This window comes from Staurois parvus, unplaced genomic scaffold (genome assembly GCF_062004578.1).
Source record: "Staurois parvus isolate SC_StPar_1 unplaced genomic scaffold, SC_StPar_1.0 ptg000706l, whole genome shotgun sequence".
Taxonomy (NCBI): domain Eukaryota; kingdom Metazoa; phylum Chordata; class Amphibia; order Anura; family Ranidae; genus Staurois; species Staurois parvus.
The window spans coordinates 134945-207033 of record NW_028318502.1 but is presented as its reverse complement, the minus strand read 5'-3'; the positions used below and the strand labels follow the sequence as shown (position 1 = coordinate 207033).

The 72089-nt window shown below is 44.4% G+C and overlaps 1 protein-coding gene across 1 annotated transcript; it reads right to left on the bottom strand.

Moving 5' to 3' along the window:
• Positions 1 to 15880: 15880 nt before the first annotated feature.
• LOC149445841 (vomeronasal type-2 receptor 116-like) lies at positions 15881 to 65492 on the bottom strand. The gene is made up of 8 exons (XM_089653307.1): positions 65235 to 65492; positions 64601 to 64843; positions 62885 to 63409; positions 60544 to 60651; positions 57175 to 57954; positions 38361 to 38579; positions 31928 to 32051; positions 15881 to 16773 (listed from the first exon to the last, which is right to left on the bottom strand). The coding sequence occupies exons 1-8, from the start codon at positions 65490 to 65492 to the stop codon at positions 15881 to 15883; spliced, it is 3150 nt and encodes a 1049-aa protein (XP_089509433.1).
• Between the last annotated feature and the right edge of the window lie 6597 nt (positions 65493 to 72089).

Below are 72089 nucleotides of genomic sequence, written 5' to 3'. Positions count from 1 at the left end.
AAGGATTTCATACCCATACCTAATGGCAGTCAGGGTTCCATTGTCTAGCCTGTAGAGGTCTGTGTGTCCCTCCATGGATATGCCTCCCCAGACCATCACTGACCCACCACCAAAATGGTCATGCTGAACCATGTTACAGGCAGCAGAACATTCTCCACGGCTTTTCCAGACCCTTTCACGTCTGTCACATGTGCTCAGGGGGAACCTGCTCTCATCTGTGAAAAGCACAGGGTGCCAGTGGTGGACCTAACAATTCTGGTGGTCAATGGCAAATGCCAATCCAGCTCTATGGTGCTGGGCAATGAGCACAGGTCCCACTACAAGACATCAGGCCCTCAGGCCACCCTCATGAAGTCTGTTTCTGATTGTTTGGTCAGAGACATTCACACCAGTGGCCTGCTGGGGGATTGTTGATTAATCTTTTTAGCTTTTTCTTTGTCTCATCTGACCAGGAGATCTTAGAGATGTAGACATCCCTCTTAAGGGGTCCTTATGAGTAAGAACATCTCGTGCAAAGTGCATGAAGCTCCTTGGTTGTTGTAATTCTGATGTTTAATGTCTTGTATCGAATAAAACCTCTGATTGATCAATGAGCACCTAGAACCTGTTTTTTTATTTTAGAAGTTTTCATATCAGGATCTGGGGAGGTCTGGGGTAGACGTGCAGTTTGTTTCGAATTAAAATTCGGACAAATTTCCCATTACTCGGAGATTCTAATCTATCCAAATTACAAATTACAATAGTAATGAATTTAAGCAAATCTAAATTTACAAAACAAAATTTGGCCTAAATTCAAATCGATTTGAATTCGAAAACACATTTGAAAACAAATTCAAATTTGAAAACCAATTTGAATTTGAAAACAAGAATAGATTAAAATAGAACAGAAAATAAAGAAATAGAATAGAAAATAAAAGAATAGAACAGAATACAGTTGAAAATAATAGAGTAAAGCAGGATGAAATAGAAAAAAAAAAGAATAGAAGCCATTAGAATAGAATACAGAAGATTATAATATAAAATCAAAGAATAGAAAAGAATACAACAGATTAGAAGAGAAAATCAAATAATAGAATAGAAAATAATAGAATAAAATAGAAAAGATTAGAATAGAAAATCAAATAAAAGAATAGAGTAAAACAGAGCAAAATAGAACAGAAAATACAGGAACAGAATAGAATCAATAAGAATAGGGAGTGCGCATGCGCAGCCGGCGGGACGGACATGGAGAGCTAGAGCTCCGTCTCCCCGTCGGATGTGGAGGCAATCCACCCACGGTTCCCGGCCGACACGGCACCTTCTGAGGTACCCACCTTCACTGTGACACCCCCCAGATCCGATCCAGCACTGTAAACACGGCCGACAATCGGCGGCATATATATAAGGAGCCGCCGCTCCGTCCCCCCTATAGGCAGCACGGAGACCCGCCCACAACGAGGCAAATCACATAACCGCGCACAGACCAGGGGGGGCCACAATCTGAGGGGGCACACTCACCTGACAGCACCATGGTGAAAGGGGCACCCCGCCACCAGGCTCCACCACAGCAGAAGTCCATTAAGGAGGCATTAGCAAGGGCCTCATCCAAACTGGCCACAGCTGCATCACAAAGCAACAAGCAGGCTGCAGGATCCTTTGCAGCTCTGAGGGACACACTGCCTGGCAACCCCAGCGCATCCGAGGCCGAGTCAGATGTTGATCCAGAGACCCCTACATACGCCCCGACACCTGACCTTACACCCCCTGATCTCCTAGCATGATTTGAAAAGATGCTGCATAAATCCCTGAAACAAATCTCCGACCGCATCAACGCTACGCTGACCAGAGAGATCCGTGAACTAGGACAACGCACGGCGGCCCTGGTACAGAAAGTAGACGATATTGACGCCTCACTCCAGACACATGCGGACGATCTCGACCTCATGCGTGATGAAAACACAACGTTACTAGCACGCCTTGAGGACTTTGAAAATCGGGCAAGGCGTTCAGACCTGCGTATCCGTGGCCTCCCTGAGTCGATCGTCGATGTCCAGTCTACTGTAATGGCGCTGTTTCAGGAGCTCGCCCCATCCATTCCAATGGACTATTTGGAAATGGACAGGGTCCACAGGGCATTAACCCCGCGGCACCCTGATGGCCCACCGCGCGATATCATAGCCAAGCTCCATTTCTTTCGTACTAAAGAGCAACTCCTGCAGGCAGCCCGCAACATGGAATCCCTACAATTCCAAGGCCACACCTACCAGTTGTTCCAGGATCTCTGCCCAACAACCATCGCTAAACGTAGAGCTATGAAACCACATCTGCAAGCGCTTCAACATCATGCGATACCATATAAATGGAGCTTCCCGTTCGCAGTACGTTTCCGTTATCAAACCCGGGACTACTCTTGCAAAACCCCTGAAGACCTGCTGGATACCCTACAGAACCTCCAACTACATTCCCCCTCGAGCCAGTCAGAAGGCACCAAATGCAGATCTACATCCTGCTCAGCGCGGAAATCCTATCCTCCACGCTCAGCCGATGGTCAACTCAGTGTCCACAAACGTGGGCGCTTCTCATCACCGGGCCCACCCCCACAGGATACCATGGATTGAACTGCATCCTTCACCTCTTTTCTTGACACCCGTTTTGGACCAATCACCGCTAGATCAGCGGCAAGGTTACCACCTATGGTTCCTATTTTTCCTGTTTCGCGCTTCAATGCAGACGTTGTGTAACCTCATACTAACCATCGGGGCCAGTTGGCCCTCTAGTTTCTTTCTTTTTTGAAGGCTGCCTTTTGTTTTGGAGAAAAATTCTTATCGGGGGGTTTTTCTTGCATGTTGATGGTTAAGTTATCTCTTTGCCTCCCCTGTATCCCTTGGAGCCTGTTGCTTATTGAAAGTTACTGTTGACATCACTACCCCTTAATCGTGTCTTAGATTGTTTACGGGGGCCTCAGCTCCGGCGGCCTAGAAGGATACTTCTCATTCTTGTTCAGTTTTCGCGCTAGAAGCCGCCTGAACTCGGGACCTCTTTAGCTGCTTGAGAACTGATTTGTCTATTTTTTTCCGGGATCTCCTTATCATGCATTTTTTTTTCCTCTTTTTTACAAACCTCTATCATCCCCACGGTCCGCGCACCTGCACACTCCCCTTTAGCCCCTGCGCTATTGCCTATTTAATAGCGCTTGGGCTACTACAGCTCCCCGAACCACCCTGTTTTTAGGTGGTTCTGGGGACCACCACTTGGGCCTGGCATGGCCCCGCACCACCTCTCCCTGGTCTCTATCCCTTATCTTATCCCCTTACTTTTCACCTCATATGACTCCATGACCCCATTTAGTTTCTTATACACTCAGACTATCTTACATAGTGGTTCCCAGCCTTGTACATGTCTGACAACACTCTCTCAACTGACGCACCATTCACGCTCTTTATGGGCCCATTAAACATTCTCACCCTGAACGTTCAGGGCCTCAACACGCCACAGAAACGCAACAAAGCCTTCCGCTCCTTTGCATCACTTAAAGCCCATGTAGTTTGCCTGCAAGAAACGCACTACACCCCTAACTCTACCCCCAAGTTTTTTGGCCCCCGTTACCCGCAGGCCTACACAGCCTCTGCCACAGCAAAATGCAGGGGAGTACTCATCGCCTTCCATCGTACAACCCCCTTTACGCTAAGCAATGAAGTTAAGGATCCTGAAGGCCGTTACCTCCTACTAATAGGGCAACTCCTAGATGTAGACGTAACCATAGCCACATATTGTCAGGAATGGACTTGCCAGTAATGGTGGGACTCACCTGCCTTGTGGGCTGCAGTACCAGGGCTGGCCAGCGGGTGCTCCCAGCAATCAGAGACTCAACCCTGCAGCCAGCCAAACACCTGAAGTTGGTTATGCAGGTGTATTTAAGGGATGGCCAGACCTGCAGTCTCTGCCTTGGTGTGTGTTTTTCTATGGGCCCTGTATCCTGCATTCCTGTTCCTGTCTGATTCGTTGCCGACCCTGCCTGATCCGGACCTCTTCTACTTCTCCTGTTTTGATCCCTGGCTTGTGACCCCGACCATTCTCTGCCTGACCCCCTGTACCTACCTGCCCGTTAGTTGCTGTACCCGGTTCGTGACCTGACTACTCTCTGCCTGCTCCTCCTGTTCCTACCTGCCCGATTGTTAGTGACCCGGCCTGCCTGATGACGCTTGCATTGTATATATTGTTATCTGTGGGTGGTTTGGTTCGTTTGCACTGTGTTATGTTTTAGTATTGCACTGCGTTTATGTTTGTATTGTTAGTGTTTAATAAATTGTCTTATTGTTTATCACATATCTGAAGCCTGCGTTTCCCTGCGTCAGCTCACATACCTCTGGTCATACCCTGGAGCCCTGACACATATTATGCACCGAATCAAAGGCCCTTACCATTTCTTTCCCACCTACTAACGGTTATAGACCATCATACGCAAGGTACTTTGCTTGTCTGCGGAGACTCTAACTGTACTTTATATCCTTTTCTTGACAAATCTCCCCAACCTGCCCACCTTCCTACTTCTAAGCACTCTTTCCAAGCCGCATTGCAACTTCATTCCATGATAGACACCTGGAGGGAACTTAATCCAACTAAGCGTCAATACACTTTTTATTCACACCCTCATAAGTCCTTCTCTAGGATAGATCACATTTTCGTAACCGCTGGCTCTTCATCCTGGCTCCTGGCCTCTGACATACTTCCTATCCCCTGGTCAGACCATAGCGCTGTATTCACCTCCATGACCTCCCTAGCCCCATACCCGTCTGACCCCTCCTGGATCATTAATGACAATCTATTAGCGAATCCTTCTCACTGCCATGAAATTGAGACAGCTCTCAAAGATTATTTAACTTTCAACCAAACATCCGATATATCCCCTCTCCTTCTCTGGGAAGCACATAAACCAGTCCTATGGGGATTTTGCATTAGTAAAGCATCCTACTTAAATAAAGCGAAACGACAGAGGCGCCTCTCCCTTGAGCGAACGTACAACCAATCCCATCAAGCCTTCCAAGCAACCCCTACATCAGCCAACAGTGAAGCTCTTGAGCGAGCCCGATTAGCTCTGGACCTATTCCTCACGGACCAGGCGGAGCTCTCACTCCGAAGAGCCAGACACAAATATTATACAAAAGCAAATAAACCCAACACCTTTCTAGCCCTTTCGCTTCGTAGGCTTGACCAGATAACTAGACCTATTCAACAGCGAATCACGGAGGTCACATGACCCTAAAACCTTACCCGCCACCCAGCTTCTGGAACCCTTAACCTCCCTAGCGGTCAGATTATGTCAATATTTCTGTGCTCAAAGCGGTACATTTTTTTGCATAGAAATATGTTTTTTTTTATTGTAGGCCTGTAATTCTTAGGAATAACTCACTGAAATCTGTCCGAACAAGAGTCTAGCAAACATCCCGGGATGATAAAACTTGAAACACGAAATCATAAATTATAATATAATAAATAATCATAAAAAATAATAATATAATAATAATAAATTGCTCGCAGGGAACAGAACCCGGAAGACAGATGCCAGAATCGGCCGGAGCAGATGGCCGGGGACGCTGCAAGGGGGACATCGTGGGAGTGCAGGACAAGGTAAGTGCTGAAGGGATCCAAGAACAACGCTGTAGTATGATCCCGAGTGTAGCTCGGGGTTACCACTTCTGGTACTGAAAGTTAATCCCAAGCTACACTCGGGAATACTGCCAGGGGGGTTAAAGGGCAGGGAGGCTCTGGCGCCAAGGCATTAAAGGCCTAGAACAGCTACATAAGGATCTCCATGCCCAGGCCCAGTGCATTGCTCAGGTGGAAGATAGGATTTCCTCCACTGAAGATGACTCTATAGCTATTTCTGCTGCGGTAGCTAGACTCATGACTGTTCGAGGGATCTACAAGAAGGTGGATGACCTTGAAAACCTCTCACAGCAGAACAATTTGCACATCATAGGTCTACCCGAAGCATTTGCTCCCTCCATGCTTGTTAATGTATGTGCCACGTCCATTCTGAAGCAACTAGGTCTGCGTTTTCCATGTGCAGTCGAGCAGGCCCACTGTATCAGCCCACCATCAGATTCCTGCTCTAAGCCAAGACCGGTGATTGTCCACTACCTGAACTATGATGACAGGCAAGCCATCATTGAAAAACTCCCTCTATCCATGAATGGACACCAACTACTTGTAATTGCGGACTACTCGATCGAAGTAAGGCCTTCTCAGAGATTTGCTCCACTCTATACCACAAACATGTCAAATTCACTCATGCATATCCTGCTGTCCTCTATATCCAACCAGTGGATGGGGACCGGCTCTCTTTCACCTCTGAAGCGGAACAACATCTCAACACTAGTCCTGAAATGGCTATGGATAAAGGTTCTCCTTCCACACCATCTTCTTCCTCTCCCTCTAGGGGGGACCCTCTTCAAAAGTCAACCAAGCCCTCAAAAACCACCTCACAAATGTGTGTGCTTTGGTCGGCCGAAGACTGCTATGTTACTCGCTGACTTGCCTCATCAAGGTTAACGTAATGGTTTTTCTTACTTTTATATGTACTATCAGGGACTATTGTCTACTGTTCTGCAGTAATTATTCTATTGTCCTTGTCATTTGTTTTTATTTTCTGGGCCCTGACAGCACTGAGGCCCCGCCCTCAGATTTTTTCCTTTTTCTTTTTTTTTTTAAATTTGGACATCTGCCTTCCCTATGGATAATCGCTGTGTAAGCCCATCCCCTCCGGTAGGCGAAGTGGGCTCTCATGTTTCTTCCCCTTTTGCACTCCCTCACTCCTGCTGTACCCTGTCCCCTATCCTCCCTTCTCCCCCACCTTTTGTTTCCCCCCCCCCCCCACAAAAGTTGATCAGTAATACCGTAGTGGAGTATCTAGTGCAGGAGCTTCCCTGAGGATTGCTTCATGCAGAAAAAAATGAAGTTCTACTTTTCTCCCTGTCTGTTAAAAGAGTTCAGCTTTTTTGTTCTGCTTCATTGTATTTATCTGTTTCATCCATTGTCATCATCTCAGATATCTACTCTCATCTAATCTCTCATCAATCTGCAAAATACCACCTTACTCCATTTAAACCAAGGACCCCCATACCGTCTACGGATGAAATTCCTGACAAAATACTATCGGGATACAGAAAAATTGGAACATGTCCTTGGTGTGATTACACTCGACCAACCCTGTTTTATGGGAATGTGCTCGAGTCTCTTCTTTCTGGGATCAAGTTCTTCGGTACCCCCCTGGCGGTATTCCCGAGTGTAGCTCGGGGTAAAATTTCAGTACCACAAGCGGTAACCCCGAGCTACACTCGGGCTCACCATGCTCAGGGATTCCCTGCAGTGCTTACCTTGTCCTTCGCTCCCGCGATGTGTCCCCTGCAGCGTCCCCGGCCATCTCCTCCGGCCGATGCCGGCATCCGGCTTCCGTGTTCTGGTCCCTGTGACGTCGGGACGTACGGCGCCGGAACCGGTGGCAAATTTGAAAGTTTTAAAAAAATTTATTTTTTTAAAAATGATTATTACATAGTATAACATTGCTGTTTCAAAACATTTCACATACATTTTGTCCCGAGTGCTTTGTCCGGGGCCCTGCCTGCATTTTTACTGTTCTTTCTGCCTGGAAACTGAGAAACGTCCATGGCGTCCAAAAAGCGTCCCTTTAGGTCAGATGCGGTTTAGATCTGCTAGAGAACAGCGATAGTAAATCAGAACCACTTGCAGAATTGAGTGATAATGATTGGTGGGGGAAATTCCTCATCAGACACTGAAAACGATTCTGCGACTGAGCTCAGCGATGTGTGAACTTGGCGCTCTATTTCACATTTCAGTGTTTTTGGTTTGATTATATTATTGAATTACATTTATTATTATTATATTATTATTTTTTATGATTATATATTAAATTTTAATTTATGATTTCGTGTTTCAAGTTTTATCATCCCCGGGATGTTTACTAGACTCTTGTTCGGACAGATTTCAGTGAGTTATTCCTAAAAATTACAGCCTACAATAAAAAAACAACATATTTCTATGCAAAATAATGGTACCGCCTTCAGCACCAAAAATCTGAAATAATCAGACCGCTAGGGAGGTTAATCAATTATACAACATCTCTATTTCCAAAGATCCTATGCTCTGTCTCTTCAGCTACCAAGACCTTGCGAATTTGATGCATCCTAACACTCTTCCCCAGCAGATACACATTTGTCTATTAGTACCGTATAAGACGACTTTTTCACCCTTGAAAATCTTCTCAAAAGTCGGGGCTCGTCTTATACGCCGGTATATGTCAGGGCGGCACTTTTTAGGGGTGCGGCACAGTGCCGCCGTCGTCCCCCCCTTCCGACGGAAGGGACACTAAGTACAGGGGTGGGCAGAGGGCTGCTGTCTCTTACCTGGCTCCCACGACGATCCAGTCCAGGAAGCGCTGCTCCTTCAGTCACTCCGGCCACTCCCTCACTCCTGCCGCTCTGCTCCGCCTCCTCACCTGTGATTGGCCGCCAGAACAGTAGCTCACGAAAGGCACACAGGCGGCCTACCACGGGTGAGGAGACGGAGCCGAGCGGACCCGCGAAAATCGAGTGAGGGAGAAGCCGGTAAGTGTGCAGTGCAGAGGTGCTGCTGCAACCACATATGCTGGCTGCAGCAGCACCATACTGCAACAAGTGTCATTGGTGTCAGTGGGAGGAATAGTGCCCCATCATTGGTGTCACTGATACTAATGATGGGGCATTATTCCTCCCACTGACACCAATGATGGGGCACTATTCCTCCCACTGAGACCAATGATGGGGCACTATTCCTCCCACTGAGACCAATGATGGGGCACTATTCCTCCCACTGAAACCAATGATGGGGCACTATTCCTCCCACTGACACCAATGATGGGGCACTATTCCTCCCACTGACACCAATGATGGGACACTATTCCTCCCACTGATACCAATGATGGGGCACTATTCCTCCCACTGATACCAATGATGGGGCACTATTCCTCCCACTGATACCAACGATGGGACACTATTCCTCCCACTGACACCAACGATGGGGCACTATTCTTCCCACTGACACCAACGATGCGGCACTATTCCTCCCACTGACACCAACCATGGGGCACTATTCTTCCCACTGACACCAACGATGGGGCACTATTCCTCCCACTGACACCAACGATGGGGCACTATTCCTCCCACTGACACCAATGATGGGGCACTATTCCTCCCACTGACACCAACCATGGGGCACTATTCCTCCCACTGACACCAACGATGGGACACTATTCCTCCCACTGACACCAACGATGGGACACTATTCCTCCCACTGACACCAACGATGGGGCTCTATTCCTCCCCCCACTGACACCAACGATGGGGCACTATTCCTCTCCCCACTGACGGGTACTATTCCTCCCACTGACACCAATGATGAGGCATTATTCCTCCCACTGACATCAATGATGGGGCGCTATTCCTCCCACTGACACCAATGTTGGGGTGCTATTCCTCCCACTGACACCAATGATGGGGCGCTATTCCTCCCACTGACACCAATGATGGGGTGCTATTCCTCTCACTGACACCAATGATGGGGTGCTATTCCTCTCACTGACACCAATGATGGGGCACGATTCTTCCCACTGACATCAATGATGGGGTGCTATTCCTCCCACGGACACCAATGATGGGGCATGATTCGTTGCTCTGACACCAATGATGGGGCACGATTCCTCCCACGGACACCAATGATGGGGCGCTATTCCTCCCACGGACACCAATGATGGGGCACTATTCCTCCCACGGACACCAATGATGGGGCACTATTCCTCCCACTGATACCAATGATGGGACACTATTCCTCACACACTGACACTAATGATGGGGCACCATCATTGGTGTCAAAGGGAGGATAGTGCCTCATCATTGGTATCAGTGGGAGGAATAGTGCCCCATCATTGGTGTCCGTGGGAGGAATAGTGCCCCATCATTGGTGTCAGAGCGAGGAATCGTGCCCCATCATTGGTGTCAGTCGGAGGAATAGCACCCCATCATTGGTGTCCGTGGGAGGAATAGCGCCCCATCATTGGTATCAGTGGGAGGAATCGTGCCCCATCATTGGAATACTATACCATATTGAAATCAAATCTGATGTTTTTTAATTTTTATTTGGTGTGCGTTGGAAGAGGGGTAGTCTTATACGGCGAGTATAGCTCAAACCCTATATTTTAACAGGAAAAGTAGGGGGTCACTTATACGCCGGAAAATACGGTAGTTAGCAGAGCCCTCATGCAAGCTTGGATACATCCAAACCCTCCACCTCTCACAATGGTGACACCGGCACTGACTAACCAACTTAATTTGGAAAAGCTCGACACCATCACTCAAAATTTAAAGTCCACATGTTGCTTTATCCCAAGATGGAGATACGACATGGAGCATTCCTTTACACCTGCTGAGTTAGCAGCTCATATGGAACCTTTCCATTATGTAGATTGATATCTCAAAGCTCAACTAACCAATACTTTGGGTAAACTCCAAGTATCCAACTCACCCTCTAGCCCTGCCCCACAGTTACTCTCCTTCCTAACAGTGGAGTTCACGCTTCTCCTTGAGGATTCTAGTCCACATAGTACTTCTCCTCAAATGCCTTCTCAGATAGAGATTTTCTTTTGTTCCATAACCTTCCATAAGCTTCCATAAGCTCCTAGGGATTTGTTCAATTTTGAGGTTCGGCTTTTTTCTACTGCCATGTTGTGTCATTTATGTCTATTTCTGACACTGTTTCTACCCTATTATACTCATGGAACCGGTTTTTGGTACTTATAGTCTTTACACATGATGGTTCATAGATTTGTATATCAAGAATGTATTCTTGTACTTTTCATATAAAAAAATCTAATAAAAATATGATTAAAAAAAAATCTCTCTGTGACAGAAATCAAAATTCAGGTATACAGCTTGAATAGAGCAGGGATAAACCTAGATTAATTGAAAAAAAAATATCTAATCATCTGTTCAAAGTTGCCCTAAATGTTCTAATACACATGAACCCTTTCTTCACGTGATGTAGTCATGTCCTAGCATACAGTGCTTCTGGAAACAGATTCACAAATTCATTTGTAATACCAAGGGCTGTCCTATCCCACTAATCCCAGTGTGTGTTCACAACCTATCAATATCTGCCCGCAGTACTTTTACTGTGGACGGGCAGCATGTACAGGCAAAGCGACACCCCCGTACGTCGCTCTGGCTGTACTAATACAGGGAGGCTCTGCTAGGCCGTGCCCCGCTCTCTGTGACCGTTGTGTCCGATGGAAATGTGGATCCCGATAATTGGGACTCACGATGCAATCACATTATCACAATGTTAGCGAACTGTTATGAATCAATCTGATTCACACCAGCTCTGCTTCTCTTCCTAGTAAGCTGTGATTGGCCCACAGCTCTCACAAGGTATATGGACCAATCACAGCACCATGTACCATGTGATCAGCTGTAGCCAATCACAGATCACTATTATTTTGAACCGTAATGAACTTAACCCATTCATGACAGTTTGAACCAAGAATTGCATTGTAAAGCAATAATCTTTATTGCTCCTGCAATGCAAAGTGTTTAAAAAAATCCCTGATCCCCCTCCCCCCTAGAGTAGTACAATATCACTATGGTAACATTGAACTACTCTGATGAAAGTATTTTTTAAAAAATAGTAAAAAAGAAAACAAAAGAAGAAGGTTACAAAATGAAAATTAAAAAAAAGATGTTGAGAAAAAAAACTACTTTAAAATTTTTTTAAGGTTTCTTCTTTTAACCTCTTGCCGTCCGCCTGCTGTTTATAAATGGCAGGGCGGTGGCAGTCCTTTTCTAGCTGTGCGCGCTCCCTGGGAGCGCGCACCACCGCGATCCGGTGCCTGCTGTGTCCTCCAGACACAGTGAAACACCGATCGTCGGATGGGACTTCTGTACGAGGTCCCGATCATGTGATCACTGATTGGCGAATCAGTGATCACATGCAAAGTAGTAAGCAAGATGTCACTTGTGACATCATTGCTTACTACGTGTGAAATCTGTGAATGATCACAGAGATTACATGGTACAAGGCTATTCACAACAGCCTTGTACCATGTGACAAGCTGTGACCAATCACAGCTCTCACAGTATTTCTCAATGACTGCAAGAATGCAGACAGAGAGAAAGAGAAATGATTGCTTTTACATCTTATATGGGTGTAGAAGCAATCAGTGTAGAAAAAAAAAAATCTTCATCCCCCCCCACAAGTAGTACAGTGTCACCATGGTGACACTGTACTGCTAGGGTGACAGTATGTAAAAAAAAAAAAAATAATAATAATATAAAAAAAATAAAATAAAAATGTAAAAAAAAAAGTTTAAAAATTATAATTTTTGGTTATAAACTAATTTTTACTAAAAAAATAACGGAATAAATTTTGGCCAAGATTTATGATGAAATATTATTTATTTGCAAAATTTTATAAAAAAAAAAACACTTTTTTTCAAAATTTTTGGACGTTTTCATTTACATTGTAAAAAAAATAAAAATCCCAGCGGTGAATAAATACCATCAAAATAAAGCTTTATCTGTCACAAAACAATGGTAAAAAATTCATATGGGTACAGTGTTGCATGACCGCGCAATTGTCATTCAAAGTGTGATAGCACTGAAAGCTGAAAATTGCCCTGGTCAGGAAGGGGGGGAAAGTGTCCGGACAGGAAGTGGTTAACTAATTGTCAACCGCCTGACGGCTCTGGGAATAGTGACATACCCTTACTTTGCTTTCTATTTCCAAGTGAGAGCGCACATGCGTGCTTCCCCCCGCTGATCCACATGTCAGTCCAGGGAGAATAAAAGCACTACATCTTACACACACACTATAAATTAACACATTTCATTAGTACAATGTCAGTATATAGAATGTTTCACTGATCGCTGTATTCCTGCCACTAGTGACATCAGATAGCGTCAGGGTCAGTTAGCGCCCCTCCCAGCCAGGGGCAGCTAGCGTTAGATTGCCCACACACTATCGCACTCACGCTATAGGTCGCTGATCACCGCCATTACTAGTCTAGTGTTTGCACAGATCAATATATTGATCATGAACAGAACCATACTAGTGCCTCCTTTGTATAGTGTCCCCAAAAACGCAGAGTTAGCAGGATCAGCCCTGTTCGCTGCCAGCACTAGCGTTTAGCCCCTTCACTGAAGATTTGTATACATTGATTGTGGACCAGTGCAATTTGTACGCACAAGAATACATGGCCGTCCACCCAAATTCAGCTCTTGCCAGACAATCCGCATGGAAACCTATCACAGTTTCTGAATTTAAAACTTTTTTGGGCCTAACCCTCAAAATGGGTATTACAAATCAGAATTGCGGTCATATTGGTCCACAGACCTGATTCATCATATGCCCGAGTTCTCTGCTGTTACATATGCCCAACATGGACCATCAATGTACTGGTACATTGCTGGACTTTCAGTGGTTATACTGGGATGATGCCTGCAGCTACATGGTATCGATTTTTTCAGCTGGTGATCAGCTGCAAAAATCACATAAAAGCAATCCTAGCAGTTAATTAGCTGCTGGATCACTTTTACAAGCAGTGAGATGGGACGTCCCCCCCACCGAATTTGAAACACCCACTGTTTTATTCTCTAGGGACTCTGCTTTAAAAAATATATCATATTTGGAAGATCAGAGTAATTTTCTAGCAAAAAATAAAATTTTTTATGTAAACAAAAAGTGTCAGAAAAGGCTTGGTCTGCAAGTGGTTAGAAGAGTGGCTGATGTGTGGCATAAGCTTCTAATGTTGGCCCCCGAAATGCCAGGATAGTGGAAGCACCCCCCCCCCCCAGATGACCCCTTTTTTGGAAAGTAGACACTCCAAGGTATTTGCTAATAGGCATGGTGAGTGTTTTGCAGATTTCATTTCTTGCCACAAGTTTTTGGAAAATTAAGAAAGGAAATGAAAATGTGTTTTTCTTTACTTTTTTTATTTTTCAAAACCCTGTGACAAAAATTATATCTGAAAAATACTTTCCATGCCTCTTGTAAAACACCTTGGAGTGTCTACGTTCCAAAAAGGGTCATTTGGGGGGGGGGGGGTTGCTTGTACTATCCTGGCATTTTAGGGTCTCCAAAACTGTGATAATCAGTGAGGAAGCGATATGAGGAAATATGCCCTTTGAAAGCCTAGACATGGTCATTGGATTTTCAGGGCCTGTATGTGGATATGCTGCCAAAAAGTCTCTCACATGTGTTATCCCCATACTCAGGAGAAGTAGCAGAATGTATTTTGGGGTGTTATTCCACATATACCCATGGTATGTGTGAGAAATATATAAATTGTATGTACAAAAAAGTTTGTCATTTTTCAAAAATTTGTGGCAAAATATAAAGTCTTCCATGGACTCAGCATGCCTCTTAGCAAATTTTTGGGGGTTTCTACTTTCCAAAAAGGTGTAATCTATGGGGTGTTTGTACCGCCCTGGCATTTTAGCACCTCAAGAATGTCAGAAAGGCAGTCAGAAAGTAAAAGCTGCATAAATTCCAATATATATATACCATAGTTTGAAAACACTATAACTTTCACACAAACCAATGTATATACATGTTTTGGGATTTTTTTTACCAAAGACATGTAGCAGAATACATTTTGGCCTAAATATTGGATGGATATACATATGGATATTTTTTATAGCTGAAAGTATAAAATATTGTTTTATTTTTCAAAATTTTGTTTATATCACAAAAAATATAAAAAACAAGAGGTGAACAAATACCACCAAAAGAAAGCTATATTAGTGTGAAAAGAAGGACATACATTTTATTTAGGTACAGCTTAGCAATTACCAGTTGAAATAGCGCAGTGCTGAATAGCAAAGTATGGCCTGGTCAGGAAGGGGGAAACCTTCCAGAGCTGAAATGGTTAACTAATATTAAAATTATGTTAGAATACGCCAAGCAAAATGTATTTATTAATATAGACACAATCATCTACATACAATATAATTACAGTGACCCTGACTCTAAAAAAACAATGCAATCAGCTTATTGAAGAAAATGTTTAATATTTATCTTCCGGGAAGGTGGTGAGTGAAATCTTCCCTCTCTGGAAGGGTGATGGGTGTCTCTGGTATCTGACACTTTAGGGTGATTTGGATACTTTCCCCCCTCTGGTCACTGTGGTTTCTCCTCACTCAGACTCCGTTCACACCAATGCTTTTTTAGTGATTTTTGCTGAAACGCACTACAATCCGCTTAGCATGGTTTCCCATGGAGCATGTTCACATCTATGCTTTTTTGAGCCGCTGTGTTCTTGGAAAGGGTCAGGGACTTTTTTAAAAATAAAAAGTAGAATGTTTGCTACAGTTCAAGGAAGAAGCTGCTGAAATGTGTTTTTGCCAAGTTTTTGCATTTTGCATTTTTATTGTGCCCAGCAACAAAAAAAATTCCACTTTAACAAAAAAAAAAAAAAAAAAAAGATCAGAGCAAAACACAGTAAAAATGCATAAAAAAAAAAACACATCAAAAACAAACTGCAAAAAGAACTGGAGAAAGCATCAAATGCAAAATGCATATATGTACACCAAGCCTCAGTGACTACATTGTTCTGTAGTGATCAGCTGGTGGGAGGAACTGCTTCATCCAGCAGGGGACAAGGTTTAAAAAAAAACTCAAAGTGCCTGATACCAACAGTGTCCAGAGTAATCATTTTAAATCACAGTCCACTGGAGAGGAAAGTATTAAATGTTTATCTGTACAATGTTCATTCTCAATACACTAGCAAAATACAAAATAAATCAATAATAGTAGTAAATGTCATAACTACAGGTAACCCATTGTTGCTCCTCACATATTAGCGGATAACTGTCTTTGTATTCAGGTCAGGTCTGAACAGAATTATGTAACATTTTGGGAAGAATATACAGCCAAGAAGTCCAGAACTTGAGGCCATTATAGCAAAGACCTCCACAGCCACCATGTATTTCCCTCTAGTGCTCAGATAGGCCGGGATCATGGCAATCCAGACACTGCAGAACACCAGCATGCTGAAGGTGATGTACTTGGCCTCATTAAAACTGTCCGGTAATGTCCTGGCTATAAAAGCTATAATGAAGCTCACAGCTGCCAGAAGCCCCATATATCCCAGGACAGAGTAGAAGCCGATAACTGAACCCTCATTACACTGTATGATGATCTTCCCCTGATAAGAGTGAATGTCCTGATCCTGGAAGGGGGGAGAAATAGACAACCAAGTGACACAGATTATGATTTGGACCAGTGAGAAGACACAAATGATACAATTGGGCAGTTTGGTTCCCATCCATTTCCTCCAGGGACTCCCAGGTTTGCTGACTTTAAAAGCAATACACACCATGATACTTTTGGCAAGCAGAGAAGAGACGGCAACTGAGAAGATGACACCAAAAGAGGTGACACGCAGCATGCAGGTTACATCTACTGGATGGCCGAGGAACAAGAAGACACAGAGGAAGCTCAGCATGATGGAGACCAGGAGAAGATAGCTCAGGTTCCGGTTATTGGCTTTAACAATGGGGGTGTCCTGGTAGTGTATAAATATCCTCAATATTACACCAGTCAGAAGACAACAGAGGATGGAGACAGCTGAAAATACTGCAACAATGGTGTCATCAGTGTAGGAGAGAAATTCCACCACTCTTGGATCACACCGATCTTTCTTTGCATTTGGCCATTCATCATCAGGGCATTTCATGCAGTTTTCACTGTCTGCAGGAAGAACAATACAAACACAATGAGCATCGGGGTCAGAGCTTCTGAGGAAATAAACTGTCTTGTGTTGTCTCACAGCTAGCAATGGGATTTCCATCAGTGCATTGTGGGAGAGGGAAAGAAAATATAATACTTGACCCAAACTTATAATATTTAAATGTTAAAGAGATTCAATAATTAAATATATAGAGATAGATAGATAATTTATCTATTTCACATTTGTGCTCCTCTATGTACAGACTGCCCATTGGCAAGTAGTAAAATAAAAAATAAGTGATCGGTGTCTTAAGGACACAGTAAAGATTTAAAAAAAAATGCACAAGAAACATGTTATAGGCAGAAAAATGATAATGGGGAGTTTTAATTTAAATTCATTGCACAGGCTGCCCCCCTTCAGTCTATTATGAATGCTTCTGCTAGACTTATACACCTCACCAACCGATCCGTAACTGCTGCCCCTCTCTGACAATTCCTTCACTGGCTTTCACTAACCCAACATATAAAATTCAAAATACTGACCAAAACATACAAACTATCCACAGCACTGCCCCTACCTACATCACCAATCTCGTCCATAGATATTGTCCAAATCACCCGCTATGCTCCTCCCAAGACATCTTGCTTTCTAGCTCCCTCGTCACCTCCTCCCTCCAGGACTTCTCCAGAATATCCCCCATCCTCTGGGACCCTGTACTCCAGTATGTCCCGTCAGCCCCCCACCCTGTCTGCCTTTAGGCCATCTTAGAAAACTCACTTATTAAGGGAAGTCTACCCCACCTCCAACTAAGAACTGTACTTGAGTTCTTACTCTAAACTGTACTTGAGCTCTCACTGAGCTCAGTGGTAAAATCTGACACGGAGACACTAAGTGATGTCTGTGATGGGACAATAACAATGGTCATGTCCCCATCTGTGATGCTCTGTGTCCGAGGAACACAGCCATCCCAGGATTGTGCCATTGCACAGCCCACATTCTGAAAGGATACTGTATACACTTGGATCAGGAAAGCTCCCCCCCCCGGCTGTTTATGTGCAGTGGCCTGGTGGAAAGGGGTAAAACACAGAAATGTCCATGTATTGCAGAGATGTCCGGCATTTGCTTTTTTTTCACACTGACATTTTACAAATTTGAGTGTCAAATTTTGCCAACTCATGTCACATTCTTGATTTAACATCTATTGATGATTGGTGCTATGTATAGTCCTAAGCAAATATTAGAATGGACCAGTGGGATGCTATATGGGGCGTGAAATAAGTATGGTTTATGTGTTGTCTGTTACAACTGAGAATCTTCTATTTGTATTAAAGTTGTTATTTTTGCGGGTTGGGGTCCCCAATAGTCTCGGTATGCAGTCCACATGATTGTATGGAAATAACTCTGAAGGATCCAGAACTATTGTAAGAGTCCTGAGTGTATATATTTATATCTGACAAAGTGGAAGAAGCCCTGTGTTAACTAACAGGATGCTGGGAGGATAAATCTATGTAATCTGTAAGGAATAAAGGAATACTCTGTGTCCTGTTAGTGATCACACCTAGTAGACTACACATAGGTCATCTGTACAAAATGAACAACGCTGGTAAGGTAGGCAGCTGCTTTAAATGGACAGAAAGATGCCGGACATCAGGAGGATGTGAATAATACATACGATGGTAAAAGGACATGTACAATTTAGTGCTGATCAAATACAACCAGATGACAAACATAAGAAAATAAATCTTCATCCATGCATTGAATATGTACAGAGTGCAGACCATCGGAGAATACAACTAGAGATGAGCGAATCGAACATGACGAAGTGGAATTTGTTCCGAAGATTTGGAAAAATTTGATTCGCAACAAATCCGAAGATTAGCAAACTTCGGATGCACGAATCGAATTTTCCCAAAAATGGCGGCGACATGTGTGGCGACAGGAGAAAATGGACAGAGAAGATGGGGCGGGGATCTCTGGGAAGGCGCGCAAACAAGGCGCGCTGACCCATAATGCATTCATGAGTCATGAATCATGACATGTGATCGCATTAGCCAATCAGCAGCCAGCCAGCAGTGTGCAATGGTGGAGCTATAAATCGCGGCCATCTTAGAATTCTCCATTAGCCTCCGGTCATTCAAGAGAGACAGACCTGTCTGTATTAAGGGACAGAGTTAGGGCCACAGAGACTTTAGGGCCACAGAATCGTTACTCAGGGCCACAGAATCGTTACTCAGGGACACAGAGTCGTTACTCAGGGACACAGAATCGTTACTCAGGGACACAGAATCGTTACTCAGGGACACAGAATCGTTACTCAGGGCCACAGCTATCAAAGAATGGAAAATTTAAAGTGACATACACCCTTTTTTTTTGGTGGCTGTCGTGCACAGTTGGTGCTGCAGTTTGCCGATTGTGCAAAATAAACTGACTTTCTGCTTCACAACCACTATTGTACGTTCAAAGAGTTAAATCCATTTACACGTTGGCTGGCGGTAATATTTTTTGGGTGATTAGTGCATTCCAGTGACACAAACATACAGTTTCCAGCCAACGGCAAGCTGCAATTGACCGATTGTGCTAAATAAACTGACTTTCTGCTTCACAACCACTATTGTACGTTCAAAGAGTTAAATCCGGTTTTATTTTTGGGGTGCTTATTGAATTAAAGAGTATGTCAGACAACACGCAGAGGAGTGGCAGAGGAGGCAATGTTTCAGGAGCGAGCAGACGTGGCAGCAGAGGAAGGGGTCGAGGCAGCACTAGTCGCAGACAGAGGCCAGTGCTCCCGGTGTCATCCAGCGGTCGTGTCTCCACCGACAACCCTGCCGTCATCGATTGGTTGACTCGGTCGTCTTCCTCTTCCCAGGTCACCTCTGACACCTACAGCCAACGGTCGGTGGGTACGTCAGACACAACCGTTAGATGGCATGGCCCGGGAGCAAGCCCACTGAAATCACGTGTCCTCGACCTGCCCCTGTCCTTTGGTGTTCCCTCACCAAGCGAAGTATCGCATGCTGTGGGCTCAGCCCCACTGTACAGTGAGGAAGAGCTAACAGAGGGCGGTCAGGAACGGGGGGAGACATCCGCCTCTTCAGCAGCCAGGCGAAGAAGTACTGGCGAGGAGAGTGGCTCGGTAGCCGGTCTAGAGACAGGTCTGTCTCCTGACCCACACGCAGCCGAGGGGGCTAGTAGTGTTGCGGAGACCCTAATTGATGATGATGAGGCTGATCGCACTTGGCAGCCTCGTCGTCATCAGGCTATTGCTTCCGCATCATCAGGAGAAGAGGGTGCCAGCTTGCCAGCGAGCAAAACAGTCGGTGGGTTGCCCAGGAGGCAGCAGGGTCGCAGCAGTGTCAGTGGAGGCAAACGGCCACGGAGTAGAGCACCAGCTCCACTGCAGCCTACCACCACGGCCAGTAGTGGTGCCGGTGTGCTCGGAGGAAGTAGCAGTCAGCCAGTGAGGAGTAGCGGGGGCAAAGTTTCCTACTCGGCGGTGTGGCAATTTTTCGTCACGCCGCCCGAGGAAGTAAACGTAGCCGTATGTCGACTATGTGGCCAGAAAGTCAAGCGTGGCCAGGGGGCCCATGTTGGGACTACAGCGTTGCGTCAGCATATGCAGCCTCGCCATTCGGTGGCCTGGGAAAACCGTGATAAAGATACGGCGGTTCTGCCTGCCCCAGCCCCCGCTCCATCACCCGCTCCGTTACTTGCTCCGTCACCCGACGTCAATCTCCCTCTATCAGCCAGTCAAGGCTCCAACACCTCTGCTGAGGGGAGTTGTCGCTCGTTGGCATCTTCCGCTCGTTCAGATGCTCCTTCTCCTGCTACTCCTCTTCACGGATTCCGTCAGCAGTCTTTCTTGGAATCCGTTTCCAAGAGACAACAGTTTGCGAGCACGCACCCGACGGTGCAGAAGCTGAACGTCCTCCTGTCCAAGTTGCTGGTGCTGCAGTCCCTCCCTTTCCAAGTGGTGGACTCAGCACCTTTCCGAGAAATGATGGCTTGTGCCGAGCCGCGGTGGAGAGTGCCAAGCCGGCATTTCTTCGCCAAAAAGGCAGTGCCAGCCCTGCATTCACATGTAGAAGAGATGGTGGGCCAGTCTTTGAGCATGTCGGTCTCTGCCAAAGTGCACGGCAGCGCCGACGTGTGGAGCTGTAACTACGGTCAGGGACAGTACATGTCATTTACGGCCCACTGGGTGAACGTGGTGCCGGCACAGCCGCACCAGCAACTTGGACAGGTCACGCCGCTTTTGCCTCCACGTTTGCACGTCCTTGGTCCAGCAAAGATGTCCGCCTCTACCACCTCTTCTTCCGCCGTGTCCTCAGCCGCCACCCCCGTGCCAAGTCCCATTACCCGACCGGCATATCACATGTGCAGGGCGCAACGGTGTCACGCTGTGCTGCACCTGGTATGCCTTGGCGAACGTAGTCACACAGGGGAGGAACTTCTGAGTGTAATGAACAGAGAAATCGACAGATGGCTGTCTCCGCGCAAACTGAAAATCGGAACCATGTTGACCAACAACGGAAAGAACATGGTGTCTGCTCTGCGTCAAGGAAGGTTGTGCCATGCGCCATGCATGGCTCACGTGTTCAATCTGGTTGTCAAGCGGTTCCTAAAATTCACCATCCCACTGCAAGACATCCTTAAAATGTCACGTAAACTTTGCATGCATTTCAGCCATTCCTACACCGCAAAGCACACCCTCCTTGAGCTGCAGCGGCAGAACGGAATTCCACAGCATCGCCTGATCTGCGACATTGCAACAAGGTGGAATTCAACCCTACATATGTTAGACCGCCTTTACGAACAGCGAAAGGCCATCACCGATTTCCTGATGTTACAAGCGGATAAAGGTGCTCCCCTGTGTAACTTAGATGTCAGCCATTGGCAGCTCATGCGTGACACCTGCCGCTTGCTCAGGCCCTTTGAGGAGGCCACGCTATTCGTGAGTCGGCAGGACTATGGGATGAACGACGTCATTCCTCTGTTGCACGTCCTGGAACAAATGCTGTTAACAATGGCTGGTCAGGGTGCGGTAGACGTGGCGCACAGATCTCAACGCCACATGACCCCTGTGGGGGCAGGACAGGAAGAAGAGGAGGAGGTAGAGGAGGACATTGGTGCTCAGGAATTATTGAGTGAAATGGGTGGTTTTTCCACTCAGCGGACAGGAGTGGAGGAGCAGGAGCATCTGGTAGAGGAGGAGGAAGAGGAGACAGAGGACCCAGACGCACCGTGGCAGTATGCTGTGGAGATGGAGGCAGGGAGTCCCTCGCATTCCTTGGCACAAATGGCCCATAGCATGCTCGGTTGCTTGCGTAGCGACAGCCGAATAATAACCATCAGACAGAGGGATGACTTTTGGCTGTCCACCTTGTTGGACCCTCGCTACCGTTCAAAAATGGTGGCCTTTTTCACACCTGCTGAGAGGGAGGCCAAAATAAAGTACTATAAAAACCACCTATGTAGTCATGCAGTATATAGCCCTATCGGCCACTTTCTGGCATCCAGTTGCTGTAGCCCCCATCACCACACTGTGCCACGGGCCCCTGTACCGCCTTCTCATACTGCTGCCAGATCCATCCTCTGCCATGTGCGTCTTTGTCGTCTGCTCACGCTGCTGGGTTCCAGTTTTAAACCTAGGCCTGTGTATGGCTTCCGAACACTGCTGCCTTCAACGCCACCCTGCGCCATGTGCCTCTGTCGTCTGCTCACGCTGCTGACGGCTTCCGCTTTTTAACCTAGGCCTGTGTATGGCTTCCGAATACTGCTGCCTCCACCGCCACCCTGCGCCATGTGCCTCTGTCGTCTGCTCATGCTGCTGACGGCTTCCGCTTTTTAAACTAGTCCTGTGTATGTCTTCCGAATACTGCTGCCTCCACTGCCACCCTGCGCCATGTGCCACTTTCAGGTCTCCTTACACTGTTGGTGGGTTCCATTTTGTGATAGGGTGCTGTATGGCCTTCCATTGCTGCTGCCTCCACCGCCACCCTGCGCCATGTGCCTCTGTCGTCTGCTCACGCTGCTGACGGCTTCCGCTTTTTAACCGAGGCCTGTGTATGGCTTCCGAATACTGCTGCATCCACCGCCACCCTGCGCCATGTGTCTCTGTCGTCTGCTCACGCTGCTGACGGCTTCCGCTTTTTAACCTAGGCCTGTGTATGGCCTTCAATTGAAGCTGCTTCTGCTCCGCCACTCTGCCATTGGACTCTTGATAGTCGTCTCCCCACGCTGCTGCTGGGGGGACTTTTTAACATAGGCCTCTGTATGGCCTTCAATTTTAGCTGCTTACGCTCCGCCACTCTGCCATGGGCCCCTGTACCGCCTCCTCATGCTGCTGCCAGGCCCGTAATCTGCCATGGGCCCCCGTACCGACTCCTCATGCTGCTGCCAGGCCCGTAATCTGTCATGGGCCCCTGTACCGCCTCCTCATGCTGCTGCCAGGTCCAGAGTGTGTCATGGGTCCCTGTACAGCCTCCCATTGCTGCTGTCTCCATCGCCACACTCTGCCATGTGCCACTTTCAGGTCTCCTCACACTGCTGGTGGGTTCCATTTTGTCATAGGGTGCTGTATGGCCTCCCATTGCTGCTGCCTCCACCGCCACACTGTGGCTCCACACTCTGGTTTTGGCCCCGTGACTGCCCAAATGAGTGAAGTGTGCGGTGATTCTAAGATCGACGGCACTCATCTGCATGTCATACTGACTGACAGTATTATTTCTCTTCCCCAGCAGACTCCAAGGGCATTTAAATTAAAGGTACAGTGTTCTGCACTAATATAAAGGCTCTCTGAAGCCTAGAAACACCCTTTTTATAAGTTAAATTCGCAGCGAATATATTCGGCACGAAGCAAATTTAATCGGCGAATTCGGCGAATCAGCCGAACCGAATTTTTGAATAATTCGCTCATCTCTAAATACAACACTCTCTCTGGATTGGTCTAATCATGAGGAGGAGTAAATGGTGGAAAGGTTTCATTAGTTTTGTAGTCCTCCACTATCTATTCGACATGTCATGGTTGAGGGGTTCAGAGATATTGGGGGTGTTGTATTCAGAATGGAGTTTTTGTAGTTACGGGGATTTATAGGAAAGGGGTTGGCTGAGATGGGGATAGAAGAGGTCAGAGATGATGAAGTCTTGGAGGAGGGGAAGGAAGAGGAGGGGAAATCTGTATTTATGAGAAGAGGCTGATGAAAACAAAGGTGGGTAAGACAAGGAAGTAGAGAAGGAATCTTAGATGTGGTTGTTAGGAGGAGTAGGTGGGCAGGTTCATGGAGGAGTAATAGAATAATGGGGGTTTCTTTTAGGTGGTGTGAGTATTAAGGTTTAACAGAGTGAGTTGGGAGTACTCTCCCCCATTATCCCCCCACACAACCCCACCCTTAGACAGCATTTTCTCATCCACCCAAGAGTGTTGGTTGTGAGGAATAGATAGATGATAGATTTGGGGAACGTATAGATTGAATCAGTAATATCAGATTCAAAAAATGTAATGAGCAGTTGGCCATTTGTACACCTTGTTCACTGCTCAGATCAAAATGTATCACTCCATTGTGTCATTTGCTACTGCCCTAGCTTCACCGATTCAAGCAATATGTTTGACTTTCTGATACCACCCAACAAAGAAGAGGGGGTCTTGAAACCCCCAGTGAAAGGGCTATGAGAGATTTTTCAGCATTTGGTGGGCGAATGAGTGTCCAGGAAGCATGGAGATATGGTACCCATTGATGGATGGCATACTGTGTCCCCCCATCTCCATCTCCTCTTTTGTTCCAAATGGGAGCTTTCTCATTCAGGGCATTGAAGGTTCCTGTATGTGGGGCTGTCAAAGGCACTGGACATGCACAGAATGTATGAAGCATGAGTGCTGCAAGTGACCACCTCCAATGGAAGGAGCACTTCCACCTTTATGTGGCAATATTTCTTTGATGGATAGTGCATGAGCACCATTAGTTTACATGCGTGTGCAATTGCGGATGCTTGATTGTTGTGACATCACATGGTGGTGGGTGTACACCCAATAGGTTGTTATTTAAGGGATGGGTAGGAGTGGAGGGGGCTCTAGTGGACTTAAGAGGTGATGGCCTAGAAGACATCAAGAGTGTTTTCAATTTGAATTTCAAATGTTTTTTGACAATAATTATTATTGCCAGATATTATTTGTGGTGATCCTCCCTACCTTCCTTCATGTTAAAGTGTTACTAAACCAACAACACTAAAATAAGCCTGTATATGCAGTAAAGCATGCTTGTTATACTCACTGTGGAACCTAACCTGAGTTATAATAGTAATAAATCTATCAGATCATAAGCAAAGTAAAAGTGAACAATAAACATGACAGTAAAGCAAAACCAAACCAACAACCTAACAATATACACTATATACAAATGGAGAGAAACTGACATAAACAGAGCATGAGCAGGACTAGGACTGGGAACAGGAGGAGCAGAAATAGGGTGACAGGATACAGGGTACTGGATATTGGGCAGGAGCAAGGTCAGGCAGGAAAAGTCTGTGTAAATGCCAGATAAGTCCATAAAAGTTTCCTATCATCAGTGTCTGGGACTCTTGATCTTCTCAGGCCAGAGTCTTTTAAACCATTGTTGGTGTGCTGCTCAGGTCTGGTAATTAGCTATGTGCCCCACAGCTGGGATCTGGAAGCTTATTGGGTACCTTGCCGCCAGGGTCCAAGGACTGGCTGGGTTCCCAGCAGGTCCAATCCTTGAGGAACAGCAACACTTGGAGCTTACAATTCCTTAATGCAACACATGTCCCTTTGCCTCAGGTAAGCCTGCATCATCTGACAAGGTAATCCTCTTTGCACCAGAGTCCATAGCCCATACAGGAACCTGAATTTACAGTATGGGTAACCCATGCCAGGCATGCAACCAACATGGAGATGCAATAGATGAAGTAGTATTAGATCCATCAATTGATGAGATCCTAATCCTGGTAGTAAAGACTGGATGGGCATCAGAGGCATGAACAGTAGGCAGAAGACCATCAGAGGTAGGTAGGGCTACAGACACAGGGTCATCCCGAGACAGGCTGGACATCTGACCATTTTAGGCAGGCTGGACATCAGGCATCACACCATCCAAGGCAGGCTGGACATCAAGCACCTAACCATTTGAGGCAGGCTGGACATGGGGCATCAAATCATCTGAGGCAGGTGTCAAATGTCTTGATCTGAACCAGGATCTTCTGCTGTGTCTGACAGTAACGTTTGAGCCAGTTGAGATACTGGACAGCTCTCATTCTGATCCCTTAGACAATTGTTCCTTTTTGCCTGTTTCTCTTGAACTTTAAACCATGTGATCCTCCCATTAAGTTCCTATTTAAGCCATGTCTTTGTACTTCCTGTTTGCCATATTATAGTGCTCTCTTCAGTCAATATCTCACTCGTGTCACTCCTGCTGTCATCCATATCGTCACTACAATTTGTTACGGACGTTGGCTTGTTCCTCGACTACACGTCCGCTTGATCTCAACCTGAAACTAGTTGTTACCAACCTTGGCTTGATCCTCAACTACACTTCCACCTGATCCCAGCCTGCAACACTTGTTACCAACTTCTGGGTTGTTACTGACTGTGGTTCTGCTTAATCCCTAGCTGCAATATCTGCAACCAGACCTTGGCTTGCTCACCTCCCTGTGGGGCAATCAAAGACCTGTCACTAGCAATCAGAAAAACCCAGCTCCACGATCATGAGTGCTGGAGAACAGCGGTTGTGCCTCAGGTAAGCCTGCATCATCTGCTAGGGTGATCTGCTCATGCATGTATCCTGCTGGTTGGTTGGAGCCTCTCTACTGTTGTAGCTACTGGTCTCCAAGCCTGACCCTGGACTGTGACAGAATAAACTGGCTAAAACGTGGAGGCCACTATAACAAATGCTGTGGCTCCATTCAAGCAGCAAAATGCAGAGCTACAAGACTCCAGCGTTACCTACCAAGAAAAACTGTCTGAACTAGAAAGTCTAGACTGTGATACTAGACTGTGTTAAAAGGGCAACAGGAGGAAATTCATGTTCTGCATAGACAAGTGCAGGGCTTACATTCCTGGCATGATGCTATGGCATGTATGCCCCTACCACTCAAATTAAATGGAGACCAGCGCCATTACAGGAGATTCCTTAATCATGCATATCATTTCGAATGCAATCTGCTGCATTTACTTTGGAGAAAAATAAAGTATTGTTTATTATCAGCCTCCTGAGAAAGCCCTAGCTTGGGCCTCCCTTATGTAGAACACAACAGCACCACTTTGAATAATTTTGAGCCTTTTATGATAAATCAAGTTTTTGATGATCCCAAACGCTGCTCTACTGCCGAAGCAAAGTTGCCTGGTTTGCGACAGAGTAGATGCTCTACTTGGAACCCAGCAGCACAAAAAAGTCAGTTCCACCAAGGGCTCTTTGAACAGGTAAAAATGAGCTCACCAGGTAAAGACTCTTGATGATCTTGATGATCTGGATATCGCTACATTTCCTGAAGCTCAACCTCTCCAAAACCGAGCTTCTCGTCTTCCCCCCAGCCCGCGCCCCCCCCCCCCATCCTTTCCATCACTACCAACACCACCACCATCAATCCCGCCCAGCAAGCCAAGGTCCTTGGCGTCATTATGGACTCAAACCTTTCCTTTCAACCTCATATCAAATCACTCACAAACACATGCAGGCTCCACCTCCGGAACATCGCCAAGATACGCTCCTTCCTTACCCCAGACACCACTAAACTACTCGTACACTCCCTGATTATCTCACGCCTTGACTACTGCAACTCCCTCCTCTCCGGCCTACCCCAGTGCAAACTCTCCCCGCTTCAGACCATCCTGAACTCAGCTGCCAGACTCATCCACCTCACCAGCCGCTCCACCTCTGCCACCCCCCTCTGCCTCTCCCTCCACTGGCTCCCTATCGCCCAACGCATCAAATTCAAACTGCTCACCCTGACCTATAAGGCCATTCACAACACTGCCCCTAACTACCTCACCGACCTGATTCCCAGGTACCACCCTACCCGTACCCTTCGCTCTTCACAGGACCTCCTTCTATCTTGCTCCCTGGTCTCCTCCTCTCACGCACGACTGCAAGACTTCTCCAGGTCCTCCCCCATCCTCTGGAACTCACTACCCCAATCCACCAGACTGTCACCTTTCCTCCTCACCTTCAGGCGCTCCCTGAAAACCCACCTCTTCAGGGAAGCCTACCCCACCCTCACCTAACAGCCGCTGCCCTTCCCTCCTCCTACAACTCCATCCCCCACAGCCATTTCCTCCTGTACCACTACCCCCTCCCTCCTAGATTGTAAGCTCGAAAGAGTAGGGCCCTCTTACCCCTCGTGTGCTGTTTGATGTTACTGTACTGTTTCATGTATTGTCCCCCCCCTCTATTGTACAGCGCTGAGCAAACCCTTTGGCGCTATATAAACTAGATAAATAAATGATCTTGAAGCTTTCATCCAGTTTTGTATCTGAATTGATCCGAGATTTACATAAAGAAGGAAGGAGAGACCAGGAATGTTTGGAAGTCATGGTGGCATGCGTTTCTCTGCTGGTCAGTCCATTCAGAAGGATCCAAAATTTTCTCTGGATTCTAACACTCCTGAATTTATACAGGTTGGTGCAATTAGGAGATCCATTTCTACTCAGGAAAAAAAGAGAAAACATTTGGAGAACTTAAGTCTATATTGTGGGGATTGCACAGTTAATTGTCCTAACAAAGTTATAAGAACTTTGATCTGTGACCGATGTTGTAGTGACTGAACAAATAAACTCCATTACCCAATCTATCTCCCCATATAGTAATTCTCTACTATCTCATTTTGTGGTCTCTATCAAAATTATCACTGAAGACCATGAAATTCCTTGCTAGGCTGGACTCTGGGGCTAGGGGAACCTTATAGACACAAAATTTGCCAAAAGCAACAATATGCAAACAAGAAAGAAATCTGCCCCTATTATTTGGAAATGGTTCACCTTGATCCTCAGGACTTGCTACCCATGGAATGGTTCCTCTGGTACTCCAATTTGAGGCTGACCATCATGAGACTATCAGCTTTCAGCTGATTGTGTCACCCAAATTTCCTGTCATCCTGTGCATTCCTTAATTTGCTACCCATAATCCATCCATTACCAGGGAGCACAAACTATAAATTTTATGTCCCCCTATTGCAAGGAACATTGTAGAGGACCTTTTCAAACAAGTTCCCCACCGAGCAAGGAAGTAGATATGGTAACTACCCAGCCATACAGTATGACAACCTGCCTCTGCATTGCCATGAGTTCCAGGATGTCAATTATTTCCTCATCACCCATACGATTGTCAAGTTGAACTGCTCCCAGGGGCAGAAATAGCTTTTGGTCGCTTTTTTTTTTCATATTCACCATAAGTTTATTTTATAGAAGGTATGCACAGGGAAAAGACTTAACCAATGGTGCCTTGATACGTTTCGCATAAACATGTTTATGCGTGCATGTAGCAATATGTCCGATTTCAATTAGTGCAGTTGATTCAATGCTAGCATGGTCAACACTGTGCGCCCTTCCTGCCCTTGATGTTCAACCATTTTGCTCTGAATCAGATGAACTATTAAATTGCACTGTGACAGATCCAATCCGGAAGGGACTTTTGGAGGGGACTGCAGGCTAGCCTCTTGCCTACTGACTATGGGCTCTATTCTTTGGAAGGTGTGTGGTTGGGGGACCTTTGGAGTAGTTTTACTTTGGATTCAAGTCCATGTCTCCTTGAAACACACAGACTCAGAGAACTGGAGGACCCCAATACAGATATGGGGCCTCTATGTTTTGTTGGGGTATAGAATCAACAGCCCATTTTGGTCGCCTTTTCACTCTGTCAAAACCTGAATCAAAGCTTCTGTCATAACAATGACCAATTTCTAAACTAATATGCTAGAGGTTTTCAACAAAATACTGTAACATGGGGGTGAAGACTTCCCTGGGGAACATGTACCAGAGCAACAAAACAATACATTTCATTTAGCTGGGACCAATGGTTTTGTTGAATGCTTAAAATGAAACATTTACTGGAAGCTTAAGCATGAGGGACCTGGGGTGGTCAGTGACTCATAATTATTTTAGAACCTCTACTATGAATTAAATTTCCAAAACTTTTTTTGGATCATATAGAGAAGGGTTAAAACACCTATCAGGTTATATTTTGTTGTCTGTGACCCACTGAGGTGAATTCCCTGAAGTCGCAAAAAGAAAAGGGGATTGTTGTCACCAGAGCAGACCTTCATTGGCCAAACATGATCATGACTGTATTTGGTCTATGACATCACCCAAGATCCCCAGCTGTCTGTTTACATTCAGCAGCCAGGAGACGTGTCGTTTAGCCATGTTAGTTCACCAGGAAACATCATCGGGTTGTGGCTCATTATGTCAGTGAGGAACCATCATATGGTAGGAATAGATCCTCTCTACTGCTGAACATATTATTATATTTGTTTTGCATTGTTTCACGTCTCCCATGACAGTGCCCAGCTCCTCATGTCCTTTTTTTAGAGAATAGATTGCTGATTAGACCTGCAGACTAAATGGGGATCAACTCTGAATTAGGTGTTCGAGGATTGGTTCACTTATTCCTGTCTAACATTACAAACTCAGTGCGATCTGCTTAACCACATCGGAAATGGACATCACAGAAACAATGAAAATACCTCGAAGATATCTACAGTATGTCATCTTTTTAACAGAGAAGCGTGGACTCCCCCCCCTTTAATACTTACCTAGGTGGATGGTCCGATGCTGCATCTGTCCCCCACCGACTCTAAGTGTGAGAGGTCAGCGATCACATGTAGGGCCATGGATGAGGGGATACCACCAGTCCTCCTGTATATGGTCCAGGCCAGCAGGGGGGCTCAGACAATTGGACAAATCAGATGTGGGCAGGTAGGGTGATCTGCACTGCGGGGGGGGGGAGGATTACTGAAACCAATCCCCTCTATGGGTCTCTCTGCAGCAGCTGAAAGCTGGCTTCTTCTCTCCATTTCAGCTGCTGAAGAGAGAGCCATAGAGGGGATTGGTTCCAGTAATTGTCCCACGCCGGACCCATTACCCTCCATTTCCACCATATGTTTCCTCCTGCTGCCCAGGCCCCCTTGTGTGCCTCTACCCCCGCAGTGCTGCTGGTTTCCCTCCTCTCCATTCTACCAGCAACTGCAAGAACACAATAGGATCATTCAGGATGGAGACAGGGGGAAGCATCTGGTAAATATGTCACATTTACCAGCCCCTTCTTCTCCTGAATGAACACAATGAGTAATTGGTATTGGTCACTCACTGTGTTCATTAATAACTGAAGCATAGTAAACTGTAGGGTTTTGTGTTGGGGTGGGGGGCTGTCAGGTTGGCTGTAAGGGGACCCAAGGGTTCTAACAGAAGCCCTGAAAACATGGCCGCTGATTGCTGAGTTCTCACAGCCGCTCTGAGCAGAGAAGGGTGACTGTCAGTCATTGCTGTCTGCTCTGACAAAGTCAGATGGATGGGATAGATAGGATGGATGGGATGGATCCAATAGCTTCATAAGCGCCAATGCAAATCCAATCTTATCAATGACTCCACCAACCAGAAGCCCAAAGAGATAATATCCTCCTAGTGCAGTAACTTTATTTAGAATGGGAAATCACATAACAAATATATATATTGCACTCACATTTTCAGGGTGCCGAGAGGAACCTCCACAAGCAGCTCTCACCCCCCTCACTTCTGGTTTGAGTCATTGATAAGAGAGGATTTGCATTGGAGCTTATGAGGCTATTGGATCCATCCAATCCATCCGATCCATCCCATCATCTGACTTTGTCTGCCAAGCTCATTAGACCTTCTATGACCATTTAGGGTTGGTGAGTGAACATTTCTACCACACGTGGTGAAGACACTTTGGTTGGATGTAAAGAAGAAATACTTGTCACTATTATTGAAAGGCACAGTTAGGAAAATGATTTGTTTATGGATTTTTTTTCCATAACCTGGCGGGATCAACAGGTATGTTTCTGTACTGTCAGGATCTTTAAAGTGATAAAACGTGAAAATGTGCACACATTGCGGAGATGTACTTCATATGTTTTTCCTCAGACATGCACTTTAACTACAGCAGTAACTTCTGCCCTTTCCTACAAAAATGTACTAACAAATACAAACCGTACCCGAAATGTTGGATATCTCTCCTTCCGGACACGGGATGCACTCATAGCAGCATTTATGAATTGAAGATCCAAACTTTTTTCTGCTGCCGGGTAAACATGGATCTGAGCATCGAGATACTGGGATCTGAAATCAGATATTATTGTTTTTATTATTATTATTTTATTTATTTTTAAAATTATTATTGTAATGTAATGTAAAGGTCCATCATATGTCATGCGGCTACACAAATTAAGAGTTACAAATAGGAATGAGGTTCAGGTTTGCCTCTACCATGAGTTCAAGGTGCATTCTCCAGGTTTAACCACTTGAGCTCCTGAGGATTTACCCCCCTTAATGACCATGCCTTTTTTTGCTGTTTGGCGCTGCACTAATTCAAATGATAATTGCGCGGTCATGCAATGCTGTACCCAAACAAAATTTACGTCCTTTTTTTCACACAAATAGAGCTTTCTTTTGATGGTATTTTATCATCTGTGCGCTTTTTATTTTTTGCGCTATAAACAAAAAAAAACCCAAACATTTTGAAAAAAAACTATATTTTCTACTTTCAGCTATAAAAAATATATCGTAAACTCAAAGTTAGTCATAAATTTAAGACAAAATGTATTCTGCTCCATGTTTTTGGTATAAAAAATTCTGTGCATTAGTGGGCAAACTGGCGCTATATGGGAGGGGCGCTAACACTATCGGAAGTCACCAGTGACACTAATACAGTGATCAGTAAAAATCTGTTCACTGTAATCAATGACACTGGTGACAGGGCAGTGAAGGGGTTAACTGGGGGGGTGGGGGGCGATCAAGGGGTTAAATGAGATTACTGGTGTACTGGCGGGCAAACTGGCGCTATCTGGGAGGGGCGCTAACACTATCGGAAGTCGCCAGCGACACTGATACAGTGATCAGTAAAAATCGGTTCACTGATCAGTGACACTGGTGACAGGGCAGTGAAGGGGTTAACTGGGGGTGGGGGGGGAGAGATTAAGGGGTTAAATGGGATTACTGGTGTACTAGCGGGCAAACTGGCGCTATCTGGGAGGGGCGCTAACACTATCGGAAGTCGCCAGCGACACTGATTCAGTGATCAGTAAAAATCGCTTCACTGATCAGTGACATTGGTGACAGGGCAGTGAAGGGGTTAACTGTGGGGGGGGCGATCAGGGGGTTAAATGTGTCCTAGGTGTGTTCTAACTGTGGGTATGTGCTGTTTTACTCACTGTTTGGATGTCTTCTTCTCTGCCTAGAACGGAATGTGTCCAGGCAGAGAAGAATGACATCATATCCTGTCCTGTGGAAATGTCAACACAGGACAGGATAGGACAGGGACCGATCTTCTGATTTCAGCCAGACTTCACTGGCTGAAATCGAATGATTGATCCCTCAGGGATCGAATGGTGTCACCCGCGGGTCGGTGGGAGCGCGGGCACGCGCCCCCTGCCAGCGAAAACGTCGGGAGTGCAGAGCCCGTTTTAAAACGTGGTTTTGCGCCCCAGTGCCGCCCTTCACACGTATATATACAGTGGCAGGGCGGCAAGTGGTTAAAATGTATTCAGGGGCAGTATGTTAGGGTTTTTGATCATTTGGGTTTACCGATTTTTATTGTATGTTGATAGAACTTCTCTTTTAGGTTAGCTTCTTGAGTTCCAGCACCTTCAGTCCATAAAATCCCCCTTGAGAAATTGCATCACAAAAGAGTAGTGCCATCAAATTATCGCTCATAAGTGATACCAGAATATTAAATGCTTATACAAAATTAAAAACATATTACAGATGCAAGAAATCTGGCAAACAAAACAGAGTGGGACTATTTTATTTGAGGAGGACTTTGACTTTGTGGGAACATCAGAAACCTGAGTAGAGCTCACATGATTGGGCTGCAAATATTGAGGGGTACACTCTAGTTCAGAGGTAACGAGTTGGTAGAAGAGGTGAAGGGGCATATATAGTATGTATGTGAGGAGAGATCTGAAAGTGAGTTTGAGAGATGATATCACTAATGAGGACTGAATGGTACAAAGCCGTTATGGCTGAAGCTGCACAAGAGTGCATCGAATAGTAAATGATTTGTGAGAATGTTCCATCGGTCCCCTAACATAAAGGATTAGGAAGGGTCTCAGCTTCTTTCACAGACTGAAATTGCTGGGAATCATGGCGATGTTATTATTATGGGTGATTTACCTAACCTGATGTTGATTGGGCAAATGGAATTGTACAGCCAACAAAAGGCTTGCCATTCCTTAAACTTATTGCAGGAAGATTCCATGGAACAGATGGTAGAAGTCAACAAGGGAACATGCTCCTTTTAATTCCACTAATTTCCATCAACACAAAACGTATTACAGATGTGCAGATTAGTTAAAACTTGGGCAATAGTGACCATGGTGTAATCACATTTGCCATAAATTACAGGAAAGAGAAGTACAGTATGTTGATGTTACAAGAATGCTACATTTCATAAAAACTATCTTCAATATGCTGAGACCCTTCCTGCATGACACTGGACAGTGGGACCATATATTTGCAACAAACACAACACAAGACAAGTGGGACTATTTTCAACATGAATTAAACAAGAGTGGTAGTCATTGTATTCCATTAGTTAATAAGCTAAAAAAACTAATTCCAAACCTATGTGGCTAATTTCTAATGTGGAAAAAAAATAAATGAGAAAAAAAAAACAAAGTAGAAGGGACACCCTTGGCATTCCAGATGCTTAAGGAATTCAACAAGAAATTCAAGTGAGCAAGTAGCCCCAGAATGGATGAACACTGGAAGCTGGCCACAAATGACAGGGAAAGGTAGATATATTAAATAACAGCAATAATATGAAAGGCATTGAGGGAATGGTAAGAGACTCAGAAACTTGTCAGTGATAAAGGTATGGATTTATAAAAGACCCTTCTTGTCAGAACATCCTGGTATTACTCTATGAGGAAGTAAGTGAGACATTGGATGGTGGACATCCAGTTGACATAGTTTATTTAGATTTTTCTTGTCCAAATATTTTATTGAGGAAAAATAATAACAGCAACCATATCTAGGTATGCAACTTGGGTGCAAGTGGCAGAGAATGGAAGATACAATGATATCAGTTAGGAATTGCTTCATCAGAATCAGATCTGCTTAGTGAGAAGTGCATATACATGACATACAGAGATGAATTTCGACTCAAGCAGGCAGAAGTCATTAGTGGATGGGCCGTCTGTAGGCCTTTGTTGAGAGTAGGGTGGTGTGAAAGAAAGGATAGTGAGGTCCACCACATCGCTGTAAGAGGGGGGGAACATGGGGTAAACCGAGCACGTTCTGCTCCTGCGAGTAGTATGGAATCTCAATGATAAATGTTTGTTGTAGAAGAAAAGAAAATTAATTCAGGAAAAGAGAGAAAAGGAAGATGAGGTAGGCCAGAAGATAGGACAGGTGAGAGTGATGAATGCAAGAGAGTGTATGGAAAGAAGGGGGATGGCAAGAGGGGGGGGAGGTGTCTCCTAGAACCAATCCAGATAGGAAGCTGGTATGTGTCCTACATGAGGAACGTAGTAGATGTTAGTCAAGGAAGCAATAGTGATTCATCAACATTAGGTGGAAGATAACGTTCGACCCAGGGAGTCCAGGTTACTGTAAATTTGGCTTCTGTATCCTTAATGGTCGCTTTTATTGTGCCATGAATCATAGCTTGTGTCACTTTTGTGTTTGACTGCAGGGGTGCAGAGGGTTGGAGACTTCCATTATTTTGCCAGGATTTATTTAGCTGCTGTGGTAACCTGTAGTTAATTTAGATTTTTCTAAGACATTTAATATTGTACCTCATAAACATTTCATCAATAAAATAAGGTCTGACAAGTTGATAAGATTTTATGTATTGTTGAATGCTCATTCTGTATGTATTGTTTACATGAATGGATCCAGAGAGTAGTGATATATGACTCATTCTATGAATGGTCTAAAGTTGTCAGTGGTGGGCCCCAGGGTTCTGTCTTGGGGTCAAGGATGTTCAATTTATTTATTAATGATTTAGAAGTTGGCATCAAGAGATTAATTTCAGTGTTTGCGATGATACCAAATTATGCTGGGAAATGGCTCGTAGGATGTAGCATCATTACAGGAACACCTTGACAAACTAGGGGGTTGGGCAGCTACTTGGCACATGAGGATCAATACTGAGAATTGTAGAATTATGCACTTGGTTGCCTAAAACACACATGAAAATTGCACATTAGGAGGCGATCCACTGGGAGAATTAGTGATGGAGAAGGATCTGGGAAGAATGTAGTTCAAAGACTTCATAATAACATACAATGTTAAGCTGAAGATAACAAAGCAAAATACATTGCAGAGATACATCAATAATTCTACCCCTATACAAAACATGGGTGCACCCTCATCTTGCATATGCAGTTCAGTTTTGGTCACCAATTCTTAGGACTGATAGAGAAATGTAAAAGAATTGTTGGCAATTAAAAAAATTATTTAAAAACCGGCGTGGGGTCCCCCCTCCCATTCATACCAAGCCCTTCGGGACTCACCAGCCACTTTATTAGGTCCACCTGTTCAATTGCTTGGTAACACAAATTGCTAATCAGCCAATCACATGGCAGAAGCTTAACGCATTTGGGTATGTAAACGTGGTGAAGACGCCTCGCTGAAGTTCAAATCGAGCATCAGAATGGGGAAGAGAGGGGATTTAAGTGACTTTGAACGTGACATGGTTGTTGGTGCCAGATGGGATGGTCTGAGTATTTCAAAAACTGCTAATCTACTGGGATTTTCAGGAACAGCCAAAAAAGAGAAAATATCCAGTGAGCGGCACTTGTGTGGAGGAAAATGCCTTGATGATTTCAGAGGTCAGAGAAGAATGGGCAGACTGGTTTCAGGTGATAGAAAGGCAACAGTAACTCAAAACCACTTGTTACAACCAAGGTATTCAGAATACAATCTCTGAATGCACAACACATCCAAACTTTTTTTTTTAGGTTTTTATTTCTTTACACAATGTACAAAATATTATAAAAACACTTTAATCTTTGTAAAGATATATAATAATTTTTTATATTATCTATGTCCCTCCCCTTCCCCCCCCTCCTCACCACCCCTACCTCCCTCCCCACCACCCAACCCCCCTACACCCATACCCCCCCAACCCCCCTCTACCCTTAAAACCATCAGCATCTAGAGGTAATCAGTTTTTAAACCTTTATACTTTCTTTAATACTATGAAGTCTTCTGTCCTACTACATTTACTCTCAATAATTCCATATACTTTTCGAAGGTCCTAAATTTCATCCAGCCACTCCATGTTCTCTCAGTTTTATCCTCCTCTATACATCTTAATTCCTCCATTCGCACAATACCCTCTACTCTGTCAATCCAATCCTCAACCTCGGGGCCTCCTTCGCTTGCCAAAATTTAGAAATTAAACCCTTTGCAGCACTTAACAAGTGATACAAAGCTTTATTTTTACGTAATACTGAAGATGAATCAAAATAGTAAAATAGGCATTTCCACAGATCTCCTTGGATATCTACCCCTCATATATCCTGAGTATAAAAAGCTATTTCCCTCCAGTAATGTTTCAGTTTCGGGCAGCTCCACCATACATGCTCCATACTACCCTTTTCTCCACACCCTCTCCAACACTCAGGAGAACCCTCCGCTTGTTTGTTTACCACACTTGGAGTTAGATACCATCTCGCCATACACTTATAATTCATTTCAACTGTACGCACATCCAAACTTGAAGCAGATGGGCTACAGCAGCAGAAGACCACTCCTGTCAGCTAAGAACAGGAAACAGAGGCTACAATTCTCACAGGCTCACCAAAATGGACAGTAGAAGACTGGAAAAACATTGCCTGCTCTGATGAGTCTCAATTTTAGCTGCAACATTCAGATGGTAGGTTCAGAATTTAGCATACACAACATGAAAGCATGGATCCATCCTGCCTTGTATCGATGGTTCATGGATGTGCAGATGACAAATCTGCAGCAACTGCGAGATGCTATCATTTCAAAATGGACCAAACTCTCTGAGGAATGTTCCCAACACCTATGCCACGAAGAATAAAGACAGTTCAGAAGGCAAAAGGGGGTCCAACAGGGTACTAGCAAGGTGGACCTAATAAAGTGCCCGGTGAGTATATATAGTTACATAGTTAGTCTGGCTGAAAAAAAGACAAAAGTCATTCCAGTTCAACCATTAAAAAATAAAAACAAACAAAAGTTATAATCCTACACCCACAGTTGATCCAGAGGAAGTCAGAGATTTATGGGCCCCGGTTGCCTTCTCTGATAACTCAATTCCATAACACATATATACACAAAATGACCCCATTCATGAACAGGCACATTAATTAATACATCTTAAAAGAAAATCTCTATACATCCTAATTATGAACCTCCATAGCAAATAATATAAACAGAAAACAAATGATTTCTTACTTCTCTTTCCCAGAGATCAGGATTACTAATATTGGTAAATATTTCAGGCACAAAGTCTGGTCCTCGAATAACTGAAATTGTTTTGCGCAAAAAATAGGTTTTATTAAAATAATTCCAAATTTGTAAAATAAGATCAGTTGGAACTTCCCCTTTCTCGTTAAAGTAGATCTCGCCTTTGTATGGGTCGGTGTAATGAAGATTTCGCACATATTTGTGCAGCTTTTCATGGAAGACAGAAATACACACATTACATATACAGTACTAAGTGTTGGACTGGAATTATAGTTTGCTTAAAAAATTACAAAAAGATGATAGAGTAAGACTTGTGCTGGTCACAGCTGAGCGGGGCGGATGGCACATACATTTAACTGTATGCTAGGTGTCCATCTGTCAGTTTTTTGTGTGGATCTCATTGGAAGTCCATGGAGTCCTGTAGACGGGTGGATATAAATGGCCTTGTGTCCGTCTACGCTCACTTACCTCTGGGTCTGATCAGGTCCATTAAAAATAGAGGAAAAAGATGGAATTGTTTTCCATTTTGGTGGAATAAATCAGAGGTAGTATGACAGTGAAGTCCATTTACACCCGACCGTCCAGAGAGCTGCCAGGGGTCTGCCTGTGTTGGCTCTGCAGACAGTGAACAGGCACAGATGAGACATCCATCCCACTCAGCTCCAATCAGAAGGGGATCTACTCACAGAGTTCCTGCTGACTGGAGCAGACTTGGCTTTGTGTGAAAGGGGCCTTACATTCAAGTCACCTGACAGTCTTTCTGTAAATGTGAATAGGAATGACTGAATGAGAACAATTATTATTATTATTATTATTATACAGTATTTATATAGCCCCAAAGGGTATGCTCAGCACTGTACAGTAACAGGGGGGACATAACATGAGACAAGACAGTAACAATACAATACACGTGGGGTTCGAGGGTCCTGCTCTTTCGAGCTTACAATCCTCTCCATCCAAGAGAAACAGAAGTATCTGGTAGCTGCTCACCAAATACGTGACACATTTCTGTCATTACATCATTACCTATAGGAGATTGCATTGTCATATTCTTCACATCATGGACCTGTGGCTCTGCCGTTAACCCTTTCTTATTCTCATAACTGTGAGTCTGTGGCTCCTCCTTAAATACAGGGACATTTTCCAGAATACACTCACCCACCAAGGTGGCACCATAGTTGTCAAACCTCTGGTCTTGACTCAATGAGCCCCTCGGAGGTGTCCATCTGCTGCACCAGACATGGTTTCTAGGGGAGATAACAGTTTCCTCTGTGGCCACCCCTTCCACACTTACTACAGCATTTTGTCTGCATTCCCAGCAGCAATAAACTTCACAATTTCGTCATTGGTACTAAAAATGAATGATGGGCTGAGCACCGTCCTGTTCCGTTTGCGGTTGAACATCCGAACTTACAGAATTTTCGTCTCATTTTATGAACTGTGAACACAAACAATTTACTAAGCAGTATCCTACTGCATCTGAGTATGTGCTAAGATATCGCTCAGTTACTAAAATACCACATGAGTTACTGTATATTATGTCATGCAACATTTTAGTAGTAAAACATTCATTCATGTTTCAGCTGTCAGTGGGGTTCCCCTCTGACAGCTGAATGTAAAAAGAATTGTTGGCATTGCCCGACAATTAAAACATTTTCTTTTTTTTTTAAAACAGCATGGGGTCCCCCCTCCCATCCATTCCAAGCCCTTTGGGTCTGAGGGAAACCTCTGCATTAAAATAAAAAAAAATTTTTGGGGGTTCCCAACATCCATACCAGACCCTGGCACCATACCCCCCCAAAGCACCCCATGTTGTGGGGGTCTTCGGGCGGGGGGCTTATCAGAATCTGGAAGCACCCTTTAACAAGGGGGTCCCCAGATCTGCCCCCCCCCATGTGAATGAGTATGCGGTACATGGGAACGCTACCCATTCACAAAAAAAGTCTAGTGTAAAAAAAAGACAGGAGACAGTCTTTCACAAGTTCATTATTAAAAATAAAAAAAAGTCCCCCCAAGTAGATCCAACATCAGTCACGATGCCCTCCGCTGCTACCCTGACAGCTGTACCCCCCAAAGACAGTTCTTAAATGCTGTCATGATGTTACAAGGGGGAGGTATTCACCCCACCCCCTTGTGATGTCATCCTGCCCTGTGATTGGTCAAAGCATTGCACCTGATCTGTGGTCAGGTGTATTGCTTTAATCAGTCACAATGCTCTGCCAGGGCGCAGTGCACTGTGGGGCATGGCGGGCGAACACACAAGGGGCCCATGTTCGAGTGGAATCACATTTGCACCAGCATGTTTAACTCTTACCTCCCCACTATACAGAACACTGTAAAGAGGCAAGTCTCTCTCAGGATAGTCAGCGGGTCTCCCAGCTGGATCACTCCCACTTCACTGTGAATAGGATCACTACCATCCTCTTTAGTCATTGTATTTGCAGTCCCAGTACTCATTTTATCAAAGATAGGCTTACCCATCACCACAGTGAGTGTTGCACTCTTCATTCACTATGCTCAGTCTGGAATGACTCCTCTACTCCTCTGGGATCTGCCATTCCACCCAACCAGCCATAAGGTGAACAAGCAGCAGGACTCACATGCTCTTTGGCACCCCCTACAGGCACAACAGGAATCTGCTGACTTTTGCCAGAGGCAGCAAGCAACATTTTTCCATGAGAAGCTGAGCTGGTTACCATAGACCTCTACCCTGCCAGGTTACCTTGTAGAGCATCTATTGAGGGGCACAGTAATAATAGATATTCTTAGACTGATGGAACAAAAGCAGTTCAGCTAAGGTCTGGGTAAGAGCCAAATGAGAAATCCAACAAGGTGAAATCATATATGGGGGAGAGGGGGGATCCCACATCGTTTTTTATCTATTTTTTTTTTTTAAATTGTTAAGTAATACCAACAATTCTTTTGACATTCAGTTGTCAGTTGGGAACCCCACTGACAGCTGAAACATGAATGAATGTTTTACTACTAAAATACCAGATGACTTAACAAAATAACTCATGCAGTATATAGCAACTGAGTGGTATCTTATCACATACTCAGATGCGGTAAGATACCACTCAGTATGTTGTTCAGTTCGTGTTCAAAGTTTGCAGTCGAACATTCTGTTGGTTCGGATGTTCGACACAAACTGAACAAGGTGGTGTTCGGCTCATCACTATAAACCAACGTGCCAGTGGCGGATCAGCAGAGATTGTATGCACTAGGGAGAATGTAGTGTAATTTATCTGGAGAACTATACCGGCGAGTTATTGTGTGTATTCCATGTATAGTTTATAGGTTAAGCAAAAGCTTATGATTATATTTTTTCTGAGTGTGAGCTTTAGTTTCTTCTCCCATTCTGCAAGGGAATAAAGTTTTCGTGCTGTAATGTGTGAATGAAATATTCCATACAGAAGAGATATGGGGTGATCCGATAGATAATTTGAGTAGCATATCTGTAGATAGTTGTTTATGTTTAGAGATACACTATATTGCCAAACGTATTAGCCCCGCCCTCCAAATCATGTGATTTTGGTGTTCCAATCCCCTCCATGGACACAGGTGTATAAAATCAAGCACCTAGGCATGCAGACTGCTTCTACAAACATTGGTGAAAGAATGGGTCGCTCTCAGGAGCTCAGTGACTCCAAGCGTGGTCCCGTGATAGGTGGCCACCTGTGCAATAAGTCCATCCGTGACATTTCCTCGCTACTAACTATTCCACGCTCAACTGTTTGTTATAATCCCACTAAGTGAAAACAAATGGGAACAACAGCAACTCAGCCACCAAGTGGTAGGCCACGTAAAATGACAGAGTGGGGTCAGCCCATGCTGAAGTGCATAGAGTGCAGAAGTTGTCAACTGTCTGAAGAGTCAATAGCTAAAGACCTCCAAACTTGGTGTGGCCTTCAGATGAGCCCAACAACAGTGCATAGAGAGCTTCATGGAATGGGTTTACATGGCTGAGCAGCTGCATTCAAGCCTTCCATCACCAAGTGCAATGCAAAGCGTCAGATGCCGTGGTGTAAAGCATGCCACCACTGGACTCTAGAGCAGTGGAGACATGTTCTCTGGAGTATTGAATCATGCTTCTCTGTCTGTCAATCCAATGGATGTGGGTTTAGTGGTTGCCAGGAGAACGGTACTTGCCTGACTGCATTGTGCCAAGTGTAAAGTTTGGTGGAGGGGGATTATGGTGCGGGTTTGTTTTTCAGGTATTAAGTTTGACCCTTTAGTTCCAGTGAAAGTAACTCTTAAGGAGTCAGCATACCAAGACGGCTCTGAGCAAAGACAGTGGGCATTCAAGGCCACTCAGCCATGCCTGCACACCTGTCAAATTAGGACCTAAAATCATGGGCACAGCACATGATTGCTGCATGCTAGTATGCAAAGTGTGGATGCAGTGGAGCAAAGCACACCACCACTGGACTCTAGAGCTGTGGAGACGTATTCTCTGGAGTGACCAATCATGCTTCTCTGTCTGGCAATCCGATGGACATGTCTGGGTTTGGCGGTTGCCAAGAGAACAGTACTTGCCTGACTGCATTGTGCCAAGTGTAAAGTTTGGTGGAGGGGGGATTATGGTGTGGGGTTGTTTTTCAGGGGTTGGGTTTTGCCCCCTAGTTCCAGTGAAGGAAACTCCTAAGGCACCAGCATACCAAGACATTTTGGACAATTTCATGCTCCCAACTTTGTGGGAAGAGTTTGGGGATGGCCCCTTCCTGTTCCAACATGACTGAGCATCAGTGCACAAAGCAAGGTCCATAAACACATGGATGAGTTAGTTTGGGGTGGAGGAAATTGACTGGCCTGCACAAAGTCCTGACCTCAACTCGATAGAACACCTTTGGGATGAATTAGAGCGGAGACTGTGAGCCAGGACATCTTTTCCAACACTCCTGAACCTTGTGAGCAGCCTTCCCAGAAGAGTTGAAGCTGTTGTAGCCCTGGTACAATTTTGTAATTGTACGTAATGATCCTTGGTATAGGCACTATTTAAGAAGGGTCAGAGGTCTCCCAGTGGAGAAATATTTGGACGTCACATGCTGACAATGAACCAGGATTGTCCAGTATTGTGGTAAGTAGATTGTAAAATTTAGACAGCTGAAATTTGGTCATAGCAGACTGCTAGATCTTTCTTTCACAAAGTTGTATTGAATTTTCAGCATAGAACATGACAGCGGTATCACTTATTGACCTTTAACAAACAGTAAGAGTAATAACAATAAGGCCAAGATATCAAATACAAAACGTGACAATGAGGTTACATCTGATTTAACAGAAAAAAATTCTGTTGTTAATAAAAAAAAACGATGTGTTCTGAGTAATATATAAAAGTAAAGATATAAGTTAAGTGAACACGTTGCATGAGACCAGTATACTTCTTCTAGAGAATCCAAACATGTATTGAGAGACCAAAGGTATAAGAGTGCTCAGTGCATCTCAAGGAAGTGTTGGATTTGCCAGAAACAGATATCAATATAAAACATTTAACCAATGATGGTCAAAAAGATAGAGAAGGGGTGAAATGAAGAGGAGAGAAGACCACAATTAGGTGTATCTTTGAGGATGTCCTATCACTCCCAACTAAAGAGCCCAGGGCTCCCAGATGTTCTCAAACTGTTTAACTTTATCAACTGTGAGGGATTAGCCCAGTAGCGGGTTGTGCTTGACCCCCTGGATGAGTCATAGCATGGTGAAAGAGGCTCAGCACGACAGCAGAATCTTGGTGAATAAAATGGTGCTTTATTTACAAGGCTGGTGAACACAAGGTACATATATTCAAAAATAGCAAAACAAATAAAAACAGAAAATAAAGCCTTGCCACACTGGGCATCTAACTACAAACACAGGCCCCTATCTACCTGTCTGGATACCACCTATCGCTGCTCAGACACAGGGTGTTCACACAGTCCAAAATCACACAGATTTCCTGTCATCGCAGTATAGTTTGGTTGCTTCCCAGTCTGTCCTGCACAGCAAACTGGTTCCAGGTTGGAGCATTCTCCCTAAGCATCCTGGGAGTTTTATAGAGCTCAGAGCCCTTAACTCACTACAGCTGAGCTAATGAAATAATCAGTGAGCCAAACAGGCTGACTACACAGCACAACAGGAGAAACAGTCTGTGTAGAGCATGAACCTGGGACAAATATACCTCCCATCCTGGACACATCCCTTAGTTCATCCTGACCTCCTGTCACACAACGAAGACACTGATTTTGTCTTGAAGCGTAATCCATTTTATTTTCCGTTTTGTGGTCCTGGGCGGGACGGCAGATAGTTCCCTTGAGAAGGCAATAGTCAATTTTACTCTCAGGAGAATAAAAAAGATTATTCTCTATCTTTGGGGATATGAACCATCGGCCTATTGAGTAAAACAAACTCTGGGTTCTGAGGTGCAACACAGCCTGTAATGAATTAGGTAAAATACCTTATTCCAGGATCCATGAATATTGGGGCAGGACCACCATCTGTGGATCATAAATCCCAGGAGCTTGCAACCCTGAAAACACAGAGGGGAGTCCATTGGATAAGCTTTGGAAAGATGCATGGGTACTAAATATTGTCTAGTTTTCCTCTATCAAGGAAACATTTAAAATAACTCAAAAAGAGAAAACAAAACACATTTGTCATTTGGCCAAGTCACATTCCTCTGACAGCTCTTTCTCCCATTGCATCATGTAGGTAAGCTTAAGTGGGCTCTCGGCAAGTGACTTGTAAATGATAGAGACCCCTCCTCTCTGTTCTGAGAGCACCATTTTTCATAGGGTGACATTCGTGGGGGATGTGGTTTATCTATCCAAATTGAGTGCAAGAAGTGAGATATTTGGAGGAATCTGAACTTCTCCTGTGGAGGCATTTCAAGAGAGCTTAGACAAAAACCCAGGGATAGAGGGCCAGAGGAATTAAAGAAATGGCCAATTCTGTACAATCTCTTGTCTAACCACCATTGGAAGGCTTTAATATTTAGTCCAGGGGGAAAAGGGTGTATGGAATAGGTGATCCAAGGGGCAGAGAGAAGAGACCCAGTCAGGTTTAGGACGTTGGGAGTATACTATGGATAGCTGGGCCAGTTGTGCAGATTGATAGTACCACAAGAGGTTCAGGAGTTCAAGATCTCCATGGGACCTAGGCTGTTGGAGAACTTTTTTGGACAGGCAGTGTCCTTTCTCCTCCCAAATGTAATGGATCATTTTGGCCTGGAATTTTAGTAAGTGTGTTCTAACAACAGGGATGGGTAGGGAGCAGAAGAGATATAGTAAGTGAGGTAACAGTGTCATTTTTATTGTGTTAATACTACCGAACCATGAAAGCTCATACTTAGACTTTAGGTAGAGATCAGCCTCAAGGTTTTAAGAACATAGATGGGTAATTAATTCTATATAGTTGATCAATGCTAGGGGCTAGATGGACACCCAAATATGGAATGGTTGAAGCCCTCCAGGTGAATGGGAAGCAAGCTTTTAGGTATTCGACCTGCTCTTTGTGTGTAGTGACGGGGCAGAGTCACAGATGGGGTGCAGTTTTGTGTGTAAGTGCAGTTTTTGTTGGAGTGCGGAGACACAGTTGAACACAGCACCCTAATCATGGCTTCCCTGCTTTTTCACAGGTAAATTGCTGCTCTCATCTGCTTTCTCCACTCTAAACTGCAACCTCAACAACTTATAGACTCCTGCTATCTCTGGGTAAATTGCTGCTCTCATCTGCTTTTTCCACTCTAAACTGCAACCTCAACAACGCATATTCTTTCTGCAAATCTTAGAACAAATAGTATATACAAAATCAAAAAATCGGAATGCGCTAAATTATATAAAAAATTCATATATCGTGCAAAAAAGTCCAAACACCATAAATTCAATGTATGAAAAAATCCCCAGTGAACCAATCCATAAATTATTATTAGTGCAAAAAGTCCAACACCCCAAAGAAATTTCTTCTTAAAACGTATAAATGCACCGTGCTCAATCCACCACCAGATGAATGGAATAAACTCACCAGAGCTCAATGCTGATCAAATTATAAATCAGCACAAGCGTATTTGCTCTGGGAGCGATGAGAGAATCCAAATCAAGAAGCAACACTCTGTAGTTTGAAATCATCCAGATACCAGGAGCAATACTCTGCAGCCACTCTGAAGTATGGCCAGGACCCTTTATATATCGATCATCTTCCAAATATATGGCAATATCACTCAGAAATAAAGGAAAGGCATGATGGTGCAGTAAGTAAAAACCGTTTGTATTTATTAAAATCTCATCTTACTCACAAATCAAGTGTCCACCTGACACTGGTATAAAAAGCGGCAGGATACAAGGAATGGACGAACTCTGTTCACCGCGGACACCTCGCCGACAGCTGCAGGGAACGTCCTGAACGTCACGGAGTCACGTCAAGGTGGTGCCCCATATATGGCCTATTTCTTTAACTCTCAGGACCCAGGGCCTAACCCTTTAGTGTTTGATGACATCTAGAATCTCCTCCTCTGTAAAAGGCTGTTCAAGACTGTTACGATACCTGGTTGTTAATTTTGGGAGGGGTATATTGTCCAAGAAGGAGGTAATGAAGGGTTGGTATTCAGAATTTTAAGCCTTATAAAGACTTGTATAGAAATCATGAAAGGCAAGGCTTCCCATGGAGGTGCATATTTTATGTAGTGAAAATCAGGGGGTTTTGGTTGTCAATCTAGCCACCAATATTGACCCTATCTTGTCACGCTCATAGTAAAAACACAGTGAAGCGCCTTTTCCAACTCTGTGGTCAGTTCTTTGTTCAGGGATAATCTAACTGAATCTAGTTTGGCTAGGGATTCCTTTGTTGGGTTATGTTTAAAGCTGATACATTTAAATTCCCCTTCTAGCCTAAGCCGATCCGCTTGGTGCTTTTTCTTAATTTGAGAAGCTAGTTGGATCAACCGTTCTCTAATGACAACTTTGTGTTTTGCCTATAGAGTCTCTGCTGAAGTCCATTCAAAACTGTTCAAAAGGAAATATTCCCCCAAAGCCCCTTCAATCTCCACCTTCCTTACGTGGTCACTAAACAGGGATTCATTAAGTCTCCATTGTAGTGGGCCTCAAGGACCTGCTGCTTGTTGCAAATCTATCTGTACCAGAGAATGGTCAGAGCATGTCGTGTCTCTGATAAAGTCTTTGGAGATCAAAGGGATCTTGGGGACTTGGATAAAGTTATGATCAATCCTAGTAAAGGACTTATGTAGACAGAAAAAACGAGTACCTGGAGGTGGGGTGTAACTCATACCAAATATCTATTAGACCCTAGGAGTCAGATTTTGTTTAGGTGGCCTCTTTAAGTGTGGAGAGGACAACTGCGATTTATCAAGGCTTTGATCCAAAGGGATATTGGAGTCTTTGCCATAGATAACAGTTCCCTCAGCATGTGGGGCAAGAGCTCACATCATCAAGGTAAAGAATCAGGTTTGACCCTGGTTCGGGGCATAGTAGGAGATAAGAGTGAATAATGTGCCTTCTAGGGTGTCTTTAAGAAGTAGATAACGGCTCTCCGGGTCCTCAATTTCTAGTGTGGGGGTGAAGGAAACCCTTGGAGCATACAATAGCTACTCCTGGGATATTTAGCGTGGATAAATGATGGGTTATATCTTCTGGGAAAGCGTGTTTCCTGTAGAAGGAGGACATCAATTTTTTGAGAGTGGTAGTGTAAAAAGGCTTTACACTGTTTCAGGGGTGAATTCAAGCTCCGGGGGGTTGTGGGTTACTAGTAGCCATGTTGTAGAGAATAGGGGGTCACTATCAATATATCGTCACTTACCGAGCAAGCTCCCAAGCCACTAACAGGGAAACTCTTATTCTGGGTCCTGGGTCCAGGTCCCAGTAGGAGGCGATGAAGGATGTCCAACCTGTTATCAAAGAAAGTAGATAAAGAAAAGCAGAAAGAGGGGAAAAAGAGAGAGAATGTTAAGAACCCAAAATCAAACTCAAGGACAGGCAGGAAGCTGCCTAACCCTGTCCAAAATCCTGCATTTCACATCATTCCCCTGGAAGGGGAGCGAACATCTGACTCGTGTGAGCTCAGTGTCCAAGCTTATGAAGCAGTTGGAGGAGCATGGTTACCTCTCCAGCCTAGGAATAGCCCTCGGCATACAAAACTGCCCTTAAGCTATAAAAATTAATAAACTGAGAACTATAGGACTAACATCTTGGAGTATACACAAGTAAACTGTAAAGACTGCATAAATAGGTCTACTGGCAAATTCAAAGGGATAGCCCAAAATATTGTCTAATGCAAAAAGAAAGTTCACACAAGAGGTCTCGGATCAGCTTCTTCCAGAATTCATTGGAGACCAAAGTGAATTTCCCTGATGGGAATCAAATGAGATGAAAGGTGTTTCTGAAGATGGAAAACAAAAGTAGTGTTCCAGTGGTTAGGACATTATATTGGAGGCATCCTCAATAAACGAGGGTGAGAGTCCCTGGATTTCTTGGTTTGTGACTTTTGCTAGACAGGAGTTAATAGGCTAGAAGGTGTGGGCCATTTGGAGGCTTCTGAGCTCTTGAAAAGCACTGATTCGTCTTCCTGGAATGAAGAAAATGAGTATTGCTTACTTCGATACTATAAGTGTAGGCGGAATGGAAAGGCCCACTAGTATTTGATTGCTTTTTGTGACAGCGCCATCAGGAGAGGTTTGAGCAATCTCCTCTTTTGAATGGTAATGGGGAATATTTGCACAAAGATCTGAACAGGATGGCCTTGGATTGTTATAGGGTAAGTGGATCATATTAGCTTCATAATTTCTTCCTTCACTGAGTGAACGTGTGGCTTAACCACTATGTCTCTGAGGAGACCATCTGCTCAGGGAGGCTGTAAGTCTCTGTGGGTCCTATACAATTCCAGTCGGTGCTCAGGTATGTGAGGAAAGAGGTCCTTGATGAAAGTAAGGATCATGGATTAAGTCTTTGAAAGATTCCAGGAGGCCTCTGATCCTAAAATTGTAGCAGAAAGACCTGCTTTCAAGGTCATCGATTTTAGCTAGAGCTGCAGTTATTCCTGTAACTCCTGTATGCGGGAGGTTTTTTGGTTTGGCCTGGAAGACCATTAAGTCCAGTTTCTGTTCAATGACGTCAATACGGCAGCCTAGATTTTGTAGATCTGCCTTTATATCCTTGGCTATCTGCGCTGCCATGTGGGAAAGGCCAGGGTCTAAAAGCTCTGAGAACTTATTATTAAATATGAGAGTTGTGTCCATATAGTGCCGTTCTGGGATTTGTTGTGCAGCCAATGGAGTATTAGGGCTAGAGGGAGTCCCTGGTAGTGATGGGGGGGGGGGGGTGATGGGTGCCCAATGTGCATTCCAGGAGGGATTCAGTGGAGGCCGGAGATGGTACAGAGAATGGGGGGGGGTAATAACATGTAGCCCACCAACAATGTGCGGGGATTGTGGCAGGGATTCATTGTCTGCTATGTAGTCCTCTCTCGCAATGTCCTCCATGGCCTGTGGTATGGCAGCCATCTTGGGAGACTCGGTCTCCAAAACGCAGGCTCCCAGCTGATGGGAAAGGATTCTTTGGGACATTTCTCTAGGCATAGGGGATTGCCTCTGGATTTACCTAAATATCGGTGTGCTCTCTGGAGGGATTAGCGCTGTGTGTAGCGGCCATAATGGGGCAGAATTGGCTGGAGCGGGACCGAGCTCCTTGACTAAGTGGCCATCTTGGCAGTTGCTGCGCATGCGCCTTTAGACTGCTAGATCTTAAGCATCAAAGGGAAAAATGCATACTGTTTAATTCAATTAATGTAATATAAGGTAATGCTGATCCTCCTTGTTCTTTCTATTAGGTCAAAAGGCAGTGTCAAAACTTGAGTCATTTGCCCTTCCAAATTGATGTGATTGGAGAACATCATATATATGTGATTTTGCATTTCCGGGTAGGGGGCGCAGCCATTTGCGGTCGCAGCTGTCAATCACCAGGCCCCAGCTGGTAATTACTCACCGGCACCCAGTGATTTCCGAGGATCTCTGACGGGGAGAAGGACTGTTTTGTTTACTAACAGTTCTCTTCCCTGTCAGCTCAGGCACACTGCACAGCACAGCCATCCAGAGCAGTGTGCTTACAGTAAAGCACCCCCCCCCCGCCACCTAGTAAAACGCTCCCAGCACACAGTTAACCCTTTGATCACCCCTCATGTTAACTCCTTCCTGCCCAGTGCTATTAGTACAGTGTCAGTGCTTTTTATTAGTACTGATCACTGTATTGGTGTCACTGGGGATGTCAGTGACACCAAGTCAATTCCCCCCAGTGTCAGAATGTCCGCTGCAGTCGCTGATCACCGTCATTACTAATAAAAATGAAAAAAAAAATCCAATATCTATATCGCCATTTGTAAACACTATAACTTTCACGTAAACCAATTAATTTACACGTATAGAGCAGAATACATTTTGGTGTAAATTTATGACAACATTTTATTTTTTTAAATATTTTACTGGACATGTTCAAAAACATTGTTTTTTTTTTCTCAAAATTGTCAGTCTATTTTTTTTGTATAGCACAAAAAATAAAAAATGCACAGGCAATCAAATACCACCAAAAGAAAGCTCAATTTGTGGGTAAAAAAGGACATAAATTTCCTTTGGGTGCGACATTGCATGACCGCACAATTGTCAGTTAACCTCCTCGGCGGTATGATTCTTTCCGATTTTTTGTGCTGAAAGCGGTACCATTATTTTGCATGGAAATATGTATTTTTTTATTGTCGGCCTGTAATTTTTAGGAATAACTCACTGAAATCTGTCCGAACAAGAGTCTAGTAAACATTCCGGATATGATAAAATTTGAAACACAAAATCATAAATTATAATTTAATAAATAATCATTAAAAATAATAATATAATAATAATAAATGTAATTCAATAATATAATCAAACCAAAAACACTGAAATTTGAAATACAGAGGCAAATTCGCACATCGCTGAGCTCAGTCGCAGAATCGTTTTCAGTGTCTGATGAGGAATTTCCCCCACAAATCATTATCACTCAATTCTGCAAGTGGTTCTGATTTACTATCGCTGTTCTCTAACCGGTCTAAAACCGCGTCTGACCTAAAGGGACGCTTTTTGGACGCCATGGACTTTTCTCAGTTTCCAGGCAGAAAGAACAGCAAAAATGCAGGCAGGGCGCCGGACAAAGCAGTAGGGACAAAATGTATGTGAAAGGCATTGAAATAGCAATGACAGCAAAAATGAAATTTTTAAAAAAATTAAAATTTCCCGCCGGCGGCACCTGTACGTCCCGACGTCAAAGTGACCGGAACACAGAAGCCGGATGCCGGCATCGGCCGGAGGAGATGGCCGGGACGCTGGAGGGGACACATCGCGGGAGCGAAGGACAAGGTAAGTGCTGCAGGGACCCCCAGAGCAACGCCACATGGTAAGCCCGAGTGTAGCTCGGGGTTACTGCTTTTGGTATAGAATTTTACCCCGAGCTACACTCGGGAATACCGCTAAGGAGGTTAAAGTAGGGCAGAGCCCATAGCGCAAAAAATGGCCTGGTCAGGAAGGGGGGTAAACCTCTGGAGGGCGAGGGGTTAATATAGCATTAAATATTTACCGTATTTGCCGGTGTATAAGACGACTTTTCAACCCCTGAAAATCTTCTGAAAAGTCGGGGGTCGTCTTATACGCCGGTATACGGCGAGCCGGTGTGTCAGGGCGGCACTTTTTCCAGGGGCGGTGTCCTCCAACGGACACTAAGTACAGGGGTGGGCAGAGGGGCTGCTGTACCTTACCTGGCTCCGGTCTCGGTCCCACGATGATCGGGTCCAGGAAGCGCGGCTGCTCCTTCTTTCAGTTCGGCCGCTTGATGGTCGCGCGGCCGCTTGGCTCCGCCTCCTCACCGGTGATTGGGCGCCAGCGCACACAGGCGACCAATCACCGGCGAGGAGGCGGAGCCGAACGGCCCCGCGAAAATCAAGCTGCCGAACTGAAAGAAGGAGCAGCCGCTCCTCTCCCCCACTGACACCAACGATGGGGCACTATTCCTCCTCCACACTGACACCAATGATGGGGCACTATTCCTCCTCCCCACTGACACCAATGATGGGGCACTATTCCTCCCCCACTGACACCAATGATGGGGCACTATTCCTCCCCCACTGACACCAACGATGGGGCACTATTCCTCCCCCACTGACACCAATGATGGGGCACTATTCCTCCTCCCCACTGACACCAATGATGGGGCACTATTCCTCCCCCACTGACACCAATGATGGGGCACTATTCCTCCCCCACTGACACCAACGATGGGGCACTATTCCTCCCCCACTGACACCAATGATGGGGCTCTATTCCTCCCCCACTGACACCAATGATGGGGCACTTTTCTCCCCACTGATACCAATGATGGGACACTATTCTCCCCACTGACACCAATGATGGGGCACTATTCCTCCCCCACTGACACCAACCATGGGGCACTATTCCTCCTCCCCACTGACACCAACGATGGGGCACTATTCCTCCCACTGACTAATGATGGGGCACTATTCCTCCCACTGATACCAATGATGGGGTGCTATTCCTCCCACTGACACCAATGATGGGGCATGATTCCTCCCACTGATACAAATGATGAGGCACTATTTCATCCACTGACACCAATGATGGGGCACTATTCCTCCCACTGACACTAATGATGGGACACTATTCCTCACACACTGACACTACTGATGGGGCACCATTAGTGTCAGTGGGAGGAATAGTGCCTCATCATTGGTATCAGTGGGAGGAATCATGCCCCATCATTGGTGTCAGTGGGAGGAATAGCACCCCATCATTGGAATACCATACTGAAATACCATACCATATTGAAATCAAATCTGATGTTTTTTCATTTTTATTTGGTGTGCGTTGGAAGAGGGGTAGTCTTATACGGCGAGTATAGCTCAAACCCTATATTTTAACAGGAAAAGTAGGGGGTCGTCTTATACGCCGGCAAATACGGTACTTAATAAGGCAGTAATGATCATTACTTTATCACAGTCAGATCAATGAAATGATTGCCGAAAATGCTTGTATTGGTCATTTTTTTTCTTTAGTGTAATAATTACTCTAAATAGGGAAAAAAATTAAAATAACCAATGCCAGCATTTCATTCATCTAACTTTAGAATGGATTGGACACAACTTCTCTTTGTTTGGACTTTAATTTTGTGAAAACTGGTAATTTGATTTCCTGGCATTGGATCCGTGTGCCACCCCAACTTGGAACGGATGCAGGAGGGGGCCTTGTTTGACAGCGGCCGGCTCTCCTTCCCATTCAGGTTGTGACCCCGGTGAGATTTAATGGACCAGCCTATAACTTGCGAGGAGATTCAGAACGCCTTAAAAACCTTAGCTCCACATAAATCACCAGGGTCGGACGGCTGTCCTCATGCTTATTATAAAGCTTTCCCTGACCTTCTGATTCCACATATGGCTCATTATTTGAATTATTTACAAGATGGGGCGTGGTACCTTGTGATGAAAATAAAGCGTTAGTGTCATTCCTAAGCCTAATAAAGATACTACTGCAGTTCCTTGATTAACTGCGATCCAGGGGCGGACTGACAACTCATGGGGCCCCCGGGCAATAGGGGATCATGAGGCCCCTGTGTCCTTTCCCAAACTCAAAAAAGCCTATGAAAAAGGTACCAGGGGCATCTCATGAGGCCCCTTACTGACCCCGGGCCCTCGGGCAGTGCCCGAGTTTCCAAATGGTCAGTCCGCCCCTGCTGCAATCTTCTCACTTAAATTCTGGCTTCACACCTTAATACGTTTCTGGCTCATTATATTCATGATGATCAATCAGGGTTCATTAGAGGTCATCAAACTCTTGATCAAATTCGGTGAACCTTGGCACTACTGTCTGCTGTAGAATCTAGTTGGGACAATTCCTTGCCGAGGGAAATCCTGCTGTTGTCTCTAGATCTCCATAAAGCTTTTGATAGTCTGACTTGGGACTATTTATTTCAGATGTTGAGTACATACGTGTTCGGCTCCTCGTTCCTGACTCTTTTGCAAGCTTTATATTGTAACTCCTCAGCTCAGGTTTCTATTCATGGGTATAAATCGGCTCCTTTGCCTATTGGGAGAGGCACTAGACAGGCTTGCCCCCTTTCCCCTTTACTTTTTGCATTAGCAATGGAACCCCTTGCTATTGCAATTTGTTCTGACCCTGCTATTTCAGGTATGTATTGCAGCCAACAAGATCACAAATGTGCCTTGTTTGCTGATGATATCCTCATGTATGTGTTTGCTCCTCAAGTGTCCTTGCCTAATCTATTAACTTTGCTTCACCGATTCTCTATGGCCTCGGGTCTCACCCTGAATTCCTCTAAAACAAGTGCTTTAAATATTTCTTTACCTCCATCGGAGGTTCAGTATCTTCGGGACAACTTTGATTTTCAATGGACCCCTCTCTCCCTCCCCTATTTGGGGATTCATCTTATGGGCTCTATTTCAACATTATATCATGCTAATTATCCCCCTCTTTTTAAACATCTCAAGATTGAACTGCATAATTGGGCAGACCTCCCTCTATCCTGGTTTGGTAGAATCAATTCCATTAAAATTACGTTTCTACCAAGACTGCTATATTATTTTTGGACTTTACCAATTGCGGTCCCCAGAGGGGAAATCTTACACTTACAATCTGACATCTCTAGATTTGTATGGGGAGGCAAGCGTCCTCGGGTCAATAATTCGACTTTATATTATCAGAAAAAGCATGGTGGTTTTGAACTCCCTAATCTTATGACTTATTTTCATGCGGCCCAAGTAATGCAGCTCTCCTACTCTACAGCCAAGGGCTATATACCTCAATGGGTTAGCATCAAGGCCCTATCTTGTCAGCCTTATACTCCCTTATGTGGCTTCCCAGTCAGTGTCCTCCCGTCTTTTGTCCTACATTATCCTACTCTATAGCGATCTGGGACAGGTGGCGGACCCGTACGTCTTTATTTTCCCCACATACCCCTCTGGCCCCAGTCTTTTGTAACCCTGAAGTTACACCTGGTTTAATGCCATCTGTGTTTCAATGGTGGATCAATAAGGACTTTTTACGTATTGGGGATTATTTGGAGGGGCTTCATCCATATTCTTTCCAATATTTTTGGACTAAATGCCAATTGCCTTCTAGCGGACTGTTTCACTATAATCAAATTATGTCTTATATCGCTAGCAAGCATGAATTACTGATGGAACCCCATACGCTAACCTCTCTGAAAGTCTCTTGTAGGGCTTCTGGGGCAGTGAAAGGTCATCTATCTATTACATATGCTTCCCTTATTGATCCCAACTCTAAACTGTATTATATGATACAATGGGAAAAAGATCTAAATATTTTTCTGGAGTTGGACGCTTGGCGAGATATGACTAATGCTTTATCTAAAATCTTGATTAATACTACGCTTATTGAATCTAACTACAAAATACTTCTCTGTTGGCATTTAGTCCCTACATGTCTTGCTAAAATGTACCTATCCACGTCACCCATCTGTTTTCGACATTGTGGACGGGAGGGCACTATGCTCCACATATGGTGGAAGTGCCCTGTGGTAACTAGGTTTTGGATCCTTTTATTTAATTTACTCTACTCAGTAACGGGAATTAATATTCGTAGGTCCCCTGAGGTGGCCCTATTTCATCAATTACCCACTGATATTCCCAAGAAATTGATTCTTTATGTGTGTGAAGGAGCATGGAGAGGACCAAGCTGGAGGAAAGGCCAGATTCCACAGGTATGAGAGTAAGGGATTATACGGAGACTGAAGGGAATTGTGGGATTTTAGTCTGTCCCAAAGTGAGACGTAATGAGATGTAATTGGATTACGAAGCGTCCAACAAACTGGGTGCCTAAGCCATAGGTTAGCAACTGAGAGTGGGTCACAGTCGACCGATTCAAGGATAATCCATTGGGGGATTACGCGAGTCACATGGTACCTTGCCAGTTGTGTGAGTTGTGAGGCTTGGTAATACTTGGTAAAATCTGGCCTCCCATAAGCTTAGATCTATGTACAGTAGAGCGAGGAATAAGTGGAAGGATAAAATCCCAGATATATACATAAGCTCATCATTGCAAAATGCGAAGGAAATGTGCTGGCACTGGAATGGGTAGGACTCTGAATGGACATGTCCACCCGAGGCTGCTTCTCCCGCTATGCTCCTGAGCCTCAGGTGGATATGTATCGGCGGCCCAATGCATGCACACCTTGGCTGGCCCTCTTTTATTTTATTTTATTCTTTACTTTTATTCCCTCAGTCTTTTCTATACTTTCCGTCCTTTTTACTTCTGTCTACTATATAGGTGATATTATTTGTATCATCCTGTTTGTGGAAGATATGTTGATAATTGACTAAAAATTGACTGTGCTTAGCAATGTGTTATTCTTATTGCATATTTTTGGTCGATTTTGTTGTTTTGCTATCTACATCGTGCTTGAATGCATCGATTCATTGTTTGACATTCCACAACTCACAACGGTGGGCTTCATTTTGGGGTTTTTTTGTGTACGGTTTCTAAAAAAACTAATAAAAAATATTGAAATATAAAAACCAACCATGTACTTCATTATATTTAAAACCTTTACAGAGGAACCAAAAATTCTGGTGAGGAAATTTTCTTTATTGCCCAAAAAATTAGAATCAAAATACTTTATTAGTCCCAAAGGGAAATTATTAAATGAGAGGGAAGGCGGAGATAGCTGTCCATCTCACTTCCTGATTTTTTCCTTCACATAATTGTTATATAATATAGGATCATAGTATAATGAACATTTATTGTCCAACTTACTCTTTGCTGGAATCCATTTTGTTCAGCTTTATTTTTTTTCATGTACATCCCATGTAGAGCGTTGGCCAGAACATTTACAGCCGTGTATGGATAGGAAGGCAGAGTTGCAGAACCACGTAATAAGCGTGAAATATTTTTAACATCTGTACAAGGTTTTGCTGTGATATTATATACTTTTTTATAATAGAGGTTTTTGTTTTGGTTTGGGGAAAGGCATCGAAACTTCCTAATCCAAATATCTTCCAGGATGGGGTCAGTTAGGCAGTTGGAGAAGTTGACACCATTGGCATACATATCGATGTTAATGGATTCTTTTTGTGGCCATATCAAAACGAAGCTGCAGTGGATTGGTTTATAATGTACAGTATATATATTACTTTTACTCCATGAAGGTGGGAAAATAAATGTGATATTTCCTATAGCAGAGAGTATAAGATCATCAAGCTGAAAAAAATTTGTTGTGAAAGTTCCACACACTATGATAACCTTAGCTGCTGATTTATTAATGATCCTAGTTCTCCGAGAATCATATGCAAGATCTGTAGTGAGCTGGATGCTATAATCTGTGCAGATCCCATGCTGTCTCATCATATTACTCAGTTCTTGGGACTCATCATTACCGGTGCTATCCCATGTTAATATTCCAACCCAGTTCCACCCAAGATGCTGCAACAGTTGTATAATCGCTGTATGACGGACCCGATCGTCTGGTGTCATACGGAATAGAGTTGGACACAATTTTCCATCACTCAGGCGAGGGTCGGTGACTTGATAACTGATCTGGATAACATGTTGGAAAATATTTTAATGGGATGTTATTATTCAAACAATGAAAATATGAAAAATTTAATATATAAATGGCACACAGATCTTTTCATCATATGTATTTTTTCTGTTCATAGAGATATACTGTAAGTATATGATAGCACACAATGCCTACTTACCGTCTCCACCCTCACTTCCACCTCTTAATTCATCTACAACAACTGCTCACTCTGGGGCTGCTGTAAAACAACAAGACCCCCCGATATATACTGTACATTGTATTTAATTTGGTTACATAGAACATACAACTTCTCCAAGCTACTCTTCTACCGCTCCAGTGCAATGCCCATATAATCCTCCTTAATTGCACAAACAATCCCGCGGTTCTCTTACATAAGGCTCAAGGAATACATGTAGGCCATAAAACAAAATTGGAAGAGATGAATTCATAGATTTAGTGCAATAAAAGAGTTGATTAGTAATTAAATCATAGGCTCAGTATGCACTCAGGTGTGACCAGGTAGAGGGGTGCTTTGTACATGGCCTCTGTGGTTGTAAACCTGAAAATTGCAAAATAATATGATTTGTAGGATGAATGAAGATCAGCAGTAGAAGGCAATTGAGCTTAGTCTGTCATCTGTCTGCGCTCCCTGTCAGTAACAATCCTCTCTGGTGTTCTGAGCGGAGTAAAGCCGACACCGGGAATAAAATGGTGGCGCCCCCTTCTGTGGTGATTGGCAGGCTGTGGGAGGAGATCTGCTCCAGCCTTCCTGTTCAGCAGTGTAAAAGGGGCGTGTCCTTGCTGCTCTGTGTGTCGGTGTGACCTGTGTCCTGGACAGGGGCGGACTGACCATTTGGAAACTTGGGCACTTCCCGAGGGCCCGGGGTCAGTAGGGGGCCCCATGAGATGCCCCTGGTACCTTTTTCATAGGCTTTTTTGAGTTTGGGCAAGGACACAGGGGCCCCATGATCCCCTATTGCCCGGGGGCCCCATGAGTTGTCAGTCTGCCCCTGGTCCTGGAGAGAGAGAATGTGTGCTGCAGGATGGAGGATGTGATGGGGCTTCTGCTCTGTGATATGCAGAGTCCTTCTGGAGAGAAGAGGGAGACAGAACAAGACAGAGAGAGAGAAGGAAAGAAAGAGACAGCAAGAGACAGAAATAGACAGATAGAGAAAAAATGTGAAAGCGAGAGAGAATGAGAGAGAATGAGCTCCTGAAAGTTTATCACTTTATACCTTGTAACCAGGAAAATTGAGACTACAAGCAAGACAGAGATGAACAAGAAGGAATAATTCAATGAACAACAGGAGAATAAAGAGCAAAAACTCAAAAATGACAAAATCATATAGCGGACTAATATCATTAATCACTAATATCATTGGAGAGCATCAAAGGCTGAAGGATTCAAGCAAACTGCAACACAAGGTAGGATCATCCTGCTGAAACACCAACAGCAAACAGATACATTTATAGAAAATCATTTTTAAGCCAATTTATCCACTTATTTTTGAATTATCTTAATTCAGATTTTCAATTTTCCTTTTCACAAAATTACAAAAGAAAATAAAATACAAAATCTCGAAAAAAGGGAACCAGGCAGAAGACAAAAGCAACAAATGAACAAATGAAAATGAAAAAATCAGCAGATTAACTAAATGGAATGTACACTTCAAGACAAATAGTCAGAGGAAAGCTTGTAATTCACAAGTGAGACACATCACATGCAGATGTATACATAGGAAAGCCAAATTCAGAACTGGAGACCTCAACCCCATCCCAAAGTGGCACATACTAAGGTCATGGTAACAGAAAGAAAACTTCACATGGTCAAAAATGCGTCTACATCAGATTCCCATAAATCAGGGCAGAGATACGCAGTAAGAATGAGAATCCAGGAGGGATAGGGATAGAGGCTTGGACTATCGACTCCTACTCCATTTGCCTGACAGGTGTAAGAGAAAGTCCCCCAGAATGGGGGGGATCATTTTCCATAGTAGTTGTGGGGTCAGAGACCTTCAGGCAACCTAGGGTGTTAGCCAGGTTGGATTTAGCATACCAGGAATGTATTGGAATGTAACCATAAGTTGATTTATTTCCCGCTGGGAAAACGTATGTTTGATAAAAGCCCTCCAACGTGTGAAAAAATGTTTGGTGGGCCAAAATTTTGGACCAGGGTATTCAGTTTTTCCAGGTATAAAAGTGATTTCAGATCTTTCTTGACAGAGGATAAGGTAGGGCTGTGAGGGGATATCCAGGCCCTCAGTAACACTCTCCGAGCAGACAGATGAACCCAGGGGGGTAAAGGTTCAGGTCAGTCCGTGCTATGTGGGGCGGTAGGTATGAGTGACGGAGCACTAAAAAGACATAGTAATGGGTCGTGCGGGACATGTATGCGAGTGATGCCATAAATATAGTTGAGAATGGTGATCTAGTAGGCTTGAAAAGGTGAACAAAGCCAGAATCTGTGGAAAAGCATGGGCCTATGGGTTCCACACCAAGGACATACTGCTAGAGTGATGAGTCATTCATCAATGCTGGAATGAATGCCCTGTGAATAAGTTTAAATTGAGTTTCCCTCCATTGTTCATTAATAATGATCTTACGGATCGAGGTATAACCCGCCAGAAGCATGGAGGGGTCATCCAGTTCTGGGATGTCCTTGGACCAGCCTTGAAATAATGAGTCACATAGGGCGAGTTGCAACACAAAAGCTGTGAATATAGAGAGGATATAGAGTAGTGATTGCATTTGAGTGCTCTATCAGCGGGGGGACGAGATCCGTCCTGCCTCCCTGCAATTGTGACCGAAGAAATTGAGCCAGTTGCATGTAGTAAAACAGGTGATGCGGGGGAAGGCGGAACCGTTGGGAGATTTCCGTAAAAGGGTGAAGAGCACAGGATCTAGAATTCCAGAGGCAGGTAACAACGTGTAGTCCCTTAGATGCCCATGTGACGAAGGCCTCGTGGGCCAGACCGGGAGGAAACTGAGGATTACCAAGGATTGGGAGACGGTTAGAAATAGTAGAGGAGACGCCCATCAGCTTGCAGACTTCTTGCCACGCTATCACCGTATCACGAATGAGGGAGTTATGCTTCTACCTGGGGTGTAGCATTTTAAGGGGAGTATGCAGGACCACCGATAGATTAAGGGGGTGAACCAAGGCTGACTCAAGCGTGTAGTTGGAGTACATAGATTTATGGGACGGCCAGTATAGTCCCTGTCTAAGAAGGCAGGCCAGGTTATATAAGCGGATATTGGGGAGGCCCATTTCGCCGTCACACTTCGGCAGACAAAGCTTGTGGAGTGCAATCCTGGATCGTTTACAGCCTCACAGAAATGTTTGTAATGATTTATGCAGGGATTGAATATCTTTATACTTAAGCAATGAAGGTAAGGTTTGCAGAGAGTATAAAAGTTTTGCGAATGATACCATTTTGAAGAGATGACACCTGCCAAAAAGTGATAGCGGAAGGGTAGACCATTTATCCAATTCCTGATTGATCTTCTCAAAAATGGGGAGAAAATTGAGCAGATATAGAGACGACAGATCCCTCTCTTTCCGGATGCCCAAATAGGTGATATGATGGGAGGCTATCTAAAGCGGGGAGATTGTAATCCAAGACCTGGAATGATATGGGGTAAACGGGAGAATTTCACTTCTGGTAAAGTTTATGCGTAGGCCAGAACAAAGCTGGAAGGTGGTAAATAGATCCTGAATAACAGGAAGGTCAGTGGATACCGCGGAAGAAAAGATGAGAATGTCATCCGCAAATATAGCAGCTTTCATGGCAGCACTGCCAATTGTAATTCCGGAAAGAAGGGGATGAGAATTGAGCAGTCTGGAAAGAGGTTCAATGGCCAGGCTGAACAAGAGAGGGGAGAGGGGGCAGCCCTGGCGCGTTCCATTTTTAGATGAATAGGGTTCAGGACTGTACTCTGAGTGATTAACCTAGCCATAGGAGAGAAATACATGGAAAGAAAGAAATGCGTGATTGGACCTTGAAAACCGAATTTCCTCAAGACTATGAATAGCCAGTTGAGATTAATATTATCGAATGCTTTTTTTGCGTCAAGAGACAGAATGGCCATATCTTGAGTGAAGCTTAGCCTGTTCCAGAGCCATAATAACTTTGCAGATATGTAGAACTGTAGATCAAACCCTGCCTGAGCAGGGTTCAGGAGGCCAGGGAGTATACTCGCCAGACATGAGGCGACTATTTTGGACAAAATCTTAGCATCCACGTGAATGAGCGAGATAGGGCGATATAAATCAGGGAGAGTGGGGTCTTTGCGCTTTTTGGCCAGTAGCTTTTCAAACACTGTGGATCCCGTAGGGCGGTAAAGGCCACTCTGCCATATAGTATTGTATACTTTCAACAGGGTATGATGAACATATTTGCGAAATAGCTTTTAAAATTCAGATGAGTAGCTATCTGCGCCAGGGGCCATACAATTAGATAGGTTAGCAATGGTCGCCAGGACCTGTTCCGAAGAGATAGGTGCTTTCAGTGCATCTAATTGAGATTGGGATAGACAGGGCAAGTGAAGAGTGATTCTGCCTTTTCCATATCCAACTGTTCCTCAAAGTACAGCTGTTGGTAGAAATTTATTAATAAAGAGGATATTTCACGCGAAGAGGTCGTCAGATTTCCATTAAGCTCCATAAGTGCCATAATGTGGGTAGGAACATAGGGACCACAACAAAAGTTGCCCAAAAGTTTTCCAGCATTATTGCCGTATTTATGGAATTTCAGGGAGCGATAAGAAGTTTTAATTTGTTCCCTTTGTTTGACCCATAACCCAAAATTTCTCTTAGCTTCCTGCCATTTCTGTTTCGTTTCTGTGGATCTATTCTGGCCAAGTTCCATTTGGGCCTTCCGAAGGGTTGTGCTAGCCAGGCAGAACTGGTCCAAGGAGTGCCGGAAATATAAGATATAATTTTACCTCCGCTTTAGCTGTTTCCCAGAATAAAATGGGGTCAGTAGCATGTTCTGCATTGGTGAGGGCATAGTCATTCCAAGCATTGAGTATCATATGGTGAAAGTCCTCATTGTCCGCAAGGTAGGAGAGGAACCGCCAGGGGGGTGGGTTACCACTAGGTTGTAGATCGTCAAGGGTGACCACAAGCGGGCTGTGATCCGAGATGGCTATTTCCAAGATCTCTGAGTATCTCACCATAGGTAAAAGGGAGGAGGAGCAGAATACATAGTCAATACAGGACATGGTGTCATGTGGAGGCGAGTAATAGGTGAATTCCCTATCAGTCGGGTGAGAGAGGTGCCATACGTCGGCCATATTCAGATGGGATACAGTGTCTGCCAAGTGCGAGGAGGTGTGAGTGCAACTGGAGATCAATTTAGATCCAGTGGATTGTGAAGTTCTGTCCTCAACAGGATGCATTAGGCTATTAAAATCCCCTCCCATCAAGTGAAGGTGTTGAGGGGAATGCAAGGCCCATAGAGTAAGAGCCTGGAAAAATGGAATACCTGGGGAGTTAACAGCATAGATATTGGTAATTGCTATGTCTTTGGATGCTATAGATAGATGTGCGGGGAGTTTACGCCTCTCTTGGTCTCTATCTATTGAGCGAACAGTGTAGGACAATTGTTTATTGAAAAGGATGGCCACTCTGTTCCTGCCGTCTCATGGCCATTGTACCAATAACCTCCCCTACCCATAGTTTCTTAAGATGGTGAAGGTCAGATTCTAAAAGGTGTGTCATTTGTAGAACTGCAATGTACACTTTCAAGCGGTTTAAGTGATGTAAGATTTTCATCCGTTTGCCCGGGGAGCGTAGGCCCTTAACGTTCCAGGAGATGACCTGCATGACTCTGCAGGGATCAAGTGAGTGATATATCAAAACAATGTTCTCCGGCTAAAGGATGAAAAACAAAAAAGGATGAGCTCACCGAGCAAGCTGTCTGTAGGGAAGGAGCTCCTAAGGTGGAAAAAAATGCACCAGGGAGAGAGAAAAAAGGGAAAAAAAAAACACTAAGGGTCACAGGCCTGGTCTCCTCCTCCAAGCAGATAACAGAAATAGTGCAATAACCAGCTGTCAGTTAGAGACAATATCACAATGGGTAAACGAGAATAGGAATATAGACAAAGCAAATCAAAATGTAAAACAAAAACCTAGGAAACCAAAAAAAAATGTCTAAGGACTTAACTGTTTTGTGAGGTAAACTCCACAGTCAGAATGTCCAACTTCCAGACTCCTGCATAAATAATGGACTCACAATAGTGAGCCACATAGGGCGCCAGAAGGGATGCCAGTTGGGATGTGAGAGGAGCACTCCACCTTAGAATACTGTGTAGAAGCTGGCCACTCTGAGCTAAAGCTGGGAGCGTGATTTTGGGGAAGACAGCAGCACAGTTTAAAACCAATGCAAAGGATATGAAAACAGATCGAGCCACATTAGGAACTGAGACGGGTGCTCAGACCCAAAACATACATGAAAACATACATGAAAACCAGAGGGAGATACCCTCCCTGTGGAACCCATACAACATGACGTGTATATTAAAAAAAAAGGAAAGAGAAGAACAACATCAACGGAATGTACTTTAGACACAGTAGTTGCTGGAGGAGAACAAACCCTCCAAAGGATAAGCTAACCCATTTTGGGCTTGTCGGGTAGTTCGTTTGTGTTTGGAACTGACAGCATAGCGTCCGCTTTTGGTTGGGTGCTTCGCTGGGCTGCTTAGATGCTTGGCCGAGATACTTCCCACAGATGGGGCGTCACTGATGGTCTCATCCATAGCATGATTAGAAGACAGGTCACTGGCTAGCAGAGATTCCACGTATTGTTTAGCCACCTTAGGAGAGTTAAACGAGAGTTGATCACTGTCAGGGGAGCGTAGGCGTAACACCGCCAGATAGGCCAAAGAAAACCACAGATTATGCTGGTGAAGTAGGGAGCAAAAGATTTGCATAATTTCAACACTTCCTCAGAATAGTCAACAAAAAGCAGCAATTTGTGGTTGTCCATGGAAAATGTCCCACCTTTGCGGTAGTATTGCAGAATAAGGTGTTTATCAGCATAATTGAGGTATCTGACAATTACTGGTCTGGGTCTCAGCTGGTGGTCTGGGTCAGGGTCTTGTGGTGAACCCACCCGATGAGCCGTTTCCATAACACCGGGGTAGCGTAGGCCCAAGGCCCCAGGAATGTGGTGGTTGCAGAGTTCCATCAAAGAGGATGGTATATAGCTTTCTGGTATGATGCGCAGGTTATTCCTGTGAGCTCTGTTCTCAAAATCCTCTAATTTGTCAAGAATGAATTGCGGTATGTTACCTGATGCAATTGTTTCTCTATGGATAAAATGCGCCATTCTGCTTCCTTTAGCCTATGGATCTGGCTATGAAATCCTTGCCACAGCTGTTCTATACCTTGTTGCACCGCCTTGTCAACTGTTTCAGAGATAAATGGGGTGAGTATGCTGGCTACAGTCTGAGCAATCTTGGTGTGGGAGAAAGCGCTGTCTTCCACCTGCTGCTGAGATGGTGGAATAGGGACATCCACATGCTGTGTTTGTTGTATGGTGGTGGCCATCTTAGAAGTTACCTCCGGCCCAGAGGCAGGATCCCGCCGGGATCCCAGGAACGATCGAGGAGCAGAGCGCTCCAAATAGAGGTCTATCCAGTCCCCTAAGGTGGGGGGTATGAGAACCGCCTGAGTGACCGGTGATCTGGCTCGGTATCAGAATGCAGCAGGCAGTGGGGACTTGAGCAGCAACAGTTCACTCCATCCTCACACGGCTCCGGAAGTAACTTTCTCTACATAAAAATGGAACAGAACAAAGCAAATATCCCATACACAGATTCCATTGTATGAGCCAAAGCCAACAGGTGGTCTGATGTCACAGAGATTTTGTACTCAAAGGGAGACAAGTGCAACCAAACAAGGAAAGCCATGAAAAAAGAACATCAAAATCCAGAGATTCTGCTGACTTTTCCAGTACTGAATATGACAGAGAGAGAATGGATTTACAATTCCACACTGAGAACACTGAAGCCTGGAATAAGCTTTCTGCAAATACTACAAGAATAATACAAAGGGAGGTGTCTGCAAGGGCCGGCAGATCAAGGTCAGAATTGAGGAAGATAACTGTGAGGTACTCACCTTAAACATTTAGCACAGTGGCACCATCAAAGTACAAGCCACAGAGGAAAAAGTAGAGAAGTTTAACCTCCCTAGCGGTCTGATTATGTCCGTATTTCAGTGCTCAAAGCGGTACATTGTTTTCAATGGAATTATGTTTTTTTTTTATTGTAGACCTGTCATTTTTAGGAATAACTCAGTGAAATCTGTCCGAACAAGAGTCTAGTAAACATCCCAGGTATGATAAAACTTGAAACACAAAATCATAAATTAGAATACAATAAATAATCATAAAAAATAATAATATAATAATAAAAAATTTAATTCAATAATGTAATCAAACCAAAAACACTGAAATTTGAAATAGAGCATTGAGTTCGCACATCGCTGAGCAAAGTCGCAGAATCGTTTTCAGTGTCTGATGACAAATTTCCCCCACGAATCATTATCACTCAATTCTGCAAGTGGTTCTAATTCACTATCGCTGTTCTCTAGCCGGTCTAAAACTGCTTTTATTATTATTATTATTATTATTATACAGTATTTATCTAGCGCCAAAAAGTTTGCTCAGTGCTGTACTTTATAGTGGGGGACAGTACATGAGACAATACAGTAACAATACAATACACGAGGGGTTCGAGGGCCCTGCTCTTTGGAGCTTACAATCTAGGAGGGAGGGTATAGTGGTACAGAAGGAAATGGCTGTGGGGGATGGAGTGGTAGGAGGAGTGGAGGAGATTGGCTGTTAGGTGAGGGCGGGGTAGGCTGAAGAGATGGGTTTTCAGGGTGCGCCTAAAGGTGAGGAGGGTACATGACAGTCTGATGGATTGGGGTAGTGAGTTCCAGAGGATGGGGGAAGACCTGGAGAAGTCCTGGGGTCGGGCATGGGAGGAGGAGACCAAGGAAATGGAGAGTAGGAGGTCTTGTGAGTAGCGAAGAGTACGGGTTGGGTGGTATTTGGATATCAGGTCGGTGAGGTAGTCTGGGGCAGTATTATGAATAGCTTTGTACGTCAATGTTAGTAGTTGGAATTTTATGCGTTGGGCAATCAGAAGGCAGTGGAGGGATTGGCAGAGGGGGGTGACGGATATGGAGCGGTTAGTAAGGTGGATGAGTCTGGCCGCAGAATTCAGGATAGATTGAAGCAGGGAGAGTCTGTGATGAGGTAAGCCAGTGAGGAGGAAATTGCAGTAGTCCAGTCGTGAGATAATAATGGAGTGCATGAGTCGTTTAGCAGTGTCTGGGGTTAGGAACGAACGTAATTTGGAGATGTTGCGGAGGTGGAGACTGCATGAATTTTGTCAGCGTTTGGACATGGGGCTGGAAGGATAGGTTGGAGTCTACAGTGACACCTAGAACTTTGGCTTGCGGGGTGGGACTGATGGTGGTGTTATTGGTCCTGATGGAGAGGTTGGGGGGGGGGGGGGGGCGCGGGCTGGGGGGGAAACTAGGAGCTCGGTTTTGGAAAGGTTTAATTTGGGGAAGTGGAGTGACATCCAGTCTGATATGTCATTCAGTAGGAAGGTGATTCGGGCGGAGACTGAAGGGGTGAGGCGAGGGGTAGAGAGGTAGATTTGTGTGTCATCGGCGTAAAGGTGATAGTTGAAGCCGTGGGAGTGTATCAGTTGGCCAAGGGAGGAGGTGTAGATGGAGAAGAGAAGGGGCCCGAGGACAGAACCTTGGGGGACCCCAACAGAGAGGGGGAGAGAGGGGGAGGTGGCAGCATTATGCTTTTGACCTAAAAGGACGCTTTTTTGGACGCCATGGACATTTCTCCGTTTCCAGGCAGAAAGAACGGTAAAAATGCAGGCAGGGCGTCGGACAAAGCACTCGGGACAAAATGTATGTGAAATGGTTTTATACAGTAATGGAATACTATCAGGTTTTAGTGTATTGAGTGAATGTCACATTTTTACATTTTTGAAATTCCCGCCGGTTTCGTGCCCCGTACGTGCCATATGTCCCGACGCTCGCAGGGAACAGAACCCAGAGGATGCATGCCAGCACCGGCTGGAGGAGGAGGCCAGGGAGGTTGCAGGGGGACATCGTGAGAGCGAAGGATAAGGTAAGTGATACAGGGATCCCGGAGCAATGCTGCAGTGTATTCCCGAGTGTAGCTCGGGGGGGTTACCACTTCTGGTACTGAAACTTTACCCCGAGCTACACTCGGGAATACCGCCAGGGAGGTTAAGCAAGGTTGGATTTAAAAACTTCAGTTAAAAATTGTGAAGAACATATATCAACAGAGACATTGTCCAGATACATGACTGGTCTCCCTTCACCCAATGTCCTCATAGACTGCTTATCTCAGCTAGAGAGAGACTTTGTGCAATTCAAAGAACAGCTTCAAAGACAGTTACAGTAGGCGACAAACATGTAAATGACCAGCTGAGAGAAGAGCTAAATACACTGAAATCTGAACACAAGTCTGTCCTAGATGAAACCCAATCTGCAATGCAAAAACTACAAGAAAACACTCAACTGAGGGAAGAGATAATGGCACTAAAAACAGAAATGATATGAACAATCAGAAAAGAGAATTAAAAGGGATGGTCTGTACAGATACAGTGCCCATCAACACACAAAAGATCCATTGAGACGAATCAACTTCCAATAATCAGCATGACAAACACCAGCAATAGCCAAGGCAACTCCAAAAATCTGGAAACCACAAACAGACAGCCATCAAACCAAAAGAACAGGCAACAAACTGCTGCAATGGTCTTAACCATTTGCCGCCCGGCCAATGGCCGTTTGGCGGCGGCAAAAGTGCTTCTGCATTCCGGATGCACGCCATTTGGCGTGCTCCCGCACATGCTCAGTTCGCGCAACTGCAGAGCGGCACAGCGGCGCGATCTGTCACCGGCCGTGTACCTCGGACACGGCCGATGACAGATCTGAGTACCAGTCCCCGTTGCTGGTACCATGTGACCTGCTATGACCAATCGCAGCAGGTCACATGACAGTTGTATACAATGGATGGCTTCATTCATGCAATCCATTGTATACTAGTGCCTAGCTGTGAATGGTCACAGCAGGTCACATGCACATGTCATGTGATTAGCTGTGACCAAATCACAGCTAAGCACAAAAAAAACAAAAAAACAAAACTGAATGAACGATTTCATTCTGGTAAATGCTTGCTTATAGCAAAGTAATTTTTTGCTATAAGCAAATTGTGTAAAAAAAAAAAAAAAATACTGATCACTTCCCCAAAGTAGTACAGTGTTACTATGGTAACATTGTACTACTTTGGTCATAGTAAAATATGAAAAAAAAATTTAAAAAATGTAATAAAAAATTAAAAATAATAAAAAAATAAAAAAAAATAATAAAAAAATATATATATATTTCATACTGTCACCAGTCAGTGTCCCTGTTCACCGCCATGCCAGTTATATGATGACGCTGTACTGCACTGGTGACAGTATGTAAAAATAAAAATAGTGAAAATAATTTTTTTAATTTTTTCATTTTCCGAAAAATTATGACAAAAAAATACAACTTCAAAAAACTCGCCATTCCTCTAATGAAGTACGTCGGACTGTCTACTCTGCAAAAAGGGGTCATTTGGGGGATATCTGTACTGTCCTGACATTTGGGGGATATCTGTCCTGTTCTGACATTTGGTGGATATCTGTACTGTCCTGACATTTGGGGGATATCTGTACTGTTCTGACATTTGGGGGATATCTGTACTATTCTGACATTTGGGGGATATCTGTCCTGTCCTGACATTTGGGGGATACCTGTACTGTTCTGACATTTGGGGATATCTGTACTGTCCTGACATTTGGGGGATATCTGTACTGTTCTGACATTTGGGGGATATCTGTACTGTCCTGACATTTGGGGGATATCTGTACTGTTCTGACATTTGGGGGATATCTGTACTATTCTGACATTTGGGGGATATCTGTCCTGTCCTGACATTTGGGGGATACCTGTACTGTCCTGACATTTGGGGGATATCTGTCCTGTCCTGACATTTGGGGGATATCTGTACTGTCCTGACATTTGGGGGATATCTGTACTATTCTGACATTCTTGGACCTCAAGAAATTAGATTGGCTGTCAGTACTTCAGGATTGATCAATTTTCAGATCTATACCATAGTTTGTGAACTCTATAACTTTCCTACAAACTAAAAAATACATCCTAATTTGGGTTATTTTCACCAAAGACATGTAGCAGAATACATCTCGGCCTAAATTTAAGAAGAACAATTATTTTTTTGTAAACTTTTATAACAGAAACAAAGAAAAACTTGTTTTTTTTCAAAATTTTTGGTCTTTTTTTGTTAATTTAGCAAAAAATAAAAACCCCAGAGGTGATTAAATATCACCAAAAGAAAGCTCTAGTTGTGTGAAGAAAATGATAACATTTTAGTTTGGGTACAATGTTGTATGACCGCGCAATTGTCATTCAAAGTGTGAGAGCGCTGAAACGTGAAAACTGGCCTGGTCAGGAAGGTGTAAGATTGCCCGGTATTGAAATGGTTAATAATAGAATCAAATGGGAAATACCTTAATACTGAACAGCTCTTCCCAGGAACAAGAGTCACCAAAATTCATTGTTCAACAATTGAACCGGCAACAGGAGTCATCAATGATCCATACTTCATTAACCCCAAACATATCATCATACACAGAGGCACAAACAACATCCGGGGACAACAGGAAGTTATTGTGGACAAACTATTACAACTAACAGAGACCGCACAACAAACATTTCCACATTCCAAAGTAATACTGTCCTCCCTTCTTCCTAGAAATGACAAAAAACATAATGTAGCAAATCAACACAGAGCTGTCAGACAAAACCAGGTCAACGGCTTCCATTAATCTTGCATAACATCACTCTATAATGCTCCACCACCTCTATGACAACAAACACCTCAACAAACAAGGGGTCAGTCACCTGGCAAGAGAATTCAAAGATATAGAGTTGTGCTCAAAACTTTCCCTCCCCTGGAATGTTTGGCCTTGGTACAGACACACAAGGTGACACACAATGTTAAAATGTAAATTAGAGGTTAATGTCCCACATCTGTGGCTTTTTAAATTGCAATTAGTGTCAGTGTATAACTAGTCAATGAGTTTGGTAGCTCTTAAGTGGAAGCACTGACTAGGCTAGATACTAAGCCATGGGGATCAGGAAAGAACTGTCAAAAGTCCTGCGTAACAAGGTAATTGAACTGTATAAAGATGGAAAAGGATAGAACCCTTGTCAGAACATTATACAGTAAACTAATGTGACTGAACCCAATAAGCAATAAAGACAATGAAAACCATGTATAATCAGATTTGTCCCATGTAATTTGCTCATTACAAGGTATACACTATATTGCCAAAAGTATTTGGGCCTCTTGCCTTTACATGCTCATGAATTTTAATGGCCTCCCAGTCTTAGTCCGTAGGGTTCAATATTGAGTTGGCCCCGCCCTTTGCAGCTATAACAGTTTCAACTCTTCTGGGAAGGCCGTCCACAAGGTTTAGGAGGGTGTCTATGGGAAGGTTGGACCATTCTTCCAGAAGCACATTTGTCAGGTCAACATCATCCAAAAGGTGTTCTATGGGGTTGAGGTCAGGACTCTGTGCAGGTCACTCAAGTTCCTCCACCCCAAACACCAGTCAATATATGCAGCTCAAAAGGGGGATGAATATTTGCAGATAATGAAACCGGCAATCCTCACCAAGTTAGACTTCAATCTTCCTCTCAAAAGATCTTTACAGGCCCTGAAAGAAGACTCCCATCCAGTATATAGATGAGGAATAAAAGAAGAAGACCACTCATAGTGTAGTACTTCTATAATAAAATCACCCTGTTTGTAACAGAACCAGACCCCGACCACACTTGGGTATATTCTGTTATAACGCAGCTTCCCCTGTCTGAACACCATCCACAGACCACACCCTTGAAATCCCTCAGCAAATGGGCAGCACCCAGCTCTTCTTAAAACAGGAAGCCAACAACTCTTTATTTTTTACACAAAACATGGGATATATACAGAGGGCGGGAACAAAACCAGGAAACGGAAATGCATCA

What these genes read in the sequence shown, in the direction of transcription:
- LOC149445841 (XM_089653307.1), bottom strand. Translation starts at nt 65,492, where the DNA reads ATGGCCACCACCATACAACAAACACAGCATGTGGATGTCCCTATTCCA. An exon ending in GGGAAACAGCTAAAGCGGAG is followed by an intron (nt 60,652 to 62,884) that starts GTAAAATTATAT and finishes CTATATTCACAG; the next exon opens with CTTTTGTGTTGCAACTCGCC. An exon ending in AAAATGGATTCCAGCAAAGA is followed by an intron (nt 38,580 to 57,174) that starts GTAAGTTGGACA and finishes TTCCATGAAAAG; the next exon opens with CTGCACAAATATGTGCGAAA.